The sequence below is a fragment of the Rhineura floridana genome, chromosome 11, assembly GCF_030035675.1.
Source record: "Rhineura floridana isolate rRhiFlo1 chromosome 11, rRhiFlo1.hap2, whole genome shotgun sequence".
NCBI classification, from domain to species: Eukaryota; Metazoa; Chordata; class Lepidosauria; order Squamata; family Rhineuridae; genus Rhineura; species Rhineura floridana.
The window spans coordinates 3,101,269-3,166,164 of NC_084490.1; the positions used below are offsets into that span (position 1 = coordinate 3,101,269).

General features: G+C 48.3%; 3 protein-coding genes, 1 long non-coding RNA gene and 2 pseudogenes across 8 annotated transcripts in view; 1 reads left to right on the top strand and 5 right to left on the bottom strand.

The window, feature by feature from the left end:
* BCL6B (BCL6B transcription repressor) overlaps positions 1-9,906 on the bottom strand; it is an 18,914-nt gene extending 9,008 nt beyond the window's left edge. For 2 of the 5 annotated variants that reach the window (XM_061590750.1, XM_061590746.1), the window contains exons 1-6: positions 9,030-9,150; positions 8,715-8,829; positions 7,571-7,742; positions 6,440-6,661; positions 4,074-4,493; positions 418-527 (exon numbers count right to left, since the gene is read on the bottom strand). In XM_061590750.1, coding sequence (XP_061446734.1) covers positions 418-527; positions 4,074-4,493; positions 6,440-6,661; positions 7,571-7,737 — 919 coding nt within the window. In that variant the 5' untranslated portion in view covers positions 7,738-7,742; positions 8,715-8,829; positions 9,030-9,150. Of the gene's footprint in view, positions 1-417; positions 528-4,073; positions 4,494-6,439; positions 6,662-7,570; positions 7,743-8,714; positions 8,830-9,029; positions 9,151-9,867 lie in introns of those variants that run through there. The other 3 variants (XM_061590749.1, XM_061590747.1, XM_061590751.1) reach the window with 3 other exon arrangements.
* Positions 9,907-18,531: 8,625 nt separating this feature from the next.
* Positions 18,532-34,591, top strand: TRIP6 (thyroid hormone receptor interactor 6). The gene is made up of 10 exons (XM_061590745.1): positions 18,532-18,698; positions 22,714-22,929; positions 25,090-25,202; positions 26,216-26,335; positions 26,452-27,147; positions 29,137-29,227; positions 30,729-30,898; positions 32,222-32,400; positions 33,530-33,650; positions 34,360-34,591. The coding sequence occupies exons 2-10, from the start codon at positions 22,725-22,727 to the stop codon at positions 34,489-34,491; spliced, it is 1,827 nt and encodes a 608-aa protein (XP_061446729.1). The 5' UTR covers positions 18,532-18,698; positions 22,714-22,724; the 3' UTR covers positions 34,492-34,591.
* A 4,012-nt stretch (positions 34,592-38,603) lies between these two features.
* LOC133368107 (5S ribosomal RNA) lies at positions 38,604-38,719 on the bottom strand (annotated as a pseudogene).
* A 2,176-nt stretch (positions 38,720-40,895) lies between these two features.
* Positions 40,896-49,767, bottom strand: LOC133367064 (thialysine N-epsilon-acetyltransferase-like). Its single transcript, XM_061590763.1, has 6 exons — positions 49,549-49,767; positions 49,021-49,072; positions 47,949-48,032; positions 46,689-46,787; positions 42,451-42,491; positions 40,896-41,692 (listed from the first exon to the last, which is right to left on the bottom strand). The coding sequence occupies exons 1-6, from the start codon at positions 49,609-49,611 to the stop codon at positions 41,513-41,515; spliced, it is 519 nt and encodes a 172-aa protein (XP_061446747.1). The 5' UTR covers positions 49,612-49,767; the 3' UTR covers positions 40,896-41,512.
* Positions 49,768-54,144: 4,377 nt separating this feature from the next.
* Positions 54,145-54,263, bottom strand: LOC133368177 (5S ribosomal RNA; annotated as a pseudogene).
* Positions 54,264-57,498: 3,235 nt separating this feature from the next.
* Positions 57,499-60,628, bottom strand: LOC133367065 (uncharacterized). The gene is made up of 2 exons (XR_009758508.1): positions 60,504-60,628; positions 57,499-57,695 (listed from the first exon to the last, which is right to left on the bottom strand). It is a non-coding gene; the product is annotated as an uncharacterized LOC133367065 (long non-coding RNA).
* Between the last annotated feature and the right edge of the window lie 4,268 nt (positions 60,629-64,896).

Sequence of the window (64,896 nt, forward strand, 5' to 3'; positions counted from 1 at the left end):
CTGTCTGTCAGAAACACACTCTGCCTTGGAATCCTTTCCCCAGATATTTTGGAACTGGCTGGAGTTCCTCAGAGGGAAGGAGTGACATACACTGTGTACATGCCCACAGGCACTCACTGCCGACTTTGTAACTGACTAAGCCTCAGGCACAAAAAACAAGCACGGAAGCTGAACTCTGGAAAATCATGGTGCATTGGCTAGCCCCCTGTTAAGTTAATTAATGTACATCCCACTTTTTTCCCTGTGGAAGTCAAGGCAGTATAAGTGAGGGGCTCCCGTGGCCACATCCAGACATGCTTAGTTTCAGCAAGGTGGCTGCATCATCTGTCATCAGGCCATGGCCAGGCCTAAAGTACACAAGCTGCTTCCACCCTCCATCTCTCTCTCTCTCTCTCTCTCTCTCTCTCTCTGACTTACCAGTACCAGAGGGGTCTCCCTGCCCCATGGAAACATCCTCTGGAGGATGTGAGCAAAGCGGGGGGGTTGGCTGATTGCAGATGGAGCAATGGGCCTGAGCTGTAGGCAGCCTGGGGGAGAGAAGATAGAAGCAGGGTCAGGCCTAGGCTGCATCTAGGGACTGTCTCCTGGAGCTTCAAAGTTCGTTTATTTACTTAGCATATTTATTACCCACCCTTCACCAAAGATCTCAGGGCAGGTTACAAAATGCTAAAATGCAACAGATTTGAAACAATTGAAATGAACAACCAAGCGACAAAATCATATGCAGAAAGTAAGCAATCATTGCACATCCCCAAAAGCCTGGGTAAAAAGGCACGTGTACATCAGGGGTCAGGGAGTTGCAAAGTTTGGGGCCACAACAGAAAAGGCCCCCTCATATGTCAACATCCTCTGAACCTGCAAAGGCAGCGAAATCACCAGCAATGCTTCTCCTGCTGATGTCCCGGGACAGTGGATAAAAAAGTATTTGGGGCTGAAAACATTTAGGAGTTCCTAGGTGATGGATAAAACCTTGAACTGAGCTCAGAAATGAAATAGGCAACCACTGCAATTCTCGCAAGACTGATGTAATATGAGAGCTACTGACTACGCTGGTCAACAGTCTAGCTGCTCAATTTTGCACTACTTCAAACTTCTGAGATGTCTTCAAAGAAAGCCCCACGTGGAGGGCATTGCAGTAATCCAAACTGGAGGTTACCAAAGCACAGATCACCGTTGCCAGGTCATCTCATTTCAGGAAGGGCCACAGCTGGCACACCAGCTGAAGCTGGGAGGAGGAGCTCCCAGCCACTGAGGCCACCAGGGCCTCAAGAGACAATGCAAGATCCAGGAGCACCCCCCCCCAAAAAACCCCCATAGACCTGCTGTTTCCAGGAGAGTGCAGCCTCAACCAGGACATGCTGTCTCACCATTCCCTGGACTCATACACTTGGCACAGATAACACCTCCAGCTTTTCTAGATTTCTTTTCAATTTGTGGGTCCTCGTCCAGCCCGTTGCTGCATCCGGGCACTGGTCTGGAACCTCAGTGGCCTCTCCTGATTCAGACAGAATGGAGAAATGGAGCTGAGTGTCATCAGCGCATTGACGGGACCTCAGGTCAATTCCCATGGTGCCAAGCAATACCTTCCCAGTGTCACCAATGAGACACAGGCCCATAATTAGGGGTGGAACCACTTCAGAGCAGAACCGCCAACCCTCGACCCTTGGAGTTGGTCCTAAGATCATAAGAAGATCATAAGAAGAGCCAGTGGCCAATCTAGTCCAGCATCCTCTTCTCACAGTGGCCAACCAGGTGCCCATAATGGGAAGCCTGTAAGCAGGACCTGAGTGTCACAGCAGTTCTCCCCTCCTGCAGTTTTCGGCAACTGGTGTTCAGAAGCATCCTGCCACTGAATGTGGACACAGAGCATAGCCATGAATTTGTCTAATCCTCTTTTAAAGCCATCCAAGTTGGTGGCCATCAACCCCCCCCCCCCAATAGCTGTGTGAACAAGGGCTTTCTTTCATCTATCCTGGATCTTCCAGCATTCAGCTTCAGTGGACAATGTCCACGAGTTCTAGTGTTATGAGAGAGGGAGAAAGAGAATACAGTCTAAGAGAATGCGGTGGTTTATGGTGCCAAAAGCCTGTGTTGAAATACTTTTTCTTGTGTAAATTTCATTCCCTGGATTATGTGGATCGGGATGTAACTATTGAAGTTATCCTCTCATGTCGGTATGGTAGATGCAAACTGGCTACAGAATTTAGTCCTGAAGAAAGAAATGTGTGAGGGCAAGAATTTGAGGCAGTTGAGGGTTTAAGAAAACTGCCATCCCTGCACAGTCTCCGTTTTCCACCTGAGGGAGCACAAAAAGAGATGTAATCCAAGAGATCTCGTTAACAAATGGAATATCTGGAGCACTTCCTTCATGTCTAATTGACAGCTAACTAATAATTAGAATTATTGAAGTACCTCATTTATGGATGTTTAATTGGAAGCTTATCTGTTGGCCTTACTTGTTGGACATTGTGTGGCTGTTTGGTAGCTTGTCAGCCTGTTTCACGTGCCTGTGCAAACTAGGGTTGCCAGGTTCAAGGCCTGAGACTGATCCTGTATCTTTAGAAGAGAAAGTCAACCACGTGCAGGTGTTCTTGCAACACTGTAATGGGAAAAACCACAAGGTGGAATTCTCCCTTCCCCCTGCACAACTTTTAAAGATACAGAAGACCTCTTGGAGGCTGGGCCTGGCAACCAGGAGGTCTTCTGTATCTTTAAAAGTTGTGCAGGGGGAAGGGAGGATTCCACCTTGTGGTTTTTCCCATTACAGTGTTGCAAGAACACCTGCACTTGGCTGACTTTCTCTTCTCCTAAAGATACAGGATCAGTCTCAGGCCTTGAACCTGGCAACCCTCGTGCAAATGCTCAATAACAGCACTTTACTCCTGCCTGATTGGCTCTGGTTCCCCCCCCCTTGCATTCTGCTTTGTTTGTATACAGGAGATCTTCCTCTTTGTTTGGGTGTTCCACTGCAGTGTCAAAAGCCACTGAGAGGTGAAGGGCAATGCACAGGGTAGCAATCCGGTCTCCCTCCTCACAAAGGCCTCAGCCAGGGCAACCAAGGCAGTTTCTGTTCCAAACCTGGGCCAGAAATGAGCTCAGATCATCCCTTTCTTCCATGTATGCCTGCAACTGGACTGTCACCACCGCCTTCTCGAGCACCTTGCCCCAAAGGAGAATATTCATGATGCTGGGCAGGAGTTATTCAACACTTGCAGGGTGCCAGGGAGATCCTCTAAGGCATCTGGCCCTCCAGATGTGGCTGAACCACAGCTCCCATCATCCCTAGCCATGCTTGCTGGGGCCGATGGGAACTGTCGTTCAGAGACATCTGGAGGGCCAAAGGTTCCCCTTACCTGTCTTTAGGTGAAGCTATACCAATGCCTTTGCCTTAGGGTTGCCACTGCAGGGCCAGCCATGGGAAAGATAGAAATTCAACAGGTGCTTCTCCATGCTGGGGAGTGCTGCACCTGTTTAGTTTCCATTTTCTGTGCAACGGTTTTGCACAGAATATTGTTCTGTTTTCCCTGCAGTCTGGCCCGCAAAATAAAAGCAAAATAAAAGCAACCTTCCTTTAATTTCATAGACATAAAATACACAGACAGACTTGCCTCTTGGAACTTAAAAGAAACCTCCTGCAAGCCCCCAATTGCATGCCCTGAACCGTGCAACGGACCCCCAATCCCTAATGAATATGGGAGCTTCATGCATTTATAAGGTGAGAAAGTGCAGGGGGTGGGGAGGAAGGGCGCTCTGGTCATGCTCAGAAGCTTATCCTTATAAACCCAAATGTGTACGGCAGCTGCATGCAATTACGAGATTGGGGAGCAGGGGAGGAAGGCACTCTGTACAAACTCAGAGACACCCTTCTCAATTATTACCTCTCACGATCCAGGGCTGCGTCTTGGAATCTGGCACAGGTCCTGGATCTCATCCCAGGTAAGCCCCCCATCCCACCGCCACCCTAACCCACTGCCCTTTTCTCAAGACAGAACATGAAATGCTAGTTTCCAAAGAAAGAGGCATGCAGACCACAGCCTGCCTCAAAAGCCCCCACGTATCCGACTGGTTCTGACCTCTGAAGGTGGCTTCCTTTCCCGGAGTCTCCATTGCTGCCGGCCTGGCTGTGGGATTTGGGGGGGTCCTGCCTCCCCTCACGCAGCATGGAGTTGAGAACAATGAACCGGTACTTCTTCCAGTTGCAAGCTTTGGGGTCAGGGATTGGGGCGCAGCTGCTCGACTCGCGAGGAGAGGCCGGCTGGCCAGGAGGAGACTGATCGCCGGCACCTGGAGACATCATGGACCCCAATTCCTTCTCCTTGAGGCAATAGGATCCAGGGAAAGGAGAGGCAGCAGTGGAAGCGATGGTGGCATCTTCTTGCACCTGCCTTGGGAAACTGGCAGCCACGGATCTCACTTCGCCTTCGAGGGGCTGGAATTTGCGGCGAGGGAAGTTGGGTGTTGGAGGAGTCAAGAGGAAGGTGACCCTGTCGTAGCTGCAGGAATCACAGAAGGATGAACTGGGCTTGGCCCTTCTGGATTAACGGAGTCTTCCCCCCACAACTTCTCCAGAACTTCCACAAAGTTTCACAGCTGCCATTGGCACTATATAGTTTTCTGTGCCTGCTAAAAACTTATTTGTGTACATGCCCTAACTTTAAAGCAATTTTGTCTCCCCCAAGAGTTCTGGGAAGTGTAGCTTGCCCCTCACAGAGCTACTATTCCTAGCACCCTTAACAAACGGAGAGAGTTGTTTGGAGACTATTCCCCTCACAGAGCTGCAGTTCCCACCACACTTCCCAGAATTCTTTGGGGGAAGCCATGATGGTTAAAGTAGTATTTACCAATAGGCAAAAAAAACTTTGCAGTTTATGAGTGTACCTATAGCCAACAGATATTTCTATCAAACTTTAAAAAGCAGGGAAATTGGGCACTAAGTGAATGCACCAGGGGAGCAGGAGACCTGACCTCCTCTCTGAGATAATTGTACTGCCCTACAAATTGGTCAAAATGCAAACACAATTTGGGTTGGTCTTTCACAGTCCAATCCACTTTCTGTGTCGCTTAGAAGAATTTGGTAACATGTGCCTTTGAGGAGAAGAGGGAGGGAGGGAGGGAGTGGGTAGGGGAGGAGGAAGGGAAGGGCAGGTCTGATCATTTGCATGCTTATTGAGTTCAATGGGATTTACTCCAATGCAATCATGCTTAAGATAGGTAAAACTGACCATGGGGGAGGAGGAGGGGAGAGGGGAGGGGAGGGGAAGGAAGAGGAGGGGGAAGGAGGGGATTGGAAGGGGATGGGGAAGGAGGGGCAAAGGAAGGGGGAGGGAAGGGGCAAGAGGGAGGGGATAGGAGGGAGAAGGAGGGGATGGCAGGTTTGATCATTTGCATGCTTTTTGAGTTTAATGGGATTTACTCCTGTGAAATCATGCTTAGGATAGGTGAAATTGACCTGAGGGAGGGGAGGGGAGGAGATTGGGTGGGTGGGCACTGGGAGAAGGGAAGTCCCTCTTGTGGCTGTATAACAAGAGCCCTTTCAGTGTCTGCTGTGGCTGTGGAGAATGTCCCTGAGTTCTAGCATCATGAGAGGGAGGGAAACTCAAGCAGGACCTGAGCGCAACACCAGTAACTGACAGTGGAGGCTGAATGTAGCCACTGTGGCTAGTAGCCACTGATAGCCTTGTCCTCCATGAATGTGTCTAATCCTCTTTAAAGCCATCCATGTTGATGGCCATCTCTGAGCAAATGTCAGAGTTTTTATTTTTATTTTATTTTTATTATTTAATTTTCATTCATTAATTAAAAATTATGTCCTGCCCTTCCTCCTAGTAGGAGCCCAGGGCGGCAAACAAAATATTAAAAACACTCTAAAACATCTAAAAAACAGACTTTAAAATACATTAAAACAAAACATATCTTTTTTAAAAAAATCTTTAAAAACATCTTCAAAAGCAATTCCAACAGAGACGCAGACCGGGATAAGGTCTCTACTTAAAAGGCTTGTTGAAAGAGGAAGGTCTTCAGTAGGCGCCGAAAAGATAACAGAGATTATTGTTATTAATAATAACAACAATAATACTACAAATAATATTGCCCACCCTGCCCCAGACGGCCCCAGGGAGGTTCACGACAATGGCAAATAGACACTTCAGAACATCTCTCCTGTTGTGTCGTCCTTTCTTTTGTCTGTCCTGAATCGTTCAACATTCAGCTCATCTTCCATGAGTTCTAGTACTGTGCAAGAAGCTTTTCTCTCCTCGTTTTCTCCACGCCACGCATGTTTTCATACACCTCTATCATGCCTCCTCTTCCTCGCCTTTTCTCTAAACTAAAGAGCCCCAAATGTTGAACGCTTCCCTAGCAGGGGAGCTGCTCCACCCCAGTGGACCGTTTTCCTCCTATCCGTTCCCCTGGCCCACCCCTCCGCTCCCCACCTGTGTACCTCGCCTGGATGAAGCGATGGCAACTCTCCACCACATGTTCCATCTGCAGGTAGGAGGCAGCCGCCAGGAGAGCAGGCACTGTGCCCGGGGTGAGGAGCAGGCGGGACGTGTACATGAAATCGAGGAGGGCCTGGAAGCCGGCTGGCTCGATGGAGCTGGGCAAGCTCAGCACGCTCACCTCGTGGCCTCCCTGGCCCAGGAAGATGGAGTAGAAAAAGCCACTGGGGGAGGGAAGGCCACAGAAGGGAAGGAATAAATAAGCCAAGAGAACGACAAGTCCCAGCATGCATTGTTCCTGCAGGCCACTGTTCTGGGCCGTGGCACCATAAAGGAAAGGACAAGGTACAAAGAGAAGGGACTACAATTCCCAGCGTGCTCTAGCCACAGCCACATTTTAGGCTGGGATGTGGTGCTATTTGCATATAATAAGCCACAACTTCCTATGCCCGGCTGAGAGTGTGGTTCTGCCTTTCAGGATTCGTGGAATGAGGCCTTGCTGCTCCCACGACAATGTAGCACCAGTGCCTTCCCACGATACAGGGATCTGCTCCCTCTGGCTAATACGTGGGGAGGCCTCATGGTTTGTTTTGTGCCATGTGCTCTCAGGGCACAGCAGGGTGCTCACCAAATAAAGAAAATGCGGCAGTCTACCTCTGGATGCTTTACAAGAGGGAGATTCCAGACCCACCCAGAATTTGGTCCCTTTCTGAGATTAGCCAGTCAAAAACGTGGGTGTGAGGATACAGTGAGAGCTTTGTGGCTCTGGTGGGTGGGGGTTCAGCTCCTACCCCCATGTGCCTGCTCCGTGTCCCGGCAACATAACCCCTGCCACGGAACAGGTGTGGCCAAGCCACATATGAGTAGCCACCAGTATTTTAGCTTCCTTCACCCAAGCCACGTATCTGAGGCCTTTTACCTTTCCTGCTACAAGGAAGGCCCCACGGTTCCCCACACGTGGACCCATGTCTCCTAACCACCAGCCACTCACACAGCCCCCCATTCTTCCCACTTGCATGCAGGCCACGTGTCTATTCCAAATGCAAACCACCCTGCCCCCCCGTGGCTTCAGTGGGATCCCCACTTTCCAGTGGCCACAAATGGGGCACACGTGCACCTCTGACAAACGTTACCTGCAGGCGGTAAGGACAGCTTTGTGGGCCTGCAAGGGGCATCCTCCCACTTGCAAGGTGACGTCCGTGAGAATGTGCCGTTTGCGCAATTCGTTCAGGTTCATCAGGACGTCGCTGGAGTGGCGGGTGAATTCACACACATAGCTGTGGTTTTGTGGCCCGGCCATAACGCCTGGAAAATTGGAAAGGGAAAGCAATGAACAGGGTGGCAAAGGTATCAGGACCACCTTCCCTAGCCATGGAGCAAGGAGCATAGCTTTGAGCGTGGGACTGAACCCAGGAGTTCTGACCATCGTCCACCTCTTTGATCTCTCCCTCCGCTAATCTTTCAGGGAACTCAGGAGTCTTTGCGCCCTGCCTTTCTCGGTCTAATGCAGCCCTCCCCTTGGAGGTCGTAAAAGATCCCCCCCAAGTTCCTAGTTCTCACCAACCCTTACACTAAGCCTCTAGACCTTGCGAAGGGCTCTATCTCAGTGGCAGAGCCCGTTCTGCATGCCAAAGGTCCCACGTTCAAATTCTGGCATCCCCAACTAGGCTCAGAAACCTGGGGAGCCACTGCCGGTGGGTAGGCAAGAATTAACTGGGGCGGCTTCCAAACTGCTGCCGTTTTGGGGGGGATTCAGTCACATACTGGCAAACTCAGGTTGCATCCTTATTATTGATTCGGAGGTCTTGCGCAAGAAGCCCACTTCCCCAAAAGATCCAACGTTTTGCGAGAAAGAAACTGATGGGGAAATGCACTGGGGAGACAAGACTTGTGTTGACGCAACATCATCTAACCTTCCCGCAAACAAATCAGGATGAACACTCAAACAACTGGTTGTCTGGAAGCACCCCTGGAAGGACAGGGGGCCTGACTCGGTATCTAAGGCAGCTTCTTACTCACTCCCCAATAGCCTTGCCCTGAGCTCAGCCTTGGCCAACTCAGCGCCCTCCAGATGCTTTGGACCAGAACTCCCATCAGCCACGCATTCCCCCACCAGCTCTTCTCCTCCATTCCATCTCTGGCTCTCCAAACAAGACCACCTGTTCTTGGGGAGGGTGCCCTCTTGATGGCAGAACCCTACAGAACCCTTTGGAGACTTGCAAAAGCACACATTTGGGCATTACTTTCAGAAACATGATTCATTCTGGGATGGCTTACAGGAGATGAGCTGGAGGTAAGTCTGTGAAGGGCTGCCTGGGGCTCAGTGTTAGGATGGGCTGAATTTAAACCGCGATGGGACGTCAGATTTGCCGCTGATCTGTTGTTCTGTGCCCTTGTGGGAAGAGGGCAGGAGATGAGCACAAGGCGAGCGCATGAACACACAGAGACATAGATCATCTCCCACCCAGACACCAGGATTCCTCCCAGTCCCTGGAGCCTCTCCTCACCCCTCACCTGAAGAAAACCCAAGGGCCCTGCCCTCAAACCTTTTGCGGAGGCCCCTCTGCGCGCATGCGGGCCTTCAGCGCTTACCCTGTCCTGCAGGGACTTCTGTGGAAGATGTTCTCCTGTGCCTGCCAGCAGGTGTGTGGAGCTGTGGGGAGGGGGCCAGAGAGCCAGCTGGACCCCCGTGTTCCCTTGTGGAGCCAGAGGGCTCTGAGAACCAGCCTCAAACACGGCTGGGCCAGGGAGGGCCTTTTATAACTTCGGAAAGGAAATGGTGCAAAAGTCACATCCTTCCTATCTGAGTTTGGCTCAGCTGTATTGGGAAGGCCACAGCAGGGAGAGGGGGGAACTGGGGGTGTGTGGGGGTGTATTTATAGACCTTTCAGGAAGATGGATGCTTAGAACTCAGGAAAACTCCACGCTGGGACTTAGCCTTGACGCCTCTTGCTCAGCCATGCTCCCCCCCAAAGATGGAAGCATGGCACTCCTCCCCCCCCAAAAAGCTGGCTTCTCTCACAGTCCCCTATCTCTTTTATCTTGCCACAGACACCAGGGGTCCTGCTCCAGAGCCCCCTCCCCACTTGAGACAGCTGGCCTTTGCGAGACTTGGGTCTCTGTTTCGCTTCCTTGCATTGTCACATCTCTTGCAAGCGGAGCGTGTGGGGTGGAGGGGTGTGGGGGTGTGGTTGGGTGCCAGGGGGGGGAGGACAGGAGGGGGGAGGCTGGGGATAGGAAGCACCTGCTCACATGAGACCATTTCCTCCCCTCCCCCCTCCCTTTTCCTGATCCTTTGGCAGAGAGTTTAGACTAAGCAAAGCTTCATCAGAGCTGTGGCGGAACCTTTCCCGAATGCAAGTTGTGGAATATCCAAAGTGACTGCAAAGACAGAGTGCCTCTGAGCACATGCCAAGGACATTCCCCTCACCTGAGCCAATTGTCCCTCCGCACTGCTGCGAATGGAAATTCTGCTTCCAACTGGATTTTTAAAAACTCCAGCACCTTTTCTGACAAGAGATCACCTCCCTCCTCCGGAAAGCACCTCCCCTCCTCCTGCAAATGCTGCAGCCAAGAGTTCATTGCTAAAGCGAGAGGTGCTGAGGCACACAGCAGCCCCAGGATGCCTCCTTTTCTTAATGTAATGCCTGGGGAATCCTGGGAACACAGAGCTTACCTTACACTGAGTTAGACCCTTGGGCTCAATGTGGTGGACACTGACCGGCAGAATCTCTCCAGGATTTCAGGCCAGGGTCTCTCCCAACCCACCCTGGAGATGCCATTAGGGACAGAACCTTCCACCTTCCACATGCAAAGCAGTTGCTCCTGATCTAAGAAGTGTAGCATTCTGCATATGTTCAGAGGCACTCTGTTCCCTGCCACGTGACGTTCTCCAGAGAGCTCAGCCATGTGGAGCGACACTCTGATACCTCTAGGCAGAAGTGAGCCCTTGCTGCCTCTGGTTCTAGGGTTTAGCCACCGGCAATGATTCTGCAGGGAGAAACTGAAGTAGGTTCTCCTGGGATTGTCCCCATCTAAGAGAATCTCTCTCAGGTTAACGCTACACACACACACACACACACACACACACACACACACACCCCGGGCTTTTCCCCATGCAATCAACAGTGCACTTCTGTTTTAGAAACAGTTCAGGCAGGCCTTGCATTGTGAATATAGAAATTTGCAAGCTACAGAGATCGAAAAAGGAACTTAGTTTGCCACAGAGAAAAAGTTAGCTGCTAAAATTTAATGCGATAATGTGGCAAATGAGGAAAGGTCATAGCAGAAGACTTCAAGTTCAGCCCCTGGTATCTCCAAGCCGGACTGGGACAGACGCCTGTCTGAAGCCCTGCAAAGTCGCTGCCTGTCAGTGTAGACCAGACTGAGCTAGATGGACCAAGAGTCTCACTCAGGGGCCCTCCAGTCTGGTGGGTTTTTGTGGGGTTATATTCTGCATCACCATATTCATTGGTGCAATAATAGGGCATTTGTGGTGGATTTATACTGGATCATCCGCACACTATTCCACGTTATTAATTGTCCTGCAATGCTTCCCTAGTATTTCCGCATTTATTGTTGCTGTTTGGAGGGGCAACAAGTGCACCAAAAGCAGGACCAAAACAAATGTTTGTGGTATGAAAACAAGGTCTCAGCAGAAAGCGATGGGACACGCATCTATTGCAAAAACACACAATAAAAAGGACATCTGGAGCGGCCCTCAGGGTAAAGCAGGTTCTGGTGTTGTTGTGTTTTTATTTTTCAGCTCAATTATCTTTTATTTTGGCTTCCAGATATGAAGATCGCTCTATTGGTCTAAAAAAGACAAGGGAGATGGTGGCAGGTAAAATTACTGTATTCAGCCAGTGGTGTTGGTGATGAGGTTGCATGCAAGCTTCTGTGTGTCACAGAACACTTCATCAGGCAGAGTTTTCCCCACACCTCCCTGACACATTCTGCGAAACTCAAAAGCCTGCTTCCTCTTAACACCAACTTCAAAGAGAATATCAAGTAATCGACTTGAAGGCACATAACAACTCTCTTTTCCTAGCAGTGATTAAACAGCAGGTGGCTCCCTTGCATGGTGTTTTCCTTCACCCTCTCCTCTTATTTATTTATTTGTTTGTTTGTTTGTTTGTTTATTTATTTATTTATTGCACTTGTATACCGCCCCATAGCCGAAGTTCTCTGGGTGGTTTACAGCAATCAAAAACATTAAAACAAATATACAATTTAAAACACATATTTTAAAAACAATTTAAAACAGTTTTAAAATTTAAAACAATATAACAATTTAAAACACATGCTAAAACGCCTGGGAGAAGAGGAAAGTCTTGACCTGGCGCCGAAAAGATAACAGTGAGGCACACCTCATCAAAAAGATCATTCCATAATTTGGGGGCCACCACTGAGAAGGCCCTCTCCCTTGTTGCCATCCTCCCAGCTTCCCTCAGAGTAGGCACCTGGAGGAGGACCTTGGATGTTGAGCGTAGTGTACGGGTGGGTTCGTATCGGGAGAGGCGTTCCATCAGGTATTGTGGTCCCAAGCCGTGTAAGGCTTTATAGGTCAAAACCAGCACCTTGAATTGAGCTCGGAAACATACAGGCAGCCAATGCAAGTGGGCAAGGATCGGTTTTATATGTTCGGACCGTTTGATCCCTGTTACCAATCTGGCCACTGCATTTTGCACAAGCTGCAGTTTCCGAACCGTCTTCAAAGGCAGCCCCACGTAGAATGCATTGCAGTAATCTGATTTGGAGGTTACCAGAGCATGGACAACTGAAGCCAGGTTATCCCTGTCCAGATAGGGACGTAGTTGGGCCACCAACCGAAGCTGGTAGAAGGCACTCCGTGCCACCAAGGCTACCTGAGCCTCAAGTGACAGAGATGGTTCTAGGAAAAACCCCAAGCTACGAACCTGCTCCTTCAGGGGGAGTGCAACCCCATCCAGAACAGGTTGGACATCCAACATCTGGTCAGAAGAAATGTAAATGTACTGCCTCTAATGTAAATGTACTGCCTTCAAGTGGATTCCGACTTATGGCGACCCTATGAATAGGGCTTTCATGAGGTTGAGAGGCAGTGACTGGCCCAAGGTCACCCAGTGAGCTTCATGGCTATGTGGGGATTCGAACCCTGGTTTCCCAGGTCGTAGACCAACACCCTAAACACTACACCACACTGGTTCTCCTACTTTCTCCTCTAGATCTCAGTTTTACTCTCAGTTTTAGAAAGATGCGGCTGTAAATAAAAGAGGCGCTGTGGGATACTGGTTCTGCTTCAGAAGTCCTAACCTCTGTCTTTGAATTCCTTAACCATAAACCGCAGATACACTGGCTGGTGGCCGTGAGGAGAGCAATCTGTAGTTGCTTGATGGAGGGGGGGAAAGCACTCTGCAAATGCTTGGGGGCACTCTCCCCTCTTTGCTACCCTTCCTCTTACTTCTTGGGTCTTCCAAACAGTAGACAAGAAGATAGTAAACTTGTGTTTGGACTGTACCACATGATACTGAAGGAGGACTGGCGGCTGCGGGGGAATCCTATACACCAAAAATTGGCATGTTAGGGAGAAGACTTGGTTTCACCCTTGCTGCTTATAGGCTAGTTTTCTATGTGCAAGGATTTTGTTATATTTTTTCTGTGGCGGAGCATTCAGTGATGCAAGCCCCAACCTGCAATATGAAGAGCTAGCTGTTTGCAGAAACAAGCCCTCTGTTTGATCCTGCCCGTTTGCTTAGTTTGGAGATATCCTTTTGGAGCTCTTGGCAACCCCTTTTTGTTTCAACCACCGTGAACAATTTGGTATTGTCAGGAAACTTGATTGTTTCACTCCTTTCCCCTAACTTTAGATCATTTATGACCTGTGCTTTTTAACTTGTTCATAATCAATCTAGAGTTTGGGGTGAGGTGGGAAGGTTTGCTGATGACACTCAATTGTTTGCCAATGAAGATGGCTGGGGCTCACATTCTGGCTCACATACAATGTGCTCTCCTGCTGTCAGCCACAGCTAAGCTCACGGGGGCCTACGAGACACCCCCGTCTAATTTAAGTAGAGATAGGAAGGCCTGGAAAAAAACTGAAAAATTTGAGAAGAAACCAGTTCCCTGCTTTCCCCCCAATTTCACTGTTTTTCCCCCCCCAGGCCTTCACATTTCTAAATTTCACACCACTCTTTTGGGGTTTCCTTCTGTCTAGTAAGCTGAATACGTTTTTTTAAAATTTCAGCAACCATGTGATTTTCATATCAGCATGAACAAATTTGTTGGAGCCCCTGGAAGTTATTTAGTAGCTCAGGGACAGAGCATCTTTGCATGCGAAAGGTCCCAGGTTCAATCCCTGCCATCATTAGCTGGGCCAGGAAAAGGCTCCTCCTCTCTGAAATCCCAGAGAGCTGCTACAGGTCTGTGCAGACACTACTGAGCTAGATGGACCCCAATAGTTTGACTCTATCTAAGGCAGCCTCCTATGATCTTCAGTGCAAGCCACACCCAAGCACTCCTGAAGGCTGAAGCACAGCGCAGGAGAAGAAACAGCATATTCAGGAAAAGAGCAAGCAAGTGAAATTTATTTGTTTATTATTTATTCAATTTATATCCCGCCCTTCCTCCCAGAAATGGCAGCCCAAAGAACAACTGCAGAGGCTGGAGCAGAGATGGGCAGGGTTGCATCACAGCAGAGACCCAGAATGATCCTACTTTGCAGACCAGCGCCAGAACTTGCGGTGTAAGACTTGTTACAAGGTGGGAGGGTTGCAATCACCCTTCTCCAACCTGGTGCCCTCCAGCTGTTTTGGACTACAACGCCCATCAGCCCCATCCCCAGCCAGCCACGCTCCCGTAAAGTCCTCCCAGAACCATATGGCAATGCTGGCTGGGGGCTGATGGGAGTTGTAGTCCAAAACAGCTGCAAGGCACCAGTTTAGGGACCATTGGTGTAAACCAAGTGTGGGGAACCTTTGGCCCTCCAGATGTCGTTGAACTACAACTCCCAATATCCCTGGCTGTTGGCCATCCTTGCAGGGGCTGATGGGAGTTGCAGTTCAGCAACATGTGGCGGGCCAAACTAAGGTTCCACACACCTGGTGTAAATAATTAGGAAGTCTTATGTTTTAGTGTTGCTATTTTCACTGTTTGTTGCTTTCTGCCAGATTTTAATGGCATGGAATGGATTGTGACCAGGACTGTCAATTCCCCCACCCTTGGAGGGCTCCTATGCTTTTAAACAGCTGCATGATAAGCAGAAAGTTAGAAAGTGAAGTGGCAGAGTGCAAGTAGGACTCTCCCAGTTTGTGATTCCCAGCAACTAGTATTCAGAGGCATATTGTGTCTGTCGTTGCGGGCAGAACTTAGCCACTGTGGCTAGTGTTAGGGTTAAATGGGCAAGGCCCAAGATCCCCAGCACTCACTCACAAGATGTAGTTGTGGAATCTCAGCAAACCTTATTACCAGATTAAGTGAGACACAGACAGAAAATATTAACATAAAATTATTTTATTGATTAATAAGAAAATGATGCATTAGAAGAGGAAAAATAGACACACCCTTTCATGTAGCAAGCATTAAGCACTCTACCTATGAACTCAGAAGCAAGTGTATGCAAGCAAAGACTTTCACGGGTGGGCCCCTCAGGTCAGAAGAAACCCACTTTCACTTTATCTTATGATTGTTAATTCCTTATCTCATAGCTTATCAATTCATATGTCAAAATCTATTAATCTAACGGGCTAGATAACATTTCAAGTCCTAAAAAGGGTTATATCCTATTAAACTATCTCTGCTCCCTCGCTCAAAAAAGGTAAACTCATAGGCTAATTGGTTAAGTGATATCTCTGTTCCATAAAGGTAATATGAAGACCCCAAGTCATCATAACTCCTTATTTTCTTGTGTCTGAACCCTGCCATAGGGTCTGACACATGTTATTTGACTACAAAATGTTCTAGTAGTCACTCTTGAGCATAACCGCTAAAGGTTCTGTGGTTACGTCTCCTCAACTTGCAATCAGCCATAATTCTTCGAAGCTTTGTATTTTTGGATCTGTTGTTTATCTGCTGTGCCCATTTACTCCTGTCACAGATAAAATTATAATGAAACACCTAAATTAATCATATATCATGATTAACAGGGGTAAAATATCAGAATGCTTAGGAAGAGAGAGAAAAAGCCCTTCCCATTAATCCTTACACTAGCACCCACTGATTGCCTTATCCTCCATAAATTTGTTTTAAAGCCATCCAAGTCTGTCCTGAAATCATCCAGCATTCAGCTTCACTGGATGGCCCCGAGTTCTAATACTATGAGGGACAAGAACTCCTCTGTAGCCACTCTCCCCACATCATGAATACACCTCAAATGTCTCCTCTCGCTTGCCTTTTCTCTAAAGTAAAAAGCCCCAAATGCTGCAACCTTTCCTTGTAGGGGAGTCTCTTCATCCCCTTGATAATTGTCGTTGCCCTTTTCTGGACCTTTTCCAACTCTACAATATCCTTTTTGAAGCAAGGCGACCAGAACTGTACACAGTATTCAAAGTGCGGTCGCACCATCGATTTGCATAACGGCATTATGATACTGGCAGTTCTATCTTCAGTCTCTTTCCTAACGATTCTAGGGTAGAGTTTGTGTTTTTCACAGCTGCGACATGCTGGTAGCAGGCATCTTCACTGAGCAATCCAAGAAGTCCCCACCAGGTCTTGCTGCTGGTCAACCAATGACGGTTCTTCAGTGGGCGCCAAAAACAACAGAGTCAACAGCAGCCATCTCTGAGAGGGAAGGGAATTCCTTAACCAAAGTGCCACTACCAACAAGGCCGTGCAGTCAGCCACGGAGTCAATGATTCTTCTTCGTTAAGTGCTAGAAAAACATGCCGGTTGAGAGACGCAGCCTGGAGAGCAATAACCATGCCAGGTAACAGGGCTTGCACAGGTTCTGCCTTGGAACTAGTGTGGACTCTGCATTGTTCCAGCGGCACCTTTAAAATTTATTTCCCAACTGTACATTTCCAATGCAGCATCTTCCCCACTCCCAGTGTTGTTAAATCTTCAGTTCCTTTTCTTTCTCTCCTCCCCAAAAAAGACATGGACCCATAAAAGGCACCCAGAACTTCCCCTCCACAAGGCAACAGCAAAACCCCATTGGGTGCGATGGGCCAGCTTCTGGGTGGTGGGGCGAAGTGGGCGTGGGAGTCTGTGGGTGGAGGCTGGGAAAGCAGAGTCGGGGTCCCAGAAAGCGGATGCTGAGTTGATGTTGCTGAGTTTCCAGCTGCATGCCGGGAAAGGTCTGAAATAGCAAAGAGCTTGGAGTCCTCTGCCAATTTGCATTATATTTAGATTTCAGATTTCACAGAATGCTACAGCGGCCAACAGGGCGTGCCAGGCATTAAAAATAGACGCTTGCTTGATTCAGGCGGCTGCAAATCCCACTGAAGAAGGTTGTGAATGGGGAGGGCAGGCTGTGGTCCAGAGAGCTGTAGCCCACAACAGTGCCAAAGTGGCAGCAGGCTCAGGGAACACCCTTTCGGCTGGCTTTGCCGAATGCCTCTGATCCCTGACCCACAGGGTCTGCCCTGCTCCTGCCCCCACCTCCTATGCCTGATAAAAACAAGAAGAGCCACTGGATCAGACCCAAGGGCCCCCCCTACTCCAGCATGTCGTGTTCTCACAGAGGCCAACCAGAGGCCCCAATGGGAAGCCTGCAAGCAGGGCCTGAGCGCAAGCGCACTCTCCCCTCCCCTGTGGTTTGCAGCAACCGGTATTCAGAAGCATGTGGCCTCCAACTGCAGAGGCAGACCACAGCCATCACGGCTAGTAGCTCCCACCACTGCACCATCCCACCAGTCTCTCCCTGACTCATCCCTGCACTCGACGCTTCAAGCTCCAACAGTATCTGCTTGTTTTGGTTTCCCAGTGTCTGTTAAATCATTTGAGCCAGGGCCAAGATTGATAAGGACACCCAGCGGGCCAATGAGGTTGGGCAAGAGCCAGGGCAAGTCCTTTCCATTTCCTACAGCACAGGATGCTGGGGTCTAATCCTGCTTGGGAAGTCAAAATCCCCACCATCTTCCTCAAAAACCGTTCCCAATGAGCCCCCAAAGCCATTGCAGGCTAGGATCTTTTGCACTCTGCACATACCCTTGCTTCTTTAGTCTGAGGTCCGGTGTTCTATGAGCTGATCTTTAGCAGCAGAAGGGAATGGGGGGCATTATTCTTCAGGAAATCTTCGGGGGGGGGAAGGAAAGTGGGAGGGCTTAACTTAGACAGACTTCCTCAACTTGGTGCCCTCCAAAGGTATTGGGCCAGCTGGGGCTGCTGGGAGAACTAGTCCGAAGCACCTGGAGGAAGGCTGCTCGAGAGATTTGATCATGGCCACACCCCAAAGGGAATGTGCATGAACACCACCAAAAGGCAGGCAGACGCTGATGCCAAATCACATCACTCGCCAGCGTGCTCCAACACGCTGTGCCAGACCAGGAGAGTGGCACACCCTGCCCCTGCCTCAGACACGCAGCTCTGCATCATGGCTCCCCAGGCGATGATGGCACGAAGTCTTGCGGGGGAGGGAGAGAGACAGAGAAGTGTCCTGGGTTCCATGCCGCTTCCTATGCCACACACACACACCCTGGCCCACACTTCTTTCCAAGGCAGAGCAGAGAAATTCTGGCTCCTGGTCCCTTCGGCTCTCCACCCACTAGGCCCAACTGCCCTCCAAGTTAGGCTAGAAATCCTGCATTCCAGTCAGACCTCGACTCTCTCCTGGAGAAGAGAACCCTATTGCCCCCGCAAACTAGTACCCCACTAGAGGCACCCTCCTTTCCCAGAGGACCCAGGAGTCCTGAGCCTTCCTCTCCCCCAGCCCCTCGGGGAGACAGGAGTCCTGGGTTTCCAAGCCGGGTGCTCTAACCACTAGAAAGGCCTTCTCTCGCGGGGTACACCCAGGAATCCGAGGCAGAGGGCGCCCCACGCCAAGGCCACCGCCGCCCCACACACCCCTCCCCATTCATTCTCGCCCTCCTCCCACCGGAAGTGGCAGGAATTCCCAGGCTCCACGTGACGCTTTGGAATGCGGTGACGTCACCCAGGGGGGTTCATTAAGAAGGGGGGGAGAAGGAAAAAAAGTTTCTTGCTGGCGCGGGGGGCGAACAAAGTTGGACAGAAAGTTGGCCCGGGCGGGGATCGAACCTGCGCCGCTGGGGCCTGGAAGAGGAGGAGGAGGGGGCTCTGCTGCTGCTGCTGGGCTCGCTCCCCCAGCCGTCCAGCTCCGGGGATCAGGTGAGGCATGGGGCCGGGGGGGACCAAGCCCAGGCTCCCCTCCCCCCCCAGGGGGAGCCCCACCCAAAGACTTAAAATCTGGTGCAACTTTTTTTGGGGGGGGGCTCGGGTAAATAAGGGGTCTCAGGCCCATATTTAGAGCTGGGCGCGTCACTCCCACTTGAATTCGTAGCCGGCTAGGATGAAGGGAGCTGGCACCCACTGCCGCCCCCTCGTTGGGCGCTCCAAGCTGCTTGGGCGGCGGAGGGTGCCTGGGTCCGTGTACCCAGCTGGGGGGCGGCAGCAGCACCAGCCGCCTCCGCCTCGGGGTTGCTGGGTTCGGCGGTCCTCCGGCTTTGGGTCCGGGAGGGTTTCGAAGCCAGGGCACCTGGTTCTCTGCGGGGAGAAGCGGGGTGTCGCAGGGCTTGTTCTGGGCCAGGGATCTGAGCCTGGCGCGTCTCAAGCGCAAGGCTAGGCTTGACTGAAGCATGTGCAAAGTGCCCTTACAAAAAGAAAACGATGTTACCTCAATATGGTTTTCCTTTATCCAATATGTTGACAGTAAAGAGCACAATCAAAATCCACCATCTTATTATGCAAAAATTTGGAGCGACTAACGTTAAACAAATTTAGAATTTTTTTTGCTCACCTGCTCCATCCACTCTTGTTTCTCCCTTTCCCCCCCCTTTCTGTTCCTTCTTTTTTTCTTTTCTTTTTCCTCCCCCCCCCACATCCCCTTATTCCTTAAGGAATGCCACCTGGTTGGGGGGGAGGGGGGTTGTTTGAGGGGCTTGTAATTAGTTGCATTGAAGTTGACATTTGTGTAAAAGATGCATGCTCTCAATTAACTACAATGTGTGCAATACCTTCTTAGAAGAAACAACAAAAACGTCTGTTACATCAGATTGTAAATTTTATTTGGAAAACCAATAAAACATTATATATAATACAAAAAGAAAACGATGGACCCCTAACTGCCACCCATAGGGTCTGGGTGTGGCTCCTAAGCAGGCCCTGACATGATTTGATTGGGAAATGTGAACTCGGGCTGGTTTGTGGCTTAGGGGAGCAACCCTTCCAGAAACTGGGCTGTGAATCATAGAGTTGGACGGGGTCTATAAGGCTATCTAGTCCAACCCCCTGCTCAACACAGGAATCCTGAAGGAGAGACTCCTTGCCATGCTACCTGTGTGAATGGGCTAGCCACCTTTACCTCATGTGGTTAGAAGGTGGGCTGTATGCCACGGGCTTCCAAATTCTCAATTTGTAGTTAAAACAAGTGGTTCCTCTACAATCCCTCTCTCCCTCCTCCCATGACTGCTGTCTTGTTGACGGCCTTTTTGTAAGGAATTTCCTTGAGCTTCTTCAGTTGGGTGGTCCATTTATTTAAAATTCCCCTGGCAAATGGTGTTTTGCTTAAGATTTGGAAGGAATCTTCCTCTCTTCCCTCGTCCTACCCCCTCCTCTCCACTCCAGACTGCCAAGGGACCCCATTTCCTTTTATTTCTTCTGGTTGTGGTTTGGCTCACTCTCTTGAGCCATCTGGAGTTGTCCACCTTCTAAGCCCATCTCTGTGGGCACCTGTTTTTTGTGCTGGAGGGCTGTGCCCCGCATTACAAGGGGCCTGTGCCATTCAGCAAGCCTTTCCCAAACCTGGTGCTCCAAATGTTTTGGCCTACAACTCACATCAGACCCAGGCAGCACACAGAAGGGCCCTAGCTCAGTGGCAGAGCATGCACGTTGCATGCAGAAGGTTCAGCCCCTGGGGTCTCTAGGTAAGGTTTGGACAGACTCCTGTCTGAACCCCTGGGAAGTCACTGCCCGTCAGTATTGAGCTAGATGGGCCAGTGGTCCGACTCTGGCTAAATAAGTTTTCTAGATTTGTAACCCTCCCACTATCCTGAAATCCTGTTAAAGCTCCCTTTGGATCTCTTCATCTATCATATTTTTCTTCCAAGTGCCTTGGGGTGGCACATGTGGTCTCCTTACCCCCTTCTATCTTTACAACAGCAACCCTGTAAGGTAGGTTAGGCTGTGGGTGTGACTACTCCAAGCTCACTTGTCCTTCATGGCAGAGTCTAGATTTGACCCTGGATATCCTGTGACCTGGTCCTAACATTCTGGACTCGACGCCACAAACTTGTTTTTATTTTTTATTTTGCTTTGGATGAAATTTGTGGCAGTAACTAACTAGTTCCTGCTGTATATTATTATACGGTTTTGAACAAGTCTTGTAGTGGAGGTGACGTTGCTGCAGATAAATCCCCTGGAAAATTGGAATGGAAATTCCATGAAGTCACATCTTGTGGAGCATCTAACATTTTAAAGAAAGTAGAAATGTTTTAATGATACAGGATTAATCTATTTTATTTCTTTCACACATATTTTGGTTTGACTACCTGATTAATGAAGTCATAGAATCATAGAATAGAAGGGGCCTATAAGGCCATCAAGTCCGACCCCCTGCTCAATGCAGGAATCCCAATCAAAGCATCCTCGACAGGTGCCTGTCCAGCTGCCTCTTGAATGCCTCCAGCGTCGGAGAGCCCACTACCTCTCTAGGCCATTGGTTCCATTGTCGTATGGCTCTAACAGTTGGGAAGTTTTTCCTGATGTCCAGTCGAGAAAAAAGTCCTCTGGGTGGTTCACAAAGTGTTCATACAATTAAAAATGTATGCAACAATAAAAAAAAGGTTAAATCGTTACAACCGAGTCAGTCTACAATTTTATACGGGGAATGGCTGTGGCTCTGTGGTAGAGCATCTGTCTTGCATGCAGAAGGGCCCAAGCTCAATCTTGTGCGTCTCCAGATAGTCCAGAGAAATGCTCCCTGTCTAAAATCCTGGAATGGTGCTGCCTGTCAGGGTAGACAACATAAAGCTAGATGAACCAACAGGTCTGATGGTGGGCTCTCCGACGCTAGTCTGCGCCTGTGTTAGAATTGCTTGTTAATATGTTTTTTTAAATAATGTTTTTAACCCTTTTAAAAAATGTTTTTAAAGCTTTTAAAAATGTTTTTGTTTTATTTTAATGTATTTTAAGGTCTGTTTTTATGATGTTTTAAAGTGCTTTTAGCGCTTCTGTTTGCCGGCCTGGGCTCCTGCTGGGAGGAAGGATGGGATATAAATAAAATAAAAAATAAATAAAATAGCGGGCTCTCCGACACTGGAGGCCTTTAAGAGGCAGCTGGACAGCCATCTGTCGGGAATGCTTTGATTTGGATTCCTGCATGGATCAGGGGGTTGGACTGGATGGCCTCATAGTCCCCTTCCAACTCTACTATTCTGTGGTTCTGTATAAGATAGCTTCCTACATTCTGGCTTTGATATGCTGTGGGCTGGACTGCCTAACAGAGATGAGTTGTCCCTTTCATTTTAACCCTAAATCAGTTTTTTAAAAAAACATTAAAATGTGAGGTTTTTAGCCCCCAACCCTTCTAGCAGCTGCTCCTGACTGGAGGGGGTTTCGGTGGGTACAGAAACAGGCTGGTGGCTACCGAGGAATAACTTTGAGTTCACAGGGTGGTGTGTGGGAAGTGACCCACGTGGGAAGTTTTGGCTCCTTGTCTAGCTATCAGAGCAGCCTTTGCCAAGCCGGTGCCCTCCAGATGTTTGGACTGCAACACCCATCAGCCTGGGGCTGATGGGTGTTGCAGTCCAAAACATCTGGAGGGCCCCGGGTTGGCAAAGGCTGCATTCTAGGAACGCATGTGTGCGTAGACATGCATATCCTTCCCCTCTTCTTGGTAGAAATTCTGTATTCTTTTTTTGATGTGTATTTTGTATTTGTGGTTTTTTTGTGAGCCGCCTTGAGAACCTTCTGGACAAAAGGCGGCATAGAAATAGAATTAATAAATAATAATAAACAATCGAAACAGAACCCAGGAGTCCTGGCACTTTGCATCTCACCACGAGATTTCCCTCTCTGAGCGGCAGCTGTGCAACCCAGGAGTCCTAGCTCTAGGGATCCTCGGGGTATCAACTTCTGAGACCCGCATTTCTTGCTCCTTTTAAATTTGTTTTCCCCCCTCCTCTAGCTTTCCTCGTGATGTCCGGCCCCACCTGGCTTCCCCCAAAGCAGGTGGGTGCCCCGGGCCAGCTTAGCATCACCGTTTCTGCTCCAGCGGCCTGCAAGCCCCAGAAGAGTTTTGCCTCCGCTCCTGGTGCCCCCAAGCCCACCTATGGATCTCAGGAGGCGAATGGGACCGTGAGCGCGACGGGGATGGCATCCCGGTACCTGCCGCCTGTACCAGGTAACTGCTCCAGTACTGCTAAATTAAGGAGGTCGCGGAGGAGCTAGATTAATTCTTTGCATCTGTCTTCACAGGGGCAGTTCTCTGTACCCACGCTAACTTTCAGGGAGGAAGGGAAGAGAGCGTGCTCTTGCGCTCAGCTCCTCCTTGTGGCGTTCTCATAATGGGCACCTGGTTGGCCACTGTGATAACAGGAGGCTGGACTAGATGTCCCTCTGGGACTCCTCATATCGTCGCAGGAAGGGAGTCTGAGGATCTGAGGCAGAGAGTGGTGAGGAGACACAAGGTTCTAGGCCTTATTGAAAACAACAACAACAGACAGATAACTGGTTCTGGATGGTAGCGACCCAGGTAGGGTTGCCAGGTCCATGGCCTGAGACTGATCCTGTATCTTTAGGAGAAGAGAAGGTCAGCCAAGTGCAGGTGTACTTGCAACACTGTAATGGGAAAAACCACAAGGTGGGATTCTCTCTTCTCCCTGCACAACTTTGAAAGATACAGAAGACCTCTTGGAGGCTGGGCCTGGCAACCAAAGGTCTTCTGTATCTTTAAAAGTTGTGCAGGGGGAAGGGAGGATTCCACCTTGTGGTTTTTCCTATTACAGTGTTGCAAGAACACCTGCACTTGGCTGACCTTCTCTTCTCCTAAAGATATAGGATCAGCCTCAGGCCCTGAGCCTGGCAACCCTAGACCCAAGAGATCTTAAATGTGAAATTGCTGATCTTCTGCCAAAATAGGCAACATGTCCCTAAGATCAGCTTCTGTGCTTGAGGACTAGAAAGTTTTTTCTCTCTCTCATTATACTAGAACTTGGGGATGTCCAATGAAGCTGAATGTCGGAAGATTCAGGAGCGACAAAAGAAAGGATTTGTTCCTGCAGTGTGCACAGTTAAACTATAAAATTTGCTCCCCCAGGAGGAAAGTAATGTCATCAACTTGCATGGCTTTAGAAGAGGATGAGACAAATGGATGGAAGATAAGGCTATCAGTGGCTAGTAGCCATGATGGCTATGTCCTGCCTCTACAGTCAGAGGCCGTGTGCTTCTGAATACCAGTTGCTGGAAACCAGGAAAGGGAAGGGTGCTCTTGCGTTCAGGTCCTGCTTGTGGGCCTCCCATGGGCATTTGGTTGGCCACTGTGAGAATAGGTTGCTGACTGGATGGGCCACTGGCCTGATCCAGCAGGCTCTTCTGTCTTCTTGTGAGTCTGCCTTTTTAGAATGAAGTGTTGGCGTGTCACCCTCTGAAGTTGAAGGGCAGCGAGTCTGAGCATCGTTGACACATTGAGCGACTGCCGGAACTCCTTGATGCAGGGTTTTGCAGTGGCTTTTAACATAAACAGCTCTTTGGGAGGGTTTGTTGGAGATGAGTTTGGAAAGATCTAATCATGGTAGCCAGAAGGAAACCTTTTTTGGGGGGGCAGCTGCCTAGTACTTTCTGGGAAACAACAGGCCCTCATTATGAGCCTCTGTCAGTTACTTTGCAGCCAGAAGGGAAAATCTAGTCTCCTTTGTGGGTGGGTGGTGATGGCTACACCGTGATGAGTGCAGAGAACTTGTAGGGCGGAGACTATATATCACAGGTTTCCTCCCTCGGTCAGCAGAATTGCTTTTATGCTGCCGTGGTGACCTGTTGACTGTATTTGTGGATTCTAAGCAAGAGAATTTAGGGGCAGGCCTCCGTCTAAGGGTGGGGAAGAGGTCCTAGGATGGACGTTCTGGGTTTAGGGCCCTCCTGTGCCAAGATGGGTGTTGGACAGAGGCTGGGATTTGTTGGGTTCCCATAGGCGCCTGGCCGGCCACTGTGGGAGCAGAATTCTGGATAGGTGCCTCTTCGTACGAGGCAGATGACTCCTGCTTCACTTGATGCTGTTGGATGGAGTTACTCTTACGGGGCAGCTGTTTCCTGCCAACCTACCTTGGCTTACCTGGAAATCTGGCCACTCGCCTCCCTATGGTTCTGTCGACTTCAAGCAGATAATTATTAACTGTGGCATTTATGTGTTAGTCTCTCCATAAGAGGACAGAATGGCAGCATGTAGGTAACCGTCGCACCTCGGCACTCTTGGAAGAAGGTGGACATTCTTATGCCAGGAGGGCGCTGACCCACTGCTTTCTTGTTCCTTCTGCCCCCCCCCTTGCCTCCTAATCTTTCTCTGCAGAGCCTCCCTCCCTCCCTCCCGACTCCGTGGGTGAGCCTCATTACTCCTCTCCAGACGACAGAGGGTCAGGGGGCTCCTGGAGCTCTGTTTCTCCCCCCAGCTATCCCCTGCAGGTAAGTGGGGCTGGTGGGGGGTACATAGAGGTGTCCTTTTTTGTGTGTGTGGTGGTGGTGGGGAATACTTGAAATTCGGGCACTAGATTTCTAGCAAGGGATCATGCGGATTAGTGCCAATATAATTTCTAGGTGCCTGGCTCTAGATCCTTGCTCTAGCCATAAGTCTGGGTGTGGGGGCTGGGGCAAGGGTGCCTGTCGGCCCTGGAGATCCCCGAGTGGTGGGGGTGGGCTGTCCCTGTTGAACTGCAATGACGGTAGGAAGATCTAGCCTAAATCTGGCCACAGGGAGGGTGGTGTCCTCTCTTCCTGCCTTGACCAATTTTCCTGCTTGGTTTGACTAATTACGGCCCTATCTGCACTATATATTTAAATCACTCCTATACCACTTTAAACAGCCATGCCTTCCCCCCAAGAATCCTGGGAAGTGTAGTTTGTGAAGGGTGCTGAGAGTTGTTAGGGAATCCCTATTCCCCTCACAGAGCTACGGTTCCCAGAGTTCCCTGTGAAGAGGGACTGATGGCTAGACCACTCTGGGAAGTGGTATGCAAGTGCTGTAAATGTGTAGAAGTGGCCTATGTCTCTCCATCACCATCCCTGCTTTTTACATCTGCATGCCAGCCAGAAATTCAGAAGGTAGAGTGCAGCAACATGGAAAGCGCCCCCCCCCCCCCAATGCTCTGTTAAAGGCATAAAAGCCCTACAGCAGAGATCCTGATTTGGACTGCAAGGCCCTTTTCCCCAACCCACACCCACCCGTCCAGTACCATCCCTAAGGTCATATGTGATGCCAGGTGTGTGAGGCAGGTAAAGGTGTGGCAGAATTGCTTTGAAGTCCATTTCCCAACTACTTGGATTGAAACAGACTGCAAAGGGAGTTCACCGTGATTATGCTCGGTGACCGTTAGCTGATTGGTGCAGAGAGATACCACTTTTTGGAAGTGCGAAATGAATTAGAAGGGTACCACCCACTTGCCTGTTCTTATTTTTTCCACCCCATGCCTTTCTACCAGCAGGGGGCGCCTCTTGACCAGGGACCTTCCCATCCCTCCAGTATCGATGTGCAGATAGACTCTCTCACCAGCATGTTGGCTGATTTGGAAAGCACCCGGCATCGGCGAGGTGACAGGCAGGTAAGACACCTGGTCAGGATCCTGGGGGGGAGGAGCGGGACGGGGCAGTAAGAGGGAATGGCCCTGGGCTCTCCCAAAGTCTGGGACTTGACCTGTGTTCCCTTCCTATTCTGCAGAATTTGGAGCCTGCTCCGTATTCTCCTGCCCTGCCTCAGCCTGGCATTGCCAGGCCCGCGGCTGCTTACAAGCCAAGTCCTTCCAGAACCTTCTCTCCTGCCAAGCCCTCAGGGTGCACCACCGAAGCCTACACCAAGAGCATGCCTTACGGAGGCCAACCGTCGCAGGCGCCTACCTACTCGGCCCCTGCGGGCCTGCCTTCGCCGTATGGCATCCCTGTTGCTGGTGATTCCTATGCTGCTGGTTACCACAGGGCAGCCGCAGTGCCCAAACCATACCCACAGCCGATGCCTGCTTCTTACACCACTACTTCGTCCTCCGCCGGCCCCCCATTCAATGTCCAGGTGAAGGTGGCCCAGCCGGTCTTGGGCTACAACCAGCCCAGGCGCAGGGCAGAACAGGCCTATGGTCCTCCCTCCCCTCGGCTGGGCTATGGGGCAAAGCCTCCACCGCAATATGCATCGGAGCCAGGGGTCCGGACCCGAGCTCATGACGTCGACCCGTGGTACCCGGAGCCACCTTCTTACGGCAGGCGACTGGGTGAAGGGGAGTTCTATGCCGGCACTGGAGGGCATGCCAAACTGGGGGCACCGGTGGGGCAGTACCAGCCCGGATTGTTGAAACCAGGGAAAGAGGAGCTGGTGGCCACACCGCAGATGCCTGCAAGTGGTGGAGGGCTGAGGTTCCAGCACCAGGTAAAGGAGGCCAAATTGGGGGAACTGTCTAGAGATGCGTGGGACCCAAATTCCAGGATTCTTGGAAGGGAGGGGGACAAGGAATGGTGGGTCTAGAGTGCAATGTGTGAACCATCAGGGATTCCCACAATTCTTTCACCTCCACCCATACTAGGGGCTGTTCCCCTGCTTGCTTTGCTTACCAATTCTGCCTACCCCAGCCCCTTTCCCCACACACCCAGACCTCACCAACCCCCCTCCCCACATCTCCCCTTTGTTCTTCTGCCAGCCATGGCAGCAGCAGTGAGTGAGGGGGGAACCAAGGGACTTTCTCTCCTTTGTTCCCCCTTCTCTGAGGGGTGGGGAGAGACTCAGACCAGCCTTTCTCAACCTTTGGGTCCCAAATGTTGCTGGACTACAATTCCCATCATTCATTCATTGGTGATCACTCGTGGCCGAGTAAGATTGTCTTCCAGGTCTGGTTTGGTTGGAAGACGCCTGTGCGTGAATTTGTTTTATGTGGGGAGATTGGTGCACCACGATCAACACACAATCTTGACAGAAAAAGGCTTTGATCCAATGGCATGGGTACCATGACGATTGGAAGTCTTTTATCTGCTGCAGCCTTCATCTGCCTTCACAGCCGTTGTAACATACACATTTTTATCCTCCGCCTGTTCTGCCGTTGAGGACTTTCTTGGATCGTTCTTTGTCTGGTTCCTGTCCCTTGACCTTACCACCATGGGTGACCCTGCTGGGAGTACATGACTCCCGACGGCATCGCTCACAGGGTTCATTGGAACATGCAAGCCCACTCACCACTGCAAGGTGATGATCCATGAGTGCCATCCCATCATTACTGGACATGGGCCATGCTGGTTGGGGCTGATGGGAGTTGCAGTCAAACAGCATCTGGGGACCCAAAGGCTGGAAAAGACTGACTTACGCCTTCCTCTTTGCCAGAGGGCAGGGGAGGAGGAAGGCAGCCAGTAGCTGTTCTGGCCTCATCATGGTGTAGTTTGCAGCGCCATCTGTCAGTGGCCACACGAACTGCAGTATGATGACAGCCTTATGCAAATATAGATGTAGGAAGATATGTAATAAATGTGTATTATATTTATTCATCACTTATTTTCAGAAAGGAGAACTCAAAGCAACTTAGAAAAACAAACGTTAAAAACAAATGTAAAACCAAAAGTAAAACAACCTAAAATGCACCAGTAATAAGATACACTACTACTATTATTGATTGATTAGTAGCTTTCCTCAGAGAGCAATCCAAAGCGACTTATAACAGTGAAGTACTAAAACCGTTTGTAACAAACAAGCCCATTAAAACCAACAAGCACAACACAACAACCTAAAAACACATAATGACAAATAAAGACAATGCTTTGGAAGACCTGCCACATTAAAAGAGGCAGCGGATACCTGAAGCCCTTCAAACTAAGGGTCAAAATCTCAGGTAGAAAGGTTTTTTCCTGGCCCTTAAAAATGGATAATGATGGCGTCAAGCATATCTCCTTGGGGAGACCATTCCACAAGTGAGGGGCCACCACTGAGAAGGCCTGTTTTTGTGTCGCCACCCTCCACGCCTCCCCTGGAAAGCCAAGAGAATCTCATCTTAGAAACTTTAGGTTTGTGCCTAAATCCCAAAATTGGGGAAGACAGCCAGGTGCTGTGACTGCTGAGAGGAGAGGAAAATGGCACTTCGCATGTGGTCAGAGGCACGCTCTCTTTTTGTTCCTTCATGCCTGCTGGAGCTGAGTCCCAGGCCTGGCTTTGGAAAACAGGTTCTGGGGCTAGTACCAGGGGAGTTGGCAGCGCAAGCAAAGGCCGGGGCCCACTGCACCGTCCGTGTGCGTGTCAACGTAACTAAGCAAGATAGCGGAGTCTCTACCCTCAAGGGGCTTTCAGTCTGAAACGGATCATGGAGAATCAACACAGGGGAGAGCAGTTACCCAAGGGACTGGGGATTTAGGATTATTTCCTTCTCTCTCTCTCTCCCAGGCTCCCCCAAGCCGTCCGGAAGAGGAGTTGGATCGACTCACAAAGAAGCTGGTGTATGACATGAATAACCCTCCGTCTGGGGAGTATTTTGGTGAGATTTCTAACAGAACTGCCATAAGAGGTGCTGGTGGTGGTGGCTTCAAAAGAGGAATTAGATCCGAGGAGGAAGGGAGGTCCAATCAGTAGCAATTAATTTGCTATTATTTTGTATTAAATTTCTATCCCGCCCACCCTCCCAGAAGGAGCCCAGGGCAGCAAATAAGGAACAAAACAGTAAAAACATATTGAAGACATTGTAAAAATAAAACCTCTTTTAAAAAAAAAACTTTAAAAACATCTTAAAAAGCGATTCCAACACAGACACAGACTGGCTCTACTTAAAAGGCTTGTTGAAAGAGGAAGGACTTCAGTAGGTGCCAAAAAGATAGCAGAGATGGCGCCTGTCTAATATTTAAGGGGAGGGAATTCAAAAGGGTCGATGCCATAACACTACAGCTATTTCTGTTTCCTGTGTTGTGCGGAATGGACCTCCTGATAAGAGTATAGTGATTGACTGACTATATTAAGGGGTAAGACTATATTTCAGGTATCCTGGGCCCAAGCTGCATAGGGCTTTGTACACCAAAACCAGCACCTTGAACGTAGCCCGCAGCTAATAGGTAGCCACTGCAGTTCTTTCAGCAGTGGAGTGACATGTTGGCGATACCCTGCCGCAGTAAGCAGTCACGCTGCTGCGTTTTGCACCAGCTGCAGCTTCCAGACCGACCTCAAGGGCAGCCCCGCATTCAGTACATTGCGGTAATCCAGTCACTCTTGCCTCTAGTCTAGTGGAACCTCCATATTCAGGAGGAGTCTTTTTCTGAATAGGACACCAGAAGCTGCCTTATACCTAGTCAAACCATTGGCCGATCTAGCTCAGTAATGCCTACACTGGCTGGCAGCAGCTCTCCAAGGTTGCAGGGAGAGGACATTTCCCAGCCCTACTTGGAGGAGACACCAGAGACTGAACCCGGGACCTTCTGCATGCAAAGCACGTGCTCTACCTCTGAGCTGTGGAGTTTCCCCAAGCTGATGATACCTGATTTAGGGCCTGACCTGGAGGGAAAAGGGGCGGTTTCCCTGACCCCCTGCTACCTGGAGTGATTGTCCACTGAGGGAAACAGGATGCTGAACTTGACAGGCCCCTCTGTGGTTTGATCAAGGCGGGGCTCTGCTTATGTCTCTATCACTAAGTAGAGCCTCCCTATGCTGAGGCAGTATACCTTTAAGTAACAATTGCTGGGGGCAGACAGTGTACTTCTAGCTGCCAATTGTTGCGGGGGCAACAGGCATGTCTGCTTGCATCGATGTCCTGTTCCTGAGCCCTGAGTGGCCGGATTGGAAATGGGATGCTGGGTTCAGTGGACGTTTGTAGCCTCTGATCCAGCACAGCTCCTTCTTGAATCAGGAGGTGTTAACCAATCCCTGTCCCAAGGCTGGGGGTCGAACTTGGGAGAGGTGGAAGTGCTTGCTGAGATGTGGCTGGGATTGTATAGAGTGGGGGGAAAGGGCCGCCTCTTCCTGGCCCCTAAGAATCCTCTTTGCCTTGGCAGGCCGCTGTGCCCGGTGCGGGGAGAATGTGGTGGGCGACGGCACGGGCTGTGTGGCCATGGACCAGGTTTTCCATGTGGAGTGCTTCACCTGCGCCACCTGCCACTGCCGCCTCCGTGGGCAGCCGTTTTACGCCATCGACCGACGCTCCTACTGTGAATCTTGCTACATTGTGAGTGAGGAAGGCTGCGGGGCGGCCAGCCGGGGAGCAGGGGGTGTTAAGTACAGGGGTGTTGGAGAGCCAAACCTCCTGGCTTGTCCCTCCCGTTGGGGTGTGTGTGGAAATGCATCTTGGTGTCCTATTAGGGTGCCAGTGTGGAAACTACATGTTCTGCAGGGCGGGGTGGAAGCGAGGGGTGAAAAATACTCTTGCTGGGACTCTGTAGCACCCTCTCCTGGCTTGTTAACTCTCTCCTACCACCAGTGCCCAGCCTGCAGATGCAGATCAACTTGTGCATGATTTGGATCTTGCGTTTCCCTAAAGCTGCTGGTGTTCCAGCATAGCAGACAATCAGCAGTGTGTCCTTATATCGCTTTCCGCACAAGGACATCTCAAAGTGACTTAACACATCCATCAAAAAACAAAATAGCTTGGCAATCATTTAAAAACCAAATACATGGGGGGGGGAACAGCCCACAACAAAACAAATTTCCTAGAAGTGTTCATCCAACAATAACAATGAAAAGGACAAATCCTGCCCCACTCCACTGGAAGAGGAACGCTTCAAGACAGGCCAGAAATTAGACCCGCAGTGCAATCCATCCAACTTTAATGACCAAAAGCTTGGGAAAACAGGGATGTCCTAGCCTGGCACCTAAAAGCTGTCAATGATGGCGCCTGGTGTATTTCTTTGGGGAGAGCGTTCCACAGACATGAGTCAGGCAAGGGAGTCAAACTGCAAGAGGGGTGGGACCCAGGATCACTAGTCATAGCAACTTATGGCAGGCCCAAAATATTGTGGTTTGTTTAGGTGTTCAAGCCTTAAGCAAAATTCATAGGAACTTAGGAATCTGCCTTATACAAAGTCAAACTACTGCTCCATTTAGCTCAGTATTGTCTACACTGACTGGCAGCCCTACCTGGAGATGCCATTGAGGACTGAACCTGTGCCCTTCTTCATGCAAAGCAGATGCTCTGCCTGCCACCTGTGGCCCTTCACCCGTCTGAGCTCTCTCTCTCCTCTCCCTCCCCCCCTCACCATCCCCAGTCCTAAAGGTTAGTGAGCCCAAGTTCACTCAGTTTAAAAGTGCACTCTTATAATTAGGAAGGGAAATATGCCCTCCCCACCCCAAAACACATGCACCACCCCAAAAACCCTTAGATATACGTGTGGAGGGGAAGCCTTTTTTCTGTTGTCGTTAATTCAAAATTAGGAGCTCTGAATTTGCTTCCAAAGCTCTGGGCCTCTTGGATAAGAGAGGTCAGTTTTCATCTCATCCTTCAGTGTGGAGTGTCCTCCTGATTTTGAAGCCCCACTTTTCTTCCTCCGGCTAGGTGACCTTGGAGAAGTGCTCTATGTGTTCCAAACCTATCATGGACCGGATCCTGCGGGCAATGGGCAAAGCTTACCATCCGCAGTGCTTCACGTGCGTTGTTTGCCATCGGTGCCTAGATGGCGTCCCTTTCACCGTCGATGCCACCAGCCAGATACACTGCATTGAAGATTTCCACCGGTAAAAAAAGCAAAGCGAAAGGGCCTTCTCCTAAATTAACTCACTTGGAGGGGAGGGGGGTTAATGGGCACCCTTAGATCTTTCCTCCCAGCATGCTTTAGGGTTAGGTGAGCTCAGATGCTCTGTAGAAGGCTTCTCCCAGCCTGGTGCCATCCCGATGTTTTGGCTGGGGCTGATTGGGGTTGTACTCCAAAACATCTGGAGGGCCCCAGATTATTATCGCCATTACTATTTTTCGTTAACTTATATCTGCTGTCTCCCAAAGGAAGTCCAGGGTGGCAAGCGGATGATGAAGCAATAACAACACCTTAAGAACAAAACAACTTAAAAACAAAATATCTTAAACATTTTTTTTTTAAGAAATCTTTAAAAAACATATTAAAAAGCGGTTCCAAAACAGACACAGGCTGGGATAAAGGTCTCTACTTAAAAGGCTTGTTGAAAGAGGAAGTTCTTCAGTAGGTGCCAAAAAGATAACAGAGATGGCGCCTGCCTAATGTTTAAGTCCAAATGCCAAGTCAACTTCACCCACTTTGGAAAGTGGCAACAAACTCTTCCTGGAGGGTCAAAAGGACAGGACAGACCCTTGTGAGGCTTGCATAGAACAAAAAGGACATTTTTTCTTAATAATGTTATTTGTTATTTAGTTTAATGTTTGTAAATGGTATTGCTTTTATTGATGTATTTTTATACTTGTGTTTATTTTTCTTTGTAAGCCGCCTTGAGGGCCTTTGGCCAAAAGGCGGGGTATAAATAATAATAATAATAATAATAATAATAATAATAATAATAATGATAATAATAAGGGTAGGGGATTCCAAAGGGTCGGTGCCACCACACTAAAGGTCCGTTTCCTATGTTGTGTGGAATGGACTTCCTGATAAGATGGTATCTGCAGGAGGCCCTCACTTGCAGAGTACAGTGATCAACTGGGGATATAAGGGGTAAGACAATCTTTGAGGAATCCTGGTCCCAAGCTGTATAGGGTTTTATACACCAAAATGAGCATCTTGAGCTTAGCCCTGTGCAGACACATGCCCTTGCGTGGTTATGTTTGGATCTTCCTCTAGTAGCAGGTTATGCTAAAAGGCGATTGCTTCTTAAGTCCTTAATCTTTGTTTCCCGATAGGAAGTTTGCTCCCCGGTGTTCGGTGTGTGGAAATGCCATCATGCCGGAGCCTGGGCAGGAGGAGACAGTCAGGATCGTGGCCCTGGACCGCAGTTTTCACATAGGCTGCTACAAATGTGAGGTGAGCAGGGAGGGGGCCATGGCAGCCTTAGCTGGGATCCTGGTGCTTGGTTGGTGTTAAGTAAAAGCTCAGTTGCAAAAACAACCCCAAAACCTTAAAAATTGGGGACTTAGTTTTACATCCGTTGCATTAGTAAGAGGACACACAAGCATGTACAGAGCACCTTTCTGTCACCAGTGAGGAGCTACAGCAGGGGTGGGGGAAGCACCTGGCCCTCCAGAGGCAGCTGAACTCCAGTTTTCTATCAGCAGGGCCAATGAGCACGGCGTGATGACGGGAGTTGCAGACCAGCAACATCTGGAGGGCTGCAGATGCTCCCTGTTTCTGCACTGCAGCCTACCAGCACCTGGAACGGAGGATGTAGGGATTCTGGCATGGACCGGAGCCCTTGCTTGGATGCAGGCCTTGACTGGCTTGGTCCAGGACTCCTGGGTTCTAGGGAGGGAAGCTGAATCGGGGAAGGAGGGGAGCACAGGAAGCACCCTTTATACTTTCAGGCCATTGGGATCCATCTAGCTTAGTACAGCCTACACTGACAGGCAGCAGCTTTCCAGGGTTTCAGGCGGGGGACATTCCCAGCCTTACCTTGCAGACATCCGGGGTTGAATTTGGGACTTTCTGCATGCAAGGCCCACTGCTGTCCCCAAGGTGCACACCATCCCCGCAGGGCTTCTGCATTTCATAGTCTCTCATTTTCTCTTCCCCCAAGGAGTGTGGGCTGCTGCTCTCCTCGGAAGGGGACGGCCGAGGCTGCTATCCGTTGGACGGCCACATTCTCTGCAAGAACTGCAGCGCCCGGCGGATCCAGGAGCTGTCCTCCAAGATCACCACGGACTGCTGATGCGTGGCCCCAGGGAGCCCCTTGCTGTCCTCCCTCCCCGCCCGCCTTGCTGGGTTCTCTGTGGGCTTTGGCCTTGTCGTCATCAACTCCTGTTTCCAGCTCTGCATTTTACACCCCAATTTTACACCTGCTGCCCTCCTCCTCCTTTCAGTGAATTTCTAGATGTTCATGTCATGCTTCACCATTATTTGTCATAAGAGTAACTGCTGTGTGTTAGGGCAGTTGGTGGAGGTGTGGGGCAGGGATTCTAGCAAAGCATCCCAGCCCCCTAACTCTCTCTGAATTTGAGATGCTGCTTCTCACCCTACCACCCCAATTCCTGTTCTGCCCAGGTTAGTTCCTTCTCTCCCCATTCCCTCTGTGGGTCAACGGCCCTTGAATCTGGCCTTTCCTGAGGCAGAGATAGAAATAGATTGTGCCCTGTACTCTCTCAACATCGCAGCACGCACCCCACACCTCTCTTTACAGCAGATCCCAAAGCCTGCCCTGAGCCCCCAACCCTGAACCCATAAGCTGGTCTTAGATATGTGCCATTCTCGTCCCTCCCTTCCCCTTGTTCAATGACAGTATCCTTTGCCAACCAGGCCTGCTTGGGATGTTTTGGACTACAACTCCCAAAAGCCCCCGGCCAGCACTGCCAAAACATCTCAAGGGCACCTGGTTGCCAAAGGATGAACTGTAGTAAAATACCCATCAATCCTTCCTAATGCAATGGCAGTTTGGGAGGTAGAGGCTTGTCCCTAGCTCTTGGTGATTTTTATACAAAAAAAAAAAAAGTGCAGTGCTCAAGTTCCTTAGTTGTTTTTACGAGATGGGTACTTTTTTATATACATAAAACTCCCCACCCCAAAATTTCTTCCCACAGAGTGTGTGGCGTGTGTTTATATGTGTGTATGTTTTGTGTCAGAATTTAATTAAAGATGTGTCAAACTTCACCATTGGTCTGCTGGTTTGGGGGGCTTGTACTTAAAACTGCACCTGTGGGGGGGGTGCTGTGGAGTGATGGTGCTGTTAACCTCAGCTCAGATTCTGTTAGGCACAGATTAGGGACTGAGACCACCTTGTAATCCAAAGCAATCTGGAGGGCATCTAGCTGGGGAAAGTTAGGTTAGATGTTCCCAACACGAAGGCTGCACAGGCTTCCAGTGCCACTGCTCTGCTGCCACCTAGGCTACGGCCACGTAAGCTGCTTCCCGGCCTCCCACTTGCCTTCCTTACCCCTCGCCCAGCCTTCCTTCCTTCCTACCCCTCCAGTCTTGAGCCCAGCACAACTCAGTCACGCTGCACTGTGCAGCACCACCTGTCGGTGGCCAAGCAAACTGCAGTGTGACAGTTTATGGGTTTACAAAATAGAGTATAGATAGATAGAAATTTTGTATGGTACATGCTGTCTTCTTATTTTTTAAAACATATTTTTTATTGTTTTTACAACAAGAAAAAAGAAAAAAGTGGGGGAGACCCCCCAAGAACAGAACATAGTGTACTTACTACATAACCAGCAGATGGTTAAACATACAATACTGGTGAAACACATACAGGTAAGTGATAAATTTCAGAGGCACACCAGAAAATCCTGAAAAAATTACATCCATAAATGTTTAGGTAATAAATCATACCAGAAAGACTTTTTAGACTCCAGAGGTTTTATTCCATTTTGGTCAGCTACGTAGTTTGTACATGGGTGCCAGATGGTAATGAAAGTATGCTTAAATTGTGCTCCTCTACTTCTACTTCAGTTAACTTTTCAGCTAATGCGAACTTCCATATCTTTGACCACCAACTCTGAGTGGTGAAGGGGGAGGTGCACTGCCAACGCTTTGCAATTTTGAGTTGTGTTGCTGCTGGAATAAAGGTTATCAGTGCTTTATTATTGACATTGATCAGCACATCCGGATATAACTAAGGAAGTGCTAAGCCTGGATCTAATGTAATTATTTGCTGGGCAACTGCAGAGATATTGTGAAAAACTTGCTCCCAGAAAGATTGGACTACTGGGCATTCCCCCCACATGTGATAGTAGCCACCCTGTATGTTGTACCCCCTCCAGAACAAACCTGATGAGCTAAAACCCATTTGCTTTAATTTGACTGGAGTGCAGTACTATCTGTAGACAATCTTTAGCAAAGTCTCTCGCACCTGGGCTGAGATAGTTTTTAGGGGTTGTTTAGACCACATTAATTGCCACTGTGTTTCTTCAATTTGTAAGCTGAGATCACCCTCTCATTTAGTCTTCAGTCCTGTAAGGGTAACGAACTTGACAATGAAATTTTGCATAGGGAAGAGATAATACTTTTAAAGTATTTTGACACAATAGTTTTCCTTATATTTTTTTTTACAAAAGTGCAGTTTATAAATACTTAAATAACATAAAATAAAATGAAAAGGAGTGACATGTTGCCAGTCCGTCGCCTGTTCCTATGAGCAATGTGGCTGCCACATTCTGGCCTGGTTCCAGCTTCCAGACCAGATGCAAAGGCATAGAAAGTTAATGTGTACCTTTCTCCATGATGGCAACGTGGGGGAGTGGGAGGACAAAGTCTGATTTCCTCTCTGCTATTTGCATTTTGAGGGAAGCTAACTGGGTTTTCCCCTTGAAATGCAAAAATAGCAGTTTCCCCATGGAGGGGAAAGCAAGGGTTAAACTTCCCACTTGCATGTTAATTGCATTCACACAGGCTGTGTTATCCCCTTACAATCTAAAAGCCATGACACAAAAGGAAAAGGGATGGAGAAGGAAGAGGAGTGGGAGGCAAATTCAGGCTGCAATACTAAGCCCTGGAGAGGAGCAACAGGTCTTGATGAAGCAGCAGAGCGAGCGTCACATCATAGGAACGTAAGAACATCAGGAGAGCCCTGCAGCAGCAGCAGGATCAGGCCAACGGGGGCCCATCTAGTCCAGCATAGCCTGTTCTGACAGTGGCCAGCCAGATGCCCCAAAGGGAAGCCTGCAAACAGGACATGGGTGCAACAACACTGTTCTCTCCTGTGGTTTCCAGCAACTAGTACTCAGAGGCATGCTGCTTCCAACTGTGGAGGCAGAGCATAGCCATCCTGGCTAGTAGCCATTGGTAGCCCTTTTCTCCATGAATGTATCTAATGCTCTTTTGAAGCCGTCCAAGTTGGTGGCCATCCCTGCCTCTTGCGGGAGGGAGTTCCACAGCTTAACTCTGCGCCTTGTGCAGAAGTCCTTCCTTTTGTCTGTCTTTACTCTTCCAATGTTCAGCTTGAACGGGGGCCATGAAGTCTAGTGCTAAGTGTTAGGAGGGAGTGTGTGTGTTCAAGGACACAACCAGGCATATGCACTCAAGGAGGGTGCAGATCAGGGCTGGTGCCAGAGGGGGGCCAGGTCAGGCCCTGGACAAGGGCCTCTGCAGCCCAGAGGGGCCCTCCAAAAGGCCTCTCCATAGGGTTGGAGAGCCACGCTCCTGTTGCACCATCCATGTCAGTGTCAGCTCCTCAATCTGCCATGGCTCATGCAGCAGGAGTTCCCAGGCACACACCCCAATACAGTCAGTGCAGGTTTCAATAAGCCCACCTGCGTGTCCCACCTACCTCTGCTGTCCCTGTGAATGACGTGCGTGCTGCATGCACTTGCCTGCCATCAACCAAGATGGTGCCGTGGGCTTTAAAAGGGGTTGTCGCCCCCACCACCAGCTTGGTTGATGGCAGGCAAGTGCATGCAGCACGCACGTCATTCACAGGGACAGAAGAGGAGGTGGGACACACGGGGGGCTTATTCACCCCGCACTGTCTGCATGGGGGGTTGGGCTACGGTGCTGTGGGCCCACGGCAGGCTGCTGCCCAAGGGTCACGTCATGCCTGGTGCCGGCCCTGAGGCAGATTAGGACTGCTGGAGGGGGGCGAGCATTTTGAGGCAGTGGTGGCCAGTGGCTCCATGTCAGTGGGGCAGTGGAAACCGCTCTACGTTTTAGTCTGAGCTTGCAAATACTGTCCAAGGTGCTGAAGCCACTGGATATAGAAGCCTTTGTTGTTGTTATATGCCTTCAAGTCAATTACAACTTATGGCGACCCTATGAATCCTACTTTGGATATATTCATGGGGTTTTCATGGTAAGAGGTATTCAGAGGTGGTTTACCATTGCCCTCCTCTAAGCCTACGGCACCCGGTATTCCCAGGCGGTCTCCCATCCAAGTACTAACCAGGCCAGACCCTGCTTAGCTTCTGAGACAGACGAGATCAGGCGTGTTCAGGGCAGTATCTAGAGGATCATATTCAGCCCCCACGCTTGAGATTCTCCGCCTCTTCTCTAGAACTCCAGCAACCCATTCCACCTCTGGAAGCCTACAGTCTCCTTTGGATCCACACAGGAAGGGTTGGAATGGGCCTGGGAATCTGGGTTCCAGCTGTGGAGTGGGTCTGGGTCCAGTTTTTCTTCTCATGCATGTCTTAACTTTTTTCCATGATGGAGATTAAACCCAATGAGGTTTTAATTTTTAAGGGTTTTAATAACCCCCTTGGGGGAAGAAAGCGTGGACACACGAGGAGGACGCAAGAAGAAACGGCAAAAACAGCCACGCAGGTTGATCAAAGACACCCCGTCACCCCACTATTTTGCTGATGGGAACTGTTTTACTGGAAAGAGTTCCAGCCGAGTCATCCAGGTTTGTTAATTCAACCTAATCTGTCCTCAGCAGACACTGGCCCCAAGATACTTTGGTGTGGGAGGTGGAAAGGTCAAATGGCATATTTCCTTCCATCCCATAATTAACAGGGGAGGCGAACAGATCCACAGGTCAGTCCTCCTGAGCAAGGCCATTTAAATGTTTTAATTGTTTCAATGGTTTTGCTTTTTACTATACTGTGATTAAGAAATGAGCTGATTTGTTTAATCAATTTTGTTTAAAGATAAGCTTGTTTTAACTTTTTTTTTCCACTTGAAACTTAGGGAACCTTCTGTTTATTATGTATATTATGATTTTTTCTTTGTATTTCTTGTACTTAATTTTATACGCAATGTTTATATTATGTTGATACTAAAGAGGATGTTTTGTTCAGTTAATTGTATTTTATTGATTGTTTATATAGTTGCTGTTTTAACGTGTTTTGACTTGTACACCGCTGAGAGTTTTGTTTAAATATAAGTGGTATATAAATGGTATTAAATGGTATATAAGCAGTATATAAATATAAGCGGTAAATAAATAAATAAATGAAGAGGGTGTGTGCAAGAGCTCAATGTCGCATGTTCAAATGAACTCCCCCCCCCCCCCCGTTCTGTGGATTTATTAGTTTTCTGCCCTGTAACCTTCAGGGCACAGTCCCCACTGCGTGGTTTACAACGAAATAGGAAAAGAAGCACCTGCCATCACATCACAAAACTGGAAAGTAATAGTAGATAAAACGTAACATAAGAAAGGGAGCAGATTTTAAAATATTGAGGAGCCACAACTCATCACTGTCTGTCTCCCGCTGCACCACCCATAATATCTCTCAAACCAGAAGATGTGGTTGACCCTGTGTGCAACAGCAGGGAAAAAGGCAAAGGGATTGTTAATAAAATCTGCCAGTATCATAATGCTGTTATTATACCATAAATCTATGGTGTGGCTGCACTTGGAACACTGTGTGCAGTTCTGGTTGCCTCACCTCAAAAAGGATATTGTAGAGTCGGAAAAGGTTCAGAAAAGGGCAACCAAGATGATCCACTGGATGGAGCGACTCCCCTATAAGGAACGGTTGCAGCATTTGGGGCTTTTCAGTTTAGAGAAAAGGTGAGGGAGAGGCGACATGATAGGCGTGAATAAAAAGATGCATGGCATGGAGAAAGGGTATAGAGAAAAATCTTTCTCCTTCTCTCATAACTCTAAAACTCAGGGACATCTAATGAAGCTGAATGCTGGAAGACAAAAGGGCAGACTTAAACTATGGAATTCGCTCCCAGAATTAGTGATAGCTACCAGTGGGGACAGTTTCAAAAGGGGGTTAGACAAATTCATGGAGCATCAGTGGTACTAGCCATGATGGCCATGTACTACTGCCCCCGGTACCTGAGGTGGCAGGCCTCTGAAAACCAGGTGTGAGGCTAGAGGGTGGTTAATTAAAGCCCACAAGCCCCATCCTCCCACCTCCTCCCTTTTAGCCCCAAACTATGGTCCCCTTCCATCCCCAGTAGCCTTGTAAAAAAAGTAGCTAAAGGGGCATGGCTCAGCATCAGAGCATCTGCCTTGCATGTAGAAGGTTCCAGGTTCAATCCCCAGCATCTCCAGGTAGGGCTGAGAAAGACCTGTCTGAAGCCCTAGAGAGCTGCTGCCAGTCAGTGTAGACAATACTGTGCTAGATGGTCTGATTCAAGATAAAGTCGCTTCCTTAGTCCTCCAACCCAGGGTTGCAAAAATGGTGTTGTATTAGAACCGATGCATGCATTGAATAAAAAACACTTTATTTACTTAAATGTATAGCCCACCTCAGGCCAAAGAGAAGGCAAAGCTAAGAATATATAAAATATACAAGCAACAGTCAGGCCCAGCCAGCATGGCCAATAGGGAAGGATGATGAGTGTCACAGTCCAACAACATCTGGAGGGTGCCACATTGGCTATCCCTGCTACAGAAACAGCTGCTGCGATGTATCTTCCAGACAAGCTAGGATGAAACTTTGCATGTTTATGCTTTGTCTGTTGGTAGGAATATGGGGAACTCAGAAATCTATGTCTGGGGGGAAAATTACTCTTTTCATTCTAAGATGGAGGAAACGGATTCCCTCCATTGCATACTCAGGTAAGTGGGTGTTCTGACTTCACATGGCGGATGGCTGGTGAATCCAAAACAGCAAGGTGCTTGATCTTCCCCCCCAAAGTGGGGAACTTCACTCTCCAAAACTGTCACTGTCCTTCCAACAGAAAAGAGAAATGCCTACAGCTTTTTGCGACAAAGGTGGGAAGCGAGATTGCTGGTCATTTGTAACGGAGACCTTTTGAGTTGGCTGTCTCGGCAAGGCGCAGTTCAGGGCTCGGTGGGCCATAACTGCTGTCCGTGGTTTGGCTCAGGCCCGAGGATATGATCACAGCTCCTTCCTGCTTTGCACCAACCTTTGCAAGGTGGCGTGGCCCAACTCCATGCAGTGCAGTTGTTCCGACTCAGTGGCGTCGTGAGCCCCCAGGCAGTTGTAAAATTCCTTGGCCGGGTGGTTCCATTCCATGGTGACAAACTTCATCTCGACGCAGCCAGCAGCAAGAGCAATCTAAGTTGGAGGAGAACAGAGAACAGAAGTAAAATTAAGGTGAGAATCTCTGTCTTTCCCCCCTCCTGGCGCCTTCCCGATGTTTGGACTATAACTCCCATCAGCAACTTGTACTCCAAAACATCTGGAGGCCCTCCAGCTGGGGAAGGCTAGGCTAGATGTTCCCAAAACAAAAGCTGAATACACACCACACCTTTAAAGCACATTTAAAGCTTCCCTGAAGAATCCTGGGAACTGTAGTTTGTGAAGGGTGCTTGGAACTATAGCTCCATGAGGGGTATACTACAGTTCCCAGGATACTTTGGGGGAACCTATGTACTTCAGATGTGCTTTAAGTGTATGGTGTGTACACAGCCTAAATACCAAAGGTTTGGAGACATCATTTCTAAATAAATCATAGGGGTTGCCTCCTTTCTTCCAGCCTGGACCCCTAACTGCTGCAGGGCAGGCAGACATTCTCAAGGTGCAGCTTTCCTCTGCATGGAGATGTGGTAATGAATTTTTTTTCCCCAGTTTAACTTTTGCCTGTCATGTGGGAAGAGAGGGTGGCTGCCAAGATACAATGAGGATGGCAGCGCTATCGAAACACGTCCATTCTGATGTAGGCATTGTATTCTGGGTTGGGGAAAAAAAACACAAATTGAATGCTTTGTGGGGGAACAGAGGTTGGTTGCAAACTAAGCATCACCTGGCAAGAGTTTCTGGCATCCCAGCAGCCAAACACTAGACAATCAGGAGGAGTCATATTCCAAACTCACCTCTGCTACTTTGCTCAGTAATTGCTTCCCAATTCCTTTGCCTGGCAGAGAAGATGGACAGAATGAGAAGTGGAGTCAGTATGAGCTTCCAAAAGACAAAACAAAACACCAGCCTTCCCCAACCTGGTGCCCTCCAGCTGTTTGGGACTACAATTCCCATCAGCCCGTGTGCTGGATGGAGCTGATGGGAGTTGTAGAGACACTGCTTGGGGAAGGCTCTTTTAAAAAGTCCCTCAAGAAACCGTGGCATTTAGTACTAAGCAAACATGTTAATGCCAGAAAGCAGGATTGTGCCTGGCAGAATCTTTCCTCTGGTTTATGTGCCATAAAACATTAGGAAAACAGCAGGAAAAAAAGAATGGTAAGTTGGTCTGTTTCTGCAAACATTCATCATATTTCTTACTAGGGTGTAAATGAGAGAAGGGCCAATATGATGGAGTCTACAGTTATTTAAACCATGGAATGAAAGCAAATCAAGACCTTTCAACACTTGAAGTTACTCTTGTTTTACAAAAGGAGTAAAGAGGAATGGAGTAATCTTCACTGGCTCTTAGCAAGGCTATTCTTCTTTTGCATTAAGTTGTAAGGAAAATAATCCTAATAACACATGCCTCCCATTCCCCCCCCCACTTCTCTAAAAAGTAGAAAAATAGAGGCGGGGGGGAGGTGGGGAGGTTCTGGCTCCAGCAGTATTACTCCAGCTTCACTTTCAGGTGTAATGCCTTTTCAAAGCAGGAGTAGCTTCAATTCTGGAAGTACTCTTTGGGTTGTATTCAGAGTAGAAGTACTGAAATAAACGAACCTAAATTAGTAATGTCTATTAACCTCAGTGGGTCTATTCCAAGTAGCATACAACCTGTTCTCCTTAAATTCTACTGATGACTTCATTGCTAGCTATTATGCAACTTTAGATATGCTTTTCATTGTTAAGCTTTTATGAGTTACTTTGTTCTCCTCATGCTGTAGACACTTTCCCTCAGGTCCATAGTCTGGTGACCAAGGATTGCTACTGATATCTTTCTGCACATTCTCTTCCTCATACATGCCCTAGTTCTTATGCACCATTGCGTAGTTTATTGGAGGAACAACTTACTGACACTTGCAATCCTATACTCAGCAGTAAACATGCTGAGTTCAATGGGACAGGACTGACTTAATGTTAGTCATGAACATAGCTCCCCGTAAAAAGTGGTTTTACACTAAAGTGTAATCTAGAGATACTTGCATATTCCTTATTCCCAACACATCTGCCCGTGTCAATCGGGCGAGGTTGAATCAATCACTCACGTCCTGTTACATAGTACATATTATAAGGACATTCGCTCCTTTTATATTGCTCCAATTTAAAAAAATTTACAAGGTAGATCTGACACATTTTATACCTCCTTTCTTCTCTCAGATTTGAGAAATGAAATAACCTTTAAAGTGGCAAAATTTTGTGTCTCAGCATGAACTATAAGGAAACAGGTTAATGCATCGTAACTTTAGTATACTCGATTTTATTTTATTTATTTTTTAAAGTTTGTTTATATATAAGCTATATAATTCAATCTGTTTGTTTATATGTAATTCTTCTGCCTTTCTGCATTTAAATAGTTGTATTTGTATGACTGGTCATTGACTGTAAACAATAAAGTAAAGGTGTAACCTAGGAGTAACAAAGCTACTAATTCTGCATAACCAAAGTTACTCGCACCTGCTCATTTACTTGAACGTAAGAAGCAGGACTCATTCTGTGGGGAAACCCAGCAGAATCCATTCAGAGGGCTTTAAGCATTTTGTAAATCAGGAGTCACTTTGCTTAACTCTGTGTGGGTGACTTGTGCACAGTGCTGGCTCCCCAAACTTGCTAGCTGCAGGAGAAGATGGTCCACCACTCACTCAGCTGATCAAACTTAACGTACATCAAGATCCAACGTCTTCTTTACCAGCAGGTGTAAAGCAGGCATAACAGATACCTGTCTTACTTACATGCAGATCTGAACTGTGAACAGCTCCAATGGGAGGCTAGTGAAATCATTTCTCTTTTCCCAGGCATTTGGTTCTTAACTTTGGAAGGCTTTGGAGGGCTTCTGTCGTGTAGCCTTCCTAAGAAGCACTGCTCCACGGCCTTATGTACTCTTTGTTGGTTTATTGCATTTGCATACCGCCCCATAGCCAAAGCTCTCTGGGCGGTTTACAACAATTAAAAACAAATATACAGATTTTAAAAACACATTTTTTTAAAAAGCAATTTAAAAACACATGCTTGGGAGAAGAGGAAAATCTTGACCTGGCGCTGAAAAGATAACAGTGTTGGCGCCAGGCGCACCTCGTCAAGCAAATCATTCCATAATTTGGGGGCCACCTTTTAATATTTATTAACTGTAAGTTGCTTTGAGTGCACATACTTGTGTAGAAAAGCGACTAACCAATTTAATAAATAAATAAATAAAATCAATGTCTTTCTTTCCTAACCTTAGACTAACTCAGGAGTAACTCACCCTGGGTTCTGTTTTCTAAAACTCTTGAACAATAGAGGCCAAACTTATCTTTCTTGGCTCACGATAGGAGGGAAGAGTTCTATATAATTCCCTGCCTGCTTCCGATTTCTTCTTCTCTCTGCCTGACTCAGGCTCAGACAGTACCATATTCATTTATAAGAAGTCTGTGTACAACAGTCTTTCCCCAACCTGGTGCCCTCCAGATGTTTTGGACTACTCTCATCAGCCCCCAGCCAGCACCAGAATGGGGGAACTTGGTGCCTACCAGGAGGGCACAAGGGTGGGGGAAGGCTGGTTTACAGTAGGTTTGCAACCCTAAAACTCCCTACTTGCTTCTAAGTTCATAGAATCGTAGAACAGGAGAGTTGGGAGGGCCTTATAAAGCCATCTAGTCCAAGCCCCTGCTCAATGCAGGAATCCAACTTAAAGCATCCCAGACAGGTGGCTGTCCAGCTGCCTCTTGAAGGCCTCCAGTGGTGAGAGAGCCCACCACCTCTCTAGGTCATTGGTTCCATTGTTGTACCACTTGACTAACAATTAGGAAGTTTTGCCTGATGTTCAATCGAAATCTGGCTTCCTTGTAAGTTGAGCCCATTATTATTCCTTGTCCTGCACTCTGGAATGATGGAGAAGAAATCCTGACCCTCCTCTGTGTGACAACCTTTCATGTACTTGAACAGTGCTATCCTATCTCTCCTCAGTCTTCTCTTCTCCAGGCTAAACACGCCCAGTTCTTTCAGTCTCTCCTCATAGGGCTTTGTTTCCAGTCCCCTGACCATCCCTGCCCTCTTCTGGACCTGTTCTACTTTGTCTGCATCCTTCTTAAAATACAGCATCCAGAACTGGACACAGTGCTCAAGATGAGGCCTAACCAGTGTCCCGTCCAGAGCCAAAAGAATGAGGCTGGAGTGTGTGTGCAAGTAAATCTCGTTTTATTAGAGTAATGGATACATCAAAGGCATTGCGCTTCATAGGAAACCCTACGCTAACTCACTAGATTCCCTAACTATACTCTAGACATGCTCTGCAGCGTGTGAAGGAAGTTGACTCAACGACCCCCCACTGGGAGCGGCAGGCTTATATAGGAAATGTTTTCGGACGTAATCTCTGACTCCTTCGTAATTCCTGTCTTTGCCCTGTCCGTTTCTCGCTGCGAGGGGAACGAGGAGACAGGGGACGCGCATCCAACGGCTCATCTGAAGACACCTGCTCCCGAGCAACGGGCTCGAGGTCAGGGGGCGGTGCCACACTGGAATCCTCCTGGGAACTGCTTGGTAAAGGAGGAGCTGGCACTGACTCTGAAGCTTCCCCCCACAAGTCCTCTGCATCAACTGGGGGCGGTGCGCTCGGCTCCTCGGAAAGGGCGTTACTCGTGGGAACTGGCTGGAGAGCAGGCTGCCCCCCTCCCGCATGATCCTGCTCAGACACAACAATCCCCAACTCAGCTTCTTCTGGCTGCGGAGGTGCCTGAAACTCATGCCTCCCCCCTTCCTGCTCCTTCTGAGTTGGCTGCAGCGCAACAACCAGTGCCGAACAGAGGGGAATGAATACTTCATGCAACTATACTTCTGTTAATGGTGGGTTTGGGGATTTCAATGATCACTCCTATTCTTCCCATCCCTAAAGCTGTGATTTTGCCTCTTCTTCAAGGGGTGTGTGTGTGTGTTGATTTCTTGACAGGATCATCCAGGTGTGACATCTCCCCTGACATTGTCCTACTTTGACCAAATGTTCCCAACTGGTGCCCTCACGTACCTCTGCATTCTGACACCACGTACAGATTTTCCAAGTATACCATCCTCCCGTGGTTGACGCTGTACCCAAAGAAGTATAGTGCGTAGCCGATGGGGCAAGCTGCGATGGGGCAAAGCAAAGGACAGCCTTTCATGCAATGGAATCAGGTGATAGTAAGAGAAAAATCCCCCTTGCTCTATTCCAGGGGTCCCCACGCGGTGGTCCGTGGACCTTCAGTGGACCTTCATTCATGTGGTCTGCCGCATGTCCAAATTAAATATTCATATTTATTTTAATTGTACTTTTATTGCTTCTTTTATTTCTTAAATCGTATTACAGTTTGAATTCTATGGAATGCAAATTGCAATACATTAAAACACAACATAAGAAATGAGAAAAGTAATAAACATACAGTTCAAAATCATACAACAGTTAGCACAGTCCAGTGCAATTGCTACTCCCTCAGCAATTTTCAAGTGGCCCATGGGGGTGGGGGAAGTTTGGGAATCACTTCTCTGTGCCTTTGACTTACTAGTACGTTACACCTAGTACTTTACACCTAGGAGTAATTTACACCAAATTTACATCTAAGCCCTAGTGTCTGAGTATACCTTCCCCCCTCCTCCTCCACATTCCTTTTTCCATTTAGATGGTAAGCTTGAGGGTAGGGGCTGCCTTATCACTGGCATTTGTAAGTCACCTTAGGATTTTTTTTGTTTTGGGGAGGCTGCAGAGCAGGATGAAAAAAAATGCTTTAAATATATAAATAATGCATAATAACTTAAACTATGGTGAAAGCTAAACCAGAACTGGTTAAAAGTGCGCCTTTGGAGCAGATTACAATTGGCTGCAAAAGCACTCTTGTCTTTGCTAGCAGCTCTCCTCGGTTGCATTATGTTCTACCTATCTGAGGCCACAGCCACGCCATACTGTTAAAGCACATAACTTCCCCCAAAGAATCCTGGGAACTGTAGTTTGTTAAGGATGCTGGGAATTGTAGCTCTGTGTATATGTGTGTATGTATGGTAAACTACAGTTCCCAGGATTCTTGAGGGGGAAGCTATGTGCTTTAAATGTCTGCTGTGGATTTGACCTGATTCTTCTTGGACAATGGAAGAAACTCACCATAGTTCCCTTCTCTTTGAAATGAATCATTAAATACATGGTGTTTCCTGTAGATACGGCAGCTGAATATCTGAATGAGGAACTTGGAGCAAACCTCAAGTAATTCTAATTACTCTTTCTGTAAAGTTTCTGACTCTGTGTGTGTGTGGCTCATACCTTGCTTGCGTCCATTTTCCACGGGCAGTTCAGCCACAATACATTTGTAGAAGGGGTCCTTGCCGAAACCATCTGCTTTTAAAACTGGGTGGGTGGGGAAAAATCACAAGCAAGAAAAGGGTGTTATGTTGATTGCACTCTTGACCTAGCAAAAGGATTGTCACCATTCTGTTTTTTTTATTTAGGGTCCTTGCTGTGGGGTGTATATGCATGTGTGCATGCGTTATAGGTGCAATTACATAAGGAGGATATCTGGAACATGCACACACACATACCCTTGAGAGAAAACTTGGGGTGAGATTCTAAAAACTGGGGCACAGAAAACTGGGATGTGCTCTGGGATGGCAGCAGGCAAGCTGGGAGCTTGCAACGGTGCCAGCACTCACAATTCAGACGCTCTGGAGAAGCGCAGCCCATTTTTGGGGCCATGGTGGCTGGTGGGGTAGAAGGCAGGGAGCCCTAACAGGAGCCAGACAGCCAATGACAGGCAGCGCCAACGAATGCTGGTTTTCTCTCTTACTCCTTCCTGCTGAGTTCTGTGAGGGGCAACACTGCAGTGAAGGAGGAACCTGACAGGCAGCGCTGTCTCCTGGCCTGGTTGTGAGAAAGCAGGTGGGGGCTGGCTGTGGGCAGGCCTAGGATAGTAGGGCAGTGCCCCCTTCGCCTGAATGGGCCGGCCTCCTCCACAGGTAAAAATGATCATGGGAAACAGAAACAAGGGCGGAGGTTTGAGAGCAGCCTGAGTCGACAGGGTCACCTGCCTTTGGAGTCGATTAATGCGGAGGTGCCCGCTTTGCCAGGGGAGGGGTTGTGCCACCACCCTCCAACCAAAGAGAGGGTGACGCTCAAGGTGCCAAGCGGCAGAGAGTTGGGCATGAGAGGTTTCTATCGCAGCCCAACGCGTTTGGGGTGTTGGCACGACCCTTTGTCAAGGGCAATCTTTTGCAAATCTCAGGCTGGTTTCTCATCAGTGTGACAAACTAAATTCTCTTTGGTTGGAGCATGATTGGGTGCCTCCCTCCTTGCTTTTTTGCGGTTGTGCCACCACCCGCCAATGCATCAACACCCTCACCTTGAGAATTTATCGTCACGTCATCCAGTAAGTGATGGAAGGCAGCAATTTCCTGGGGAAAAGGAAGAAGGGAAATCAAGCGTCAAGCAACATCAGAAGTTATCTTACACTGAGTCAGGCTGTGCCCAGGATTGTCTGTGCCAGCCGTCCCCAAGCTGGTGCCCTCCAGATTTTTTGGACTACAACTCCCATCAGCCCCCCGCCAGCTGTGCTGCGTGGGGGCTGATGGGAGTTGTAGTCCAAAACATATTTTGGACATAATTCTGCCCCCTCCCTCTGGTGTATTTCCATGCTTGTGTGGCAAGCCAAAAATTCACCGGGGTCAGTTTTCATAAGATGGGAGATACAGTTGGGGGGGGGAAGGTTTTATTTATCATGCTAAACACAGAAGCCTCCTGAGCACATGCAGAGTGCAATTGCCTTCACCAGGAAAGAGACAGATGAACGGCATAAGTCTGAGGAAGGATCAAGCCACCAGACCTCATGAGCCTTGGCTTAATTTCCTGGTCTCCATCGGGGGCATCTCACCTGTATCAAGCTCATGAGGTGCTCACAGTCGTCACTTGTGGCTTCTCGGATGAGGCACTCCATCCCTCCCCGACTACGGGCGTCTCCAAAGGTTCACCTGAGCTGTTAGGCAGGTAGTTTTTATACTCCCAGCCCCTCCGCAATGCCACGGCCCTCAAATCTCCCGTACTACGTTAGATAATTTCTTCCCTGGATCTCCAGGTGAGGAACGGGAAGCCACACTGCAGTCACGTGATGGAAGGTGTGAGTGGTTTGCACCCATCACCCTGCCTCTGAAACAGGGCAGGGGTGTGTTATAAACAGCTGTGACAGAAGGAGAGAGCAAAGGGCACTTTCCCTCTTCCAAGCCCTGCAAAGTATCCGATAACTCCAACCCTGCCACTTGATGGGAGGAGAGGTGGTGGCTGGGTTTTAGGCTGGCCTCCCTCTCTCCTTCTTGACTTTGACCCTGTTCCTTCTTGCCACTGTCCTTGTTAGAGCTTTTGGTAGATATATTATCACAGCCGAGTGCAGAAACGACTTGTCTGTTCAGACGGGTAGTTGAAAGAATAAAGAAACTTCAGGTTTATTTCTGCAAAGAGGTAAAGTCATATGTGCTGAATCAGCTGTGGGGCTTCCACTCAGGGAGCCACTACTAACTAAAGGAGAACAAAGACAGGAAGGGAAGGGAGGAAGGGGAGGAGCAAAGCCTGCAAAAACAACAAACACTTTAGAGGAGGAATCAGCAGAGGGACAAACAGATTGTCTTTCTGTCTATTGCGCCACACTGGTTTAGGTCACTTGTAATATGCACTAGTGCTTTGCTCTCAACAGTCTTCTCCATCCAATTTGCTTTAAAATGATAATAAAAATAATTGGCCTTAACCTGAGCATATCACATTAGAGCAAAGCATTGTGCACAAAATTAGATGGCACACTGCAACATATTTCAGCTTGTGTGTGTGTGTGTGTGTTTAATTATCATGTAAAATGTTTTGCATCAGATACTTGGCAAGATCAGCACTTGGACCTGTCCAAGACAATAGTGGCTGCAAAATGCACGTAATAAACTCTGCTACCTGCCAGCGGCCAATAGTGCAGCAGTAACGCCTTGATAAGGAGTCTGCCTTGCAGGAGAAGTGAAGCTCAAAACTAACAAGGGTAATAAGGCTTAAATCTACTGCTTGTTGTTCTGCTTCACTGGAAATAGGTTCTGGGGCTGAGTCCCTGGGGAATGATCCTTGACTGAAAGTGCACCATGGCCACAGGATGTAATCCTGACTGAAGAGATACCATTATCTACATAGTGAACGATTCCTTCTGTTTCTTTTTAGTATTGCTCTCACACAAGAAAAATGGGTTGATTTTCCACCCAGCTCCTCCCGCCCATGAGAACTAGAAACTTACTAGGTCATTATTCCATGCCACAAGGTTCTTTGTTGGGGTTTTACTTTTATTTTTTGCCATATAAGACTAACATTCTGGAAATTATTCCATGAGAGTGGTCAAATTCTATGCAATTCCTCATATTGCAAGAAAGAAAATATCCAGGAGACAGTGGCACTTAACTCAGGGGTGGGGAACCTCAGGTCTGGGGGCCAAATGCGGCCCTTCCATGCCCCTCTGATTGCCCTCCCCAGCCTTCCTTCAAACAGCCCTTGAGTGTTTTTGCTTGGCTGCAAATGTGCCCTTGAACTCTGATCGTGCTTGGATGGAGGAGAGGGAGGGGTGTGCATGTACTGTTCAAAGGTAACATTTACATTTGTTGCTCCACCCACTTTTGCCTCTGGGCCCGCCCACCAGTGGCATGTGGCCCCTGGGAGGTTGCCCAGAAGGGAATGCGGCCCTTGGGCTGACACAGATTCCCCACCCCTGGAAGCTCAGCCTGCAGAACCTGAAGTTTTTTTCATTGTTGGAAGTCAGTCTTGGAAATGTATACTACTGAAAACAAGAGAGCCTCTGAGGATATGCAGAATACGTTTGCATTCACACGGCGTGACTGCTGCCTGCCCATCATTCTCGACACTCTGGCCTTGGCGAGAGACTAATGTGTTCTGGGCCAGATGGACTGATCTTACCTTCTGCTGTTGTGATGCCATGGTTTGAATATTGTTTGGAAGGAGGGCCGACCAACATGATACCCACGGGTATGAATGTTCCCACATAGGTCTTCTCTGGTGTCTCTCCTTGCCCTGTGCTGAAATTAGGCTTGAAAGGAGTATCCCACTGTGTGCTTGGTTGAAGCCTGTGTGTTGCTCACAGTGATTTAGCTGGTTTGCAAATGTGCCAATGGGCCCCCCAAACTTAAAGTAATGGTTTACACCAGCCATTGCCAACCTGTGCCTTCCAGATTATGTGGACTACAACTCCCATCAGCCCCAGCCAACCTGGGCTAATGGGAGCACAGCCATGCTGTCTGGGGCTGAGTTGTGGTCCAAAACATCTGGTGCACATTAGGTTGGCAAAGGCTGGCTTAAGGTTTTAAACTGTATGTTTGTTTTTTAAGCTGAATGCAAGCATGGAATGCCCTTCCCTCTCCCCTGTGTGAAGTAGCAACATTCAGTTGCTTCAGATGTCTTGTGCAGACTGATCTTTTTGCACAGGCTTTCTCTAACCCATAAGACTGGATCCCGTTTTCGTGATTGAGCCCTCTGGTTTCCTGTTTTACTCGCCTTTTATTTTATTTTTTGTGTTTTTACATTGATGTTTAGTCTACATTTTTCTTCTTGCTTTAATGATATATTTAGACTGCATGCTGCTTAAGGTATTTTTGAAATACTAAGAGGCTAGCTGAAATACTAAACGCCCAGCATGACAACAGAGTGGGCTCTGAGGTCAGACGGGAACACGTTTCTGTAAGCATTGATTCTGTTAAGTCTTTCCCTGCCTTACCTGCAGATGCCGTCAGAGACTGAACCTGGGACCTTCTGCTAGGGTCCTCCACTACACTGAATCAGACCCCTGGAGTCCATGCAGCTCTGGCTTGCACTGACTGCCAGCAGCTTTCCAGATGGAGGACCATCCCAGCCCTAACTGGAGATGCTGGGAATTGAATCTATGGGAATTGGTCCCAGGCTATGGTCTGAAGGCACCTTGCTGAAGCTAAGCAGGTCTGGGTGTGGTCACTGCCTGGAAGGGAGACTGCCTGGGAACCTATGCCACCTTGGGTTCCGGGGTGAGAGAAAGGCGGGGGATAAATGTAACAAACAGACACACAACTAACCCTGGGATGTTCTGCAGACAAAGCAGTTGCTCAGCCAGTGAGCTACAGCCCTTCCCCATCTTACAGACCAGGGGTTCTTAACTTGTGGTCCATGAACCCCTAGAATCCATGGATGGGCTTCAGGAGCGTCCATGAACCAGGTGCCAATAAATTTAAATAAATCAGTTTCCAAAGAAATAAAACAAACTGTATTTATTTATGGGGGGTCCATAGCTTTCATCAGATTCTCAGAGAGGTCCGTGACCCAAAGAGACTAACACATTTACCATGACAGAAGCTCAAAATGCCTTCCTGCCCTAATAAATGTGCTTGTCTTTCAGGTGCCACTGGACTTTCGGTTGTTGGTCTTGAAGTTCATGGGATTTTGCTCTGGGTAAACTCGGTCAGGATCAGATTGTTCCTTATGAAATCTTATGTAATGCAAATTGCATGCATATGTGTCTGTTCCTGAAATGTTATCAGCAAAGAGATATTTAAAACAATGTCTCCTTGGCAGGGTGCCCCTGTCCAATATGAGTCAGAGAACCTAGTTGCTGAGTTAGGGGAAATTGTCACTCAGTGGCCAACTCCACCCCTTTATCAAGGAAACAATTCAGTTCAAAGCAGATCCTCTTCATCCCCCATCCTAACTCCACATCTTCTGGGCTGTGTTCCACTCCAGAGGTGGCTGCGTGTCATTCTTGTATAGAAATAGTTGCCCCCACACCCCGGAGTGGCTGCAATTGAGGGCATGTCTCTACTGAGAACAGTTGTGGCATCCTAACCAGGGAACTTCAGGGGCTGTCATGCTAAATCAATGGCTACTAGCCATGATGGCTATGTTTCCCCTCCACAGTATGTCTCTGAATACCAGTTGCTGGGAATTGCAAGTGGGCAGAACTGCTGTTGCTCGCAAGTCCTGCTTACTGGTTGGCCACTGTGAGAACAGGATATGCTGGATTAGATGGACTCCCTTCCGCCTGATCCAGTTTCTGAGCTTATGTTCTTAAAAAGATAATTCCCAGAATCCTCCAGAACTCCACTGCTCAAGGATTCTCTGGAGAATAGCCAACTAGCCACAGAATTTAGTACATGTCATTGTCCTTGGTTAGACATCTGTCAAACAGAGATAAGATGCAGCTGATCCTGGCATGGATGCAACGACTGATTTCAGCAAAAGGTCGGTTTTTTGGATTGTATTTTATCCTGGGGCAAGCATACTCTCCTTTGGGAATAAAGTCCCAGCTCACAGAGCCACAATGAGAAACAGATGAGACAATGCAGATGTTGTTTGTTGTTATGTGCCTTCAAGTCGATTACAACTTATGGCGACCCTATGAGTCTGTTTTTGGATATATTCATAGGGTTTTCATGATAAGAGGTATTCAGAGGTGGTGTAACATTGCCTTCCTCTAAGCCTACGGCAGCCGGTATTCCTGGGCAGTCTCCCATCCAAGCACTAACCAGGCCTGACCCTGCTTAGCTTCTGAGATCAGACGAGATCGGGCATGTTCAGGGTAGTATGGCCATAACGCAGATGTTGCTGAACTACAAATCCCATCCACCCCAGCAGCTGGTATGCCCAGTAGCTCAGGGACAAAGGGGTGCCGGAGTCCCAGCAACATCTGGGCAGGACAGCATAAACAGCAAAGTGGCTGGTAATCAACACCGCAGACGATCCCCTAAAAGCCTTGATGAATGGCAACTGCAAGCAGGCTATGGGTTCTTCCAAATGCCTTCCTCCCCACCCCTGCCCCCTTCACCACAGCAGATTCAGGGAATGGTGCCGGTCTTCATAACTCCGGCTTCTCAACAATTTACCGTGGCAAAAACAGGGTGGGCGGTAGGGGTTGCGGCCATCACCCAGCCGAGACCTTTGGGCTGTGGAGTGCAAGGTTTCTAGAGACACCGCTACCTCCCAGAAGCCAGAGGCAAGATTTCAGACAAACACGCTTTGGGATGGAGGCCAGAGGTTCAGGTCTGCCCTGAAGGGAAGGTTTAGATAAACAGAAAGGTTTGCACAAGAAGTGTGGGAGGTGGCAGGGAGGGAGGGAGAGGAAAGAAAAAATACTGGCTGCGGTTTATTTATTTACTATTGCATTTCTTTCCTGCCTTTCCTGCAATGCCCTTAAGGTGGTGTACATGGTCATCCTCCTCGTCAGTTTCTTCTCACAACAACCCTGTGAGGTTGGTTAGGCCAGAAGTGGGGAACCTCCAGCCTAGAGGCCATTCTTGGCCTGCCAGGGCCCCCAATTTGGCCTAGGGGGCGATTTCCCCAAAACCATGCCCCCTTGTCAATCGGTAGGAGAGCGGGATTTGATTCTGCTTGGTCTGTGTGCGCCAGTTGCTTGCGGGAAACAGATTAATGGGGGGGGTTTAAATCCTGCACAGACCCCTGCAGGGAGCAAGACAGAACACTCTGCTCGTCAGCTGGTGAGCAGAGAGTTCAATCCTGTTGGGTGCTGCTTCACTAGCACATTCCCCACAGGGGAATGTTGACAGGTGGGGAAGACTGATGTCATTATTGTTGAGAGTAAAGCACCAATACATGTTACAAGTGACCTGAACTGGGGGGGGGGGGGGCGATAGACAGAAAGGTAATCTATTCTTCCCTCTACTGCTTCCTCCTCTGAAGTGTCTGTTGCTTTTGCAGGCTTTGCTTCTCCCCTTCCTCCCTTCTCTTCCTGCCTTTCTTCTCAGTTAGTTAGTAATGGCTCCCTGAGTGGTACCTCATGGCTCCGATGCATGGTTCGTATCCACCAGGAGACAGTCAGTCAGTATTGTGGGCCCAATTTTGTGGCGCTCCCTTCCGGTTTGGGTCAGACAGGCCCCTCTCCCTGTTGAACTTCTGACACCTACTGAAGACTTTTTTATTTCAGCAGGCATTTTAATGGCATTCTGATTGTATAGTTTTAACTGAATTTTAGCTTCATTGTATTGCTGAGTTACTTGTATGCTGCTTAGAGACTATCATAATTAAGCAGTATATAAATTGTCTACATAAAATAAATAATAAAAGCTTATTTATGGACCCTCGTTATCTTACGGACCGCCTTCTTCCAGAATGTGACCCCACCTGCCTGCACAGACTGACGCTCTGCTTGGTTTTACCACCACCACCAGACACAGTGAGTAGATCAGGGCCTTTTTGTTGGTGGTGCCCTTCTTGGAAGTTCAAAGAGCACCCATTTCACAGATAGTCTGACATGATGTGGAAAGACTTGCTTTCTTCCATTAGGCCTTTGCGTTTCAGTTTGATCTGCTTTCTAAGTTTATTTATCTGAGTCTGATTGTATGGTTTGGGGTTGATTTTCTGCTGTGTTGTGCTATTTTTATTTGTATATCTATTTTATTGTTTTCATTATGAACTTATTTTGGGAGCTGCCATGAAGAATATTTGGCCATAAGATGTCATACAAATATATTAATGTTACATTACAATCACAGGGGAGGAAAAATTAGGAAAAAACAGTGGGAAACGTTCTATTATTATTATTTTTCTGGGGTGTGTGATGTGATGCGTGCCAGATGTTTTGGACTACAACTCACATCAGCCCCCAGCCAGCATGGCCAATGGTCAGGAATGATGGGATTTGTAGTCCAAAATCTATGGAGGGCACCAGATTGGCTATCCTTGTTTTATGTTATTTTCCAATAGCAAACTGAGTTCTCTGAGCACCAGTCCTTGTGTAGCCAAGGTGGCACCACTGGCACAGGAAATGGAAGGGCCAACATTTGCAGAAATACCCATAAAACCTTGCAGGGGGAGGATCCCCCCCCCAAAAAAAACAGCCCAATAAGGACCAAGCATGTTCAGGCAGCGCAGAACACTTGAGTTTTAGGGATAGAAGATAGAAAACCTGAGGAGAAGGAGAATGGAATGGAGTGTCTTTGAACAGGGCATGGCTGGCTGCCACCTTGAACAAGACCACTCCATGCAGCAATAGTTCCAGATCCCAGTTGCATGAAAAACAAGCAAATCAGAGCTACCTTTCTTTCTTAAGGTCTGGTATCGAGTGCCACCCTGTGGTCAGGAAAAAAAAGGACAGGGAACCAAACAATTCAAAAATCCACAGTAGGGCAATCATTTAGGACAGTGATTCCCAAACATCCCCCCGCCCTGGACTACTTGAAAATTGCTGATGGTCTTGACAGACCACTTAAGGATGTTTCCGCCTATTGTAGCAATTGCAATGGACTGTGTTCTAAAGGCTGATTTTTCATTGTATTTTATTGCTTCTTTTCTTATATTCAGGGGTGTAGTCATCCAGGGTCTTGAGGGGATCTTAGACCCCTTACTTTTTTGGGAGCCAGGTCCCAGCAGGATCCCTGTGTCTCCAGCATCCTATGAGCCATTTAGCATGAGTGTGTTAGCCACTGAAAGAGTGTTCTAACTTGCTTCCTTGTAATTTCCTGCTGTTTGGAGCCAAATCAGAGTTAAAGGAAGTGAATCAGCCACTGAGAAGACTCTTCTCAGTGGCTAACACACACCCATTTCATATTGATTCAGTAATTCAAGCAATATCTCTGACAGTGAGAATGGTGACAGTGACAGAACAGCAGCCTGGCCAGATGATTCCATAATCTTAGAAGGGGACGTGGCTGTGAGGGGTGTGGCTGTGACTGCTATGAAGGGACCCTGTGCTTCTGAATTTGCCACTACGCTACTGCTTATATTGCATTTTACAGTAATACAATTTGTCTTCTACAGGATTAAAACCGTGATACAATAAAACACAAGAAGAAGTAAGAGCAGGAATAAAACACAATTAAAAATCAATACGAATCTTTAATGCAGGCATGCCACGGACCACTTGAAGGGAGCTTGCAGGCCACTGGTGGTCCATGGAGCACAGTTTGGGAGCCCCTGACTTAGAACTAGGGATGGAAAGGTCTGACAGTTTTGGCTCTCTCAGTTTCTCATTCTTCTAATGTTAAAATCAGTCCCCGGCATTTCTGCAGCAATCTGCGGATTTAAAAAAAAATCCTCATGAAAATTCTCCACCATTTTAGTGCAAATTTCTCCAACAGAACACATTTTTGTAGGCAGTTCTGACAAACATACACATTTTTGCAAGCTTTTTCTCATCATGTCATGCCTTTTTGCATTTTATTTTCACTCATATATTCATTTTTATGCACACTTTCCCCTAATATATGCATTTTTGTAAATATTGTTTAGTTGGCAGACTGCATCTCAAAATTCTAACAAATGCGAATTTCGAAGGATGGCTGTGTTTTGGCTCTCATATTGTTTTGGAAAGCGCAAATTTGATAAATTCTGTTTGAAAATGCAAACTGAATGGAAATTCTAACCCATCCCTATTTAGAACCAACTAAAATATCACAAAGCCACAAGACTTTCAAGTCCTCCAGAACTCTTCACCAGGCTGGATGTTAAGCAAAACAGGGAGGAGAGTTGGCTTGATGTTGAAACGACTTAAAATACTGTGCAGTCAGCTGGGCAGAGAAAATGAGTTATGGCACGGCTTCTTAAACTGTTACTTTAATACATAAGTCGCCTGAATCTAGGGGCCAGGATCAGGCATGTCAACAACCAATTTGGATTCCTGCAACGAGCAGGGGGTTGGACTCAATGGCCTTATAGGCCCTTTCCGACTCTATGATTCTGTGATTCATTTGGAACAACTTTACGTGGCCTGAGGCTACAATCCTATACTCAGGAAGTCTTATTGAACTCAGTGGGGTTTACTCCACAGCAGACATATATATTACCGAGCCATGGAAGGATCAGGGGGGTGGCATGCATTCCTGAGAAGCAAAAGCTAAAAGGTGTGCTGAGGTTTTTAGTTTACGAAAAGGACAACTAAGGAGCAGGAGGTATGGTTGAGGTTTATAATAGCAAAAATAGGGACAATCAGTTGCCCTAGGGGAGAATCTTTATTGCTCAGAGGCATACAGAAATGCAAAGTGCAAATGAAAACACAAGCCGGTTTATCATATTTCATTGAACAACATTGCCGCCCTGGGCTCCTCCTGGCAGAAAGGGTGGGATATAATAATAATAATAATAAAATTTTATTTCTAGGCCGCCTATCTGGCCGAATTAACGGCCACTCTAGGCGGCGTACATAGACTAAAATATAACATAGAGTAAAATATAACATATAATACAAAACAAAACCCCAGTAGTCTATAGACATCCTGAGCAGCAGGTTCACGCACACATACACACACACGGTCTCTGGCCCCTTCAGCAGTTGCTGCTTTTATAGCTGGAGAGAGACAGGGCCCCGCCCTTCCAGGCCAGGTGGAAATCAGCCAGAAATGCAGGGAGCAGGTCTTGCAGAAACTCACACAGGTAGATGGTCTCTGGCCCCTTCAGCAGTTGCTGCTTTTGCAGCTGGAGAGAGACAGGGCCCCGCCCTTCCAGGCCAGGTGGAAATCAGCCAGAAATGCAGGGAGCAGGTCTTGCAGAAACTCACACAGGTAGATGGTCTCTGGCCCCTTCAGCAGTTGCTGCTTTTGCAGCTGGAGAGAGACAGGGCCCCGCCCTTCCAGGCCAGGTGGAAATCAGCCAGAAATGCAGGGAGCAGGTCTTGCAGAAACTCACACAGGTAGATGGTCTCTGGCCCCTTCAGCAGTTGCTGCTTTTGCAGCTGGAGAGAGACAGGGCCCCGCCCTTCCAGGCCAGGTGGAAATCAGCCAGAAATGCAGGGAGCAGGTCTTGCAGAAACTCACACAGGTAGATGGTCTCTGGCCCCTTCAGCAGTTGCTGCTTTTGCAGCTGGAGAGAGACAGGGCCCCGCCCTTCCAGGCCAGGTGGAAATCAGCCAGAAATGCAGGGAGCAGGTCTTGCAGAAACTCACACAGGTAGATGGTCTCTGGCCCCTTCAGCAGTTGCTGCTTTTGCAGCTGGAGAGAGACAGGGCCCCGCCCTTCCAGGCCAGGTGGAAATCAGCCAGAAATGCAGGGAGCAGGTCTTGCAGAAACTCACACAGGTAGATAATAATAATAATAATAATAATAATAATATGCAGAAAGGAACAACAGCCACATAAGATTAGGAAGGTGAGGCTGTGTGTACACATGATGCATTTAAAGCACGTTTAAGGGACATCCCTCCTGCCAAAGAATCCTGGGAACTGTAGTTTACCTGTTACAGAGCTACAATTCTCTGCACCCTAACAACCTCCAGTGTCCAGGATTCCTGGCGGCAGGGGAGGGGGATGGGTTTTAAATGCATGATGTGGGCACAGCCTAACGGGCCATTGGTCCATCTATCCCAGGGAGGGGGAATCTGCACCTCCCCCCGAGGTTGCCAGACTCCAGTGCCCATAATCATCCCTGACCTTTGGCCACGCTGGTTGTGGTCGGTGGGCGTTGCAGCCAACAGCTTGTGAGGATCCAAGGCTGAAGCGCTCTGGTTTGTTCTACACCAGCTTTCCCAAAACTGGGGTCCTCCAGATATTTTGGACTACTCACTACAGGGAGTTGGTAGTCAAAAAAACACAAAACATCTGGAGGGCACCAGCTTGAGGAAGGTTGATCTATGCTGGGAGCAGCTCTCCAGGATCTCATACCAGAGAGCTTCCCAGCCCTACCTGGAGATGCCATTGAGAATTGAACCTGGGGCCTTCTGCATGCAAGGCAGATGCTCTACCCACTGAGCTATGCCCCCCCATACAGACACTGATCAATCTCTCCCCCTTCCCCTGTTCCTAGCCCCCAACCTGCTTAGCTTTAGCAGGTGCCTGAATCATATGCCAGGACTATTTGGAGACTAAAACCTCCATGCTCAAAAGCAGCCTACCTCTGAATACCAGATGCTGGACATGCCTGCTGGGGGAAGTCTGTTGCCCTCCTGCTCTGATTGGGAGCATCTCTCTGGCCCCTGCTGGGGCCAGGATGCTGGATCACATAACAAAGGGCCTCTGTTAGGCTCTTAAAGCGGAGGACAGGAGGAAAGTACCTGGAAGGAGGAGGATGAGTCATGCAGTCACTTAGCACAACCGTCAGCACCTACAACTCTCCCCCCCCCCAATCCCTGCATGCCTGTGCAGGCAAATCTGGTGGCCACCTGATGGCCCAGGGGTGAATTCCACAGACGGGTCCAAACACAACTTTACCTCCTGCAAATCGAGGCAGGCCGGAGCCTCTTCCCTCTCCTCACCCCGGGCTCTGCATATCTGCAGGGAGAGCATGGATAGGATGTAAACAGAATGGAGAAAGAGGAAAGGGAGTTCTGCGTACATGCCGGACTAATGTTAGCATTTTGGAAGAAGCAAAGACTACCAGTTGTGAAACAATGATCCTCCAACATCAACTTCGCTGAACGGGCCATGCTGTCCGAATGCCTGATCACCGTCTTCCAAAGCAGCTACTTTACTCCCAACTTAAGGATGGAAAACGGAGTATCGGTGGACAGCAAAAGAGGTTTAAAGATGTTCTTAAAGCAAATCTACAAAAATGCGACATGAACATCAAGAACTGGGAAGTCTTGGCCCATGAATGTCCCAAATGGAGGTCGGCTATTATCAAAGGTGCTGTGGACTTTGAAGAAGCACGAATACAGGGCGAAAGGGACAAACAAGCTAAGCGGAAGGCATGTCAAGCACATCCTCATCGCGACTGTCTTCCATCTGGAAACCAATGTCCTCACTGTGGGAGGCTGTGTGGATCCAGAATTGGCCTCCACAGTCACTTACGGACCCACCGTTAAAGACCTTATCTTGGAAGACAATCTTACTCGGCCATGAGTGATCGCCAATGAATGACATGCCATACACTGAATGCAAATCAAAAGCACAGTTTTCCCTCTAAAGAATCCTGGGAAGTGTAGTTTATGAAGGATTCTAGGAATGGAAGCTCTGTGATAAGTAAACTACAGTTCCCAGGATTCTTTTTTTGGGGGGTGAGGGGAATGTGCCTTCAATGTGCTTTATATGTACGGTGTGTACACAGGTTGACGGGACATGCAATGAACTGGAAGGATTCACTGGCGCATAAGGGCTACCCCTGGCTTAGGACTCCTCTAGATGAAGGAGGAGGTGGTTGAGCCCTGCGGTGGTAGGCCAGATTGCTTGGCTTTGGAGATGCTGCTGTTAGATGCCCAAAATGGTTTAGAAGTTAACAAAACAGCCCCCTGCAAGTAGAACTGTAGGGAGTGAATGCTCTCTCCCTGAGGTGTTATGATTTTTCTTTTTACATGCAGGGACTTTTTATGAAATGGAGTGTTCAAATATGGCCCCTCTCACCACCACCCCTCCCGGGAATCTGAAGTGGTACAGTCCATGCTACCACCACAGGACTCTACCAGCTCATTCTCCTGCATCTGTAGACCAGGGCGTTGGTGGCTTTTAAAAAACAGACTGGAGCAGCCTTCGCCAACTTGTTGCCCTCCAGATGGGCTACAGCTCCCATTAGCCCCAGTGAACACAGCCATGCTGCCTGGTGCTGATGGGACTTGAAGTCCAAAACATCTGGAGGACCTGGGTTTGACAGATTAAGAGAAGAGACATCCATCCAAAGGGAGTTCATCTGAACCTCCAAAGTCAGAGGCAGTAAACCCAAAACTGCCAGGTGCTGGGAGCAGAGGAAACCTATTTTCTTTGTTTCCTGGTTGCGGGTGTCCTAGAGGCATCTGCCCAGCCAGCCACTGGGGGGAAAAGAATATTGGATGAGCTCAGCATTTCGCCTGACCCAGGGGGGCTTTTCTTATATGAAGACGCAGTCAGTGAGAGGCCTGGTTTTGTTACTTCACCCTTCCATAACCTGGTGCTGGCTGGGGGCTGATGCGCACTGTTGTCCAAAACATCTGCTCCAGGTTGGGGAAGGCTGTTTTTGTTTTACTTGGGGGGAGGGAAACCCACATTCTTTGGACCTGGGAGGAGCAGCTGCCCTTTTAATGCCAGGCATGAGCCAAAGAAGTGTGGTTCCTCATTGGGAAGTAAAATGCACTCTGCACATGCTTGGAGGCACCCAGGGGATAATCACCTCTCCAAATATGTTACAGGCCTCTAGGCTGCAAGGGAAAGTTTCTAACATAAGGCTACAAGGCCAGGGGTTAGCCAGTTGCCCCCCCCCAGGAAGCTCACAAGTAGGGCGTGAAGGCAACAGCCTTCTCCTGTTGTCTGTCCTGGTATTCAGAGACAGACTGCCTCTGAATATGGAGGCTCCATTTAGCTCTTCTCCTGTTGTCTGTCCTGGTATTCAGAGATAGGCTGCCTCTGAATATGGAGGCTCCATTTAGCTGAATTGCAGCCACTGATAGGCCGGTCCTCTTCCTCCTCCTCCTCTATGAATATACCCCTCCTTTAAAGCCACCCCTCACCGCATTTGGTGCCAAGCAAATCCCATAAAACTAATGTTGCCTTTTGTCTGTCCTCTGACTCTAGCACTGCCCATTGCTTTAATTGTGTGGCCCTTGAGTTCTAAGATTACTTTTCATCTTTTTCAGGTGAGGCTGTCAATGTACTGAACCATTGCCTGGCTGCGACAATGGACTGGATGAGAGCTAATAAACTGAGGCTTAATCCAGACAAGACCGAGATGCTGTTAGTGGGAGGTTCTCCTGACCGGATGGTGGATGTTCAACCTGTTCTGGATGGGGTTACACTCCCCCTGAAGGAGCAGGTTCGTAGTTTGGGAGTTCTTTTAGATCCATCCCTGTCACTTGAGGATCAAGTAGCCTCGGTGGCACGGAGTGCCTTTTACCAACTTTGTTGGTGGCCCAACTTCGCCCCTATCTGGATAGGGATGACCTCGCTTCAGTTGTCCATGCTCTGGTAACCTCTAAACTAGATTACTGCAATGAGCTCTACGTGGGGCTGCCTTTGAAGACGGTTTGGAAACTGCAGCTCGTGCAAAATGCAGCGGCCAGATTGATAACGGGGACCAGGCGGTCCGAACATATAACACCGATTCTGGCCCGCTTGCATTGGCTGCCTATATGTTTCCGGGCCCGTTTCAAGGTGCTGGTTTTAACCTATAAAGCCTTATACGGCGCGGGACCACGATACCTGATGGAACGCCTCTCCCGATATGAACCTACCCGTACGCTACGCTCAGCATTGAAGGCCCTCCTCCGGGTGCCTACTCAGAGGGAGGCTTGGAGGGTGGCGACAAGAAAGAGGGCCTTCTCAGTGGCGGCCCCAGAATTATGGAATAGTCTTCCTGACGAGGTACGACTGGCGCCAACATTACTATCTTATTCCGAACAAGCTCTATCTGATTAATGCGATACGTTTATCTTTTCTTCAAAGAGAAAACGGACTAACAGGCAAGCACCCTTCTTTCTATTATTTTTTTTACTTGGTTTAAATTGTTGCAGCAAAAAGAGATTTGTCAAATGAATCAGCTTTAAAGAACTTCTGGGTGAGCTATAACTCTTCTCTGTTATTCACGAAATTAACAGCTTATCTCTGTTTCTATTGCAAAAAGCTGTCCTGGAAGTGCATTCTAAAGATATAAACAGAAGAGGGATTTCTATTCCGAGGAACATTATATTGTCTGGGACTATTCTCTTTTTGGTCTATTTTATTTTGACGAATCTGCTTCTTCACGACGCCACTAACTGTTTTGATGCTGGGAACTAAATTTGTTTTGTATTCTTGAACATAGAGAGATAAGGCAGGCTGCTCTGTTTATACTGTGATGTCATCAAGCCTGGAATATTAACCCAATTGTTGCTGAAATAAGAAGTGGTTCTTCTTTATTTTTGTTTTGTTTTGTTTTCGTGGTTTTAAAAATGGCAATCAAGAAAGTGGCTGAGAATCTGGAAGTAATTATGTTTCAGAAAATAATGGATGAGATTGAGATAACGAAACAAACCCTGCGACAGGGCAGTAAGGAGCTGAAAATTGAACTGAGCAAAATGACGCAGGAGCTTAAAGAAATAGGGGATCCTGTGAGAGAGGAGAATGAGATCAGAGATGAGAAAAGAAAAAATAAAGGGAAGATACAAGCCCTGGAGATTGGAACAAATGTGGAATTGGAAAAAGATCTGGAGTTTATGGATATTAGAAATAAAATCTACTGTTTGGAATTTAACGTTATCTCTGAAGAAATTAATGAAGATATTAGAGATAAAGTTATCAATGGCTTGGATAATCTTCTGGACTGGAATGACGTGATGGAGCTTGATATAGAGAAAATCTATGGAATTAACTGCAGCCATGTGACAATGGAAAAACTCTCAAGAGATG

Excerpts from the sequence above, each read along its gene's own strand:
- TRIP6 (XM_061590745.1), top strand. The coding sequence starts at position 22,725 with ATGTCCGGCCCCACCTGGCTTCCCCCAAAGCAGGTGGGTGCCCCGGGC. Across the intron at positions 29,228-30,728 it reads TCCGTCTGGGGAGTATTTTG|GCCGCTGTGCCCGGTGCGGG; the intron begins GTGAGATTTCTA and ends TTGCCTTGGCAG. Across the intron at positions 30,899-32,221 it reads ACTGTGAATCTTGCTACATT|GTGACCTTGGAGAAGTGCTC; the intron begins GTGAGTGAGGAA and ends TCCTCCGGCTAG.
- LOC133367064 (XM_061590763.1), bottom strand. The coding sequence starts at position 49,611 with ATGGAGTGCCTCATCCGAGAAGCCACAAGTGACGACTGTGAGCACCTC. Across the intron at positions 48,033-49,020 it reads CGTGACGATAAATTCTCAAG|TTTTAAAAGCAGATGGTTTC; the intron begins GTGAGGGTGTTG and ends CCACCCACCCAG. Across the intron at positions 46,788-47,948 it reads GGAAAATGGACGCAAGCAAG|CTTGCCCCATCGGCTACGCA; the intron begins GTATGAGCCACA and ends GCCCCATCGCAG.